The sequence below is a fragment of the Pyrus communis genome, chromosome 17 (genome assembly GCF_041283825.1).
Source record: "Pyrus communis isolate YQ-2024b chromosome 17, ASM4128382v1, whole genome shotgun sequence".
Taxonomy (NCBI): domain Eukaryota; kingdom Viridiplantae; phylum Streptophyta; class Magnoliopsida; order Rosales; family Rosaceae; genus Pyrus; species Pyrus communis.
In genome coordinates, this window is record NC_142581.1 from 6,003,797 (window position 1) to 6,060,680 (window position 56,884).

Here is a 56,884-nt window from a genome sequence, read left to right on the forward strand (position 1 = left end):
GTAGTGGACAACCATCCATCAATCAAGTCAAAAGTGCCCAAAATAGGTATTTATTCAAACCCTATTTAATCCATCCTCATCAAATATTCTCCACAGGTAATTCCCAAATCTTTCCTTTCAAATTATATTAATTAGCTTTAAATCATGAATCTCACCCAAAAAACCATCCAAGTTGCCGGTCCATCTCCTCCCAAATGGACTGGCCACACCGTTATATAAACTCCCTCATTTTCTCTAAAACCTAAGTTCTACACTCTTGCTAAATTCTCTAAATTCTCCATACACTTTTCCCTCAAAATTCTAACTTTGACATCGGAGGTTCTTCGGCCAAAGCCCCACCATTCATTGTGGGTGCGTGAGGTTCTTGGCCTTGACCTAAGGTGTTATTTGTTTTGTAGGTGCAATTTTGTCTAAGAAGAAGAAGACGGAAATTTGCTTCCACAAATTGATGCTTCATTGAGAGTTGAGTCACACACTCGTAGAAGACTCTCGCATTCAAGGTTTTCTTGTTCATTCGTAGATTTTTCGTACATTCTTATTCTTGGAATTTTTATTTCTCAAAATTCTTTGATAAAAACGTAAAAGAAAAGTACAATCGCAAGAGATTCAAAAACCTCGACGAACGAAAATTCCAACGTTTAAGAATTAGGATCGCGACAATCTACAAGGCTCAACGCAACGAAGAATGGAGCGGCACCACCCTCATGGTGCACCACCATAGCAACCACAACAATGGCCACCATAACAAGATCCATAGCACCATGACCACGGCCCGAGCCATGCCATCCAAGCCCACGAGGGCCTAAGCCCAAAGTGAGCCGGCCCGAGCCTTTCAAGCCCAATGCGAGCTCAACGCGTTGCCGAGCCAAGCCCTAGCCTCACACCCACATGCGCCACACGCCGAGCAGCCTACTCCCGTGGCCCAGCCTGTTCTCGTGGTCTTCCAAGCAACTCAAATCGGCCCAAGAATAGTTTAACCATCTTGACTTCAAATTTCTGGGCCTACGATTAAACCGAGGGTATTTTTACCACACTTCTCCACAAATTTGACATTCCGTAATTCAAATCTTACACCTGGAGTCTACCACACTTCCACTGCTCAAGAAGATGCATTTCTTCCAAGCTCTTTTAATCCGAATGGCGAATAACATTTGTCTCGACAAGTCATAGAGTTGATAAGCGCACTCGCACATCAAACGACCTTGGTGAATCAGCTCTTGCAGCGTATCGGGATGCAACATGCCCCAGACAAAGTGTTCCAAAATAGGATAAGGGCAGACAAAAAACCTTTCCAGCATCGTCCCAGCAAGCAGCCACTCGACCAGCCACGAACCGAGTGTTCTGGCGGGGTACACTCCCGATTGGCCCTTGAGATAACGTATACTTTCGTCTTAGCGCGCGGATGAGTATGCACTCTCGGTTAGGCCTATGGACAAGCATACACTCACGGTTAGGGTCACACTCCGATAATCAACATGAACAACCTTCCAAGCAAAGAGTTCATTCGCAGCAAAGCCCGCAATGAGCATCTTCTACATCACATCGGAGTAGGTAGCACGATGGATGGAGAGAAACAGTCACTCAATCCAGTTCAAGCTCAACTAGCAGCCTGCAAAGAATTCCCTCGCCTGCTAGGAACTAGCCATATGCACCGCAGCTGCGACATAGACAAGCCAAGCACATAGAAGATCAACCTAGACTAATAGGTCATGATCAAGAAGAATATTCATCAAAGAATATTCATCATATTGCTCGATCAAGAAGAAGTTCGACCACTTGTTCAACGTCAAGAAGAACCCAAAGAAGTCGCTTCGCAACTATATGAAGAGGTTCAAAACAGAGAAAGCAAAGATTGTCAGATGCAATGACTCGATAGTTAGAGCAGCCTTCCAAAAATGACTTCCAGCATACCACCCGCTATTCCAAAAATTGATCATGAAAGAAGATTTAACTCTGGTAGACTCTTTCGTTCTGACAGAGAAGCATGCACTTTAGGACGAGGCTCGCCGATCTAAATGGGAGAACTTGAAAATGAACTTGACATCACCTTCCTACTATCTAAACTAGAAGCAGCGGAAGACCTATTTGCATGTATGACGGTATCTGAAGTAGCAATAAGCTCTACCATCAAACGAGAAGAGCAAATGGCCCGACTACCTGTATTCCACAGTTCAAAAGCTCTTTTCGATGATGAAACCAGCTACCAGAAATTCAAAAGCTAACTCTGGCGATAATTGTTATAACTCGAAAGCTCAAGTTAGACTTTCAAACGCACGCAGTCATCCTCATGATGCATTATTCTGTCCAATCCAGACATGCAACGATAAAGGCGTAGACACTGACGGATGCAAAGTTTTCTGACGAATGCAATAACTCAGCCCAAAAGGCGCACCAAGGGCAAACGAACACTAGAATGACATACTCGGAAGCAAGTTTTGTCCTCGTCACCCCAAAAGATTCTACATAGAAGCAACATATACCGGCAGTTGAAAATCACCTCATGCTACTCATCACACGACCCCAGCCAACCCTTGCTCTATAATTCAACTCTAGAATAGCCCAATACTAACAGTTGAGCATCTTCTGTTGCATGTAACATGGCCCTAACTTCACGGCTTCAACTACAAAGGCTCAGAAGCAAGCATGGTCTTTGTCACCCCAGACGGTTCGATGCTCGAGCAGGTGATTACTCTAGGCTTCAAGGCTAATCACCAGCTAATCATTCTGATTCCTAGGTAATCACCAGCCAGACTAATAGAGAAAGTACGTAAGCAACTTGAGGCATTTCAGACTTACACCTTTATTCAAGTTTCGTGCGCAAGCAATGCCCATGCGGACGCAGAGCTGATAATCGAAATGTCATAGAAAGCTCCAAATAAAGGTAGCATGCTACTACATGTGGAACGACATTCTCGCCTGAAGATCTTACACTGGACCACATTTCTGCTGCCTAGCGTCTTCCGACGACTTAAATGTTCTAAGCTCAATCCATGAAGGCGTTTCTGGAAATCACTCCAAAGGTCGATCCTTAGCACAAAAGGCTCTTAACGCAAGTTACTACTGACCTACCATGCATTAAGACGCTAAGGAATTAGTGCAAAAGTGTGACCGCTACCAACGCTGCAAGCTGGTACCAGCATTGCCTGCCAACAAGCTACACCCACAGATGAGTCATTGGCCGTTCATGTAGTGGGCAATCGACTTGGTAGGGCCAATACCGCCCGCTACTGAGGGAAGAGGCACGATAATCGTGACAACTAATTACTTCACCAAATGAGTAGAAGTAAAGCCCGTGACAACCACGACTCAGGCGGACATAGAGCGCTTCATATAGAGGAACATTATTTATCGATTTGACATCTTGAATCCATCGTCACCGACAGCAGCCCGTAATTCGTGGGCAAAGATTTGACAAAGTTATTCGAAAAGTATGGCATCAAGCAGCACATGTCCACACCTAGATATCCTCAAGGCAATGGGCAGGCCAAATCATCCAACAAGACGATTCTCGACTGCCTCAAGAAATCCTTCTCCGACAAGAAGGGAAAGTGGCCATACGAACTCCCCGAATGTCTATAGGCATATCGCACGACCAAATGATGAGCCACCGATGAGACTCCTTTCTCTTTGGCATTTGGTTTAGAAGCAATCATTCATCCCAAATGTCATCGTGCCAAGTATCAGCACTCTACTACCAAGCATTGAGTAGAACAATAAGGAAATGGCCACAAGCTTAGATCTGGCAAAGGAGAAGCACGAGCAGACCATCATCAACATCACAGATACTAGCAGCAACTCTTCTCCAGCTACAACAAAAGGGCCAAGATCTAGTAGTTCCAACCCAGAGATCTAGTCCTAAGAAAAGCCTTCATCATTGCCCGCAGAGAATGCTCCAAAAAGATGGATCCCATCTGGGAAGGTTCGTACAAGATCAGCAAAGTAGGTAGTAAAGGTAGTTACACCCTCGCCACCATGAACGACAATGAGATCGAAAAGTAATGGAACGCCTACAAACTGAGGAAGTACCATATGTGACCTTCTGCCACATCAAAGCTCGAAGACTCAAGCAGCTTGATGAGCACTAGCTCGTAAGCTAAAGACTATCTAGTTGTTATGCAGTTTCTACCTTACAACTAAGTTCTCATTCATTTCACTCGTTTTTCAATGAGGAATTCAGAAGTAATTTACAACTTGCTTACAACAACTGATCACTCCTACACTTCAAAAGAAGATTGCGCCATTCTTAGGGACTTATCGCAAGAATTGCGCCCCAAGGGATCAACCATGCTCTCCAATGCGAGAGGGTAAACCAATTGCCTGACACCCATCTGGGTGTGCTCTCCAGTGCGAGAGGATAAACTAATTACTCTTTAATGCGAAAGGGTAAACCAATTCCCCGACACCTACATGGGTCTGCCCTCCAAGGCGGAAGAATAAACTTACACTCCGAATATTCAAATGTGGATGAGCCGGGCTGCCCTGGTATAACTAGGTGCACAATGGCTTGCGCTGGGATTCCTAGAAGTAGCCACAATGGTCTTTTTCAAAGCTTAGCTAATTGAAGGATTTTGGGTCACTTGGCCTAATCTGCGGGGAACCGGGCCCTAGAGACGGAGAGGGCACATTACGTAGTACGCCCTATAGACGACTACCCTGGAACCCTAAATCTGCTACCGAGTACACTAAGGTAGCCTACGGTTTCCAAAATACTGCTTACGGTTTGCCTTTCGTGCAGTAAGTCACATTAACCTTATACAACTGCACGTTTTTGTGAAAGGTTAAACAAGTTGGCGTGCATATATGAAGCTTCGTCCACCGCTGACATGCTACTCAGTTGATGGGCTTCATTTCTGCTAAAGCGCGGAACGACCTACACCAAGCCCTAAAGTGTCGTGATACTTGCTACATAACTTATGGAATTGGAGAAAGCCAAGGTTAACAGCCTAGTAGTCACGCAAATTTGTCTGTTTTTGTAAGTAAAGCGTCTGGCTGCCGACCCTATGGTTAACAACTTTGCAAAGTTCTACACCAACATTTACTATTGCATAGGCTATGCGGGCCTGTTTACTTATAGAAAAGCAGCACGTCTGCCACTGGTCTATAAAGTCTAAGGTTAAGGCATGAACTAAAGAAGTAAAGATGGAGAAAAACAAAGGAAGCAAGTTTATTAAATTTTCTAGCAAAATTGATAAACGACTAGCAAAGGCCGAAGGAGTTCAAGCAAAATAAGAGCAACAAAGAAAACAAAGGAAATCTTAAAGGTTACCTAAAAGACTATCCTTTAACAGCTTGGACATCCCACGACTACTCGGTCGCCATACCTTCAGCAACCACAACGCTCCCAGCAGTGGTATCATCCAACTCTTCACTTTTGGTTGCTCCAGCTTAGGCATTAACCTCTCCGACTACTTCAACAATGGAAGCTTCAAAAGTAAAGGCAAGTAAGCTTTCTGGAGAAATAGAGAAGGTTTCGAAGTCTTCCCAGCAAACTCGAAGTCAGACGGCCTACCAAAGAGATGATTTACATAACCCAGCTTGTAGAAATCGGCCTGACTTTGAACAAGTGAAGCCTCAAGCCCAGCCTTCTCATATTTTAGCTACTCGTTCTCCTCAAGTAGACCAACACGGATGTGCTGCAGCTTATCCACTTCTTTCGTCAAACTTTCGTTGATCTTTAGCGTACCTTGGAGTTCCAACACTTGGGGTTCAAGCCTATCAATGACCTTCTTGAAGTGGATCACTTGGCTATAAGCAGCAATCAACTCTTCATCCTTTGCATAAGCAGCGGAACGAAGCTCAGAAACAGCACGCTTAAGATCTTGAATCTAAGGTATGTGGCATCCAATCTCTTTCTTTGCACTTTCATACTTAACTTGGTTCCCGTCAAGCCTGGCCTTCAAGTCAACAATCTTTTGGCAAGTGGTCTCAAGCTACAGAAAAGTAGGGGCAGAGATATTATACTCCTTCAAAGTGATGAGCTAAGATTCCAACCTCTCGATCTTCTCGGTAGAAGAATAAGCTTAGGCTGCCACAACCTTTGCCACCTCTTTGGCAGCCTCAGTATCCTCTTAGTCAATGAGCATAGACTCGGTTGCTAGAATAGCCATCTTCTGCATCATTACAAGTAAAACAGTCTTCCTATACTCGGCCATATGCTTTGCAAAAGAACTTGGGCAAACAATCTTTCTAACGCCATCGATAAACTTGGCACAAACATTCATGTCTTCAAGCAGATTTGGTTTCAAAAGCACACAGATTTTAGCAGCCTTCCCAGAAACAAGCTTAATGGATTTCTCACAGCTGCCCACGCGAGCAGTCTTCTCTTTCCCAGTAGGCAAATTAATCTCAGCAGCATGAGGAGTAGGCCTTGGCGCCACTTTAGCAGCAAAGTCCACTTTTTCACTCTTCATAATAGCAAGCCTCTCCAAAGGTGAATCAGACTTATCTCCCAATGGTCATCTTGGTACAGACTTCGGCACTGAGCGCATGACAGGACTTCTACGTCGAGCAATCCTCTCAGCAATCGTACTAACCACTCTTAACTAGGGATGGCAATTCTAACCGTTAAACTCGATAACCGTGGATAACCGCCCAAATGGATTGGATTTGGGTATGGAAATTTGGGTATATTTTAGGTATGGGGAAAATCCGTGAATATTATTCGGTTATGGTTTTGGATATGGTTATTGGGGTCCTCAATCCATATCCGTACCCAAATCCGAACCAAAAATATATAATATAATTATATATAATATTAAAGTATTATATAATATATGTACGTGTGTGTGTGTGTATTCATTATTCACCGTATCCATTACCTTGAGAATACAAAAATTGTATTGTGTGAGTTGCATTTTATGGCAAAGTTAATAGTTTTGATATGAATCAAAATCTATGAGAATTTAATGGTATTTATGGGAGATATCAAAGATCAACCAACATTATCAATGTTTAGCTTTAATTTTCATGCTCCACAAGATCCATTAATTAAATCATTTTATACATCAAATATTTATTAACGAAATTAATGTTTACTAAATTATCATGCGTCAATTGGGCGAATATATTTTTTGTACTAACGAAGATGGATATAACCGTTAACCGATAGGTATGGTTATTGATAATACCCGATGGTTAATTTGCGGTTATTGATATGGTTAATTTTCGTGGTTATGGGGATGGATGTAGCATTTCCGTCCCCAAACCGATCCGTTACCATCCCTACTCTCAACATGGCAGGTGCCACATGCTCAGATATACTAGCCTCATTTTTCTTCCCATTGGAATAAGTCATGTCAATCACAGGTCTCTCGGCAACAAGCGGACCCTCACGAGCAGCAGAGGAAGTCTTCAGTTTTTTCTTAACCGGCATCTCTTCAACAGGTGGGGAAGATCTCTTATTTCCACCTTCATTTATAGTAAGCTTCACAACAACGATCAAACGAGCCACTACATCCACCTTGATCCTCTTTACCTCATCTCTTGGGAGCAGCCCACATTTCTCCCAACGAAGAAGACAAAGTAGCCAACGTCATTCATGATACTCAATAAGAGAGCTCAACCCATACTGGCTTTTCCCTCATTTTTTTCTCTCGGACCAGTAGGTAAGAAGCCTGCATGCCTAGCATTCTAGCAGCCCATGAGACCTGTGACCTCCTCATTTCTCTCAATCGCCGGCCTAGCCCGTGTCAGGTCCAAGAGCCCAAAGGACTTGAGCCATGCGGCTCGCCTAACACTGCGCCCCCAGAGCCTCAATCCGCACAAGTTGCCCTTGGCTCTAGCCAAGCCGAGCAGCCCAAGCAGTGGTCCCTGCCACAACACCTCCTCGGCCCATATCAAGCCGACTTCTGGGCCCTGCCAATTGACGTGCTGCACCACCCCAACGGCTGCCCCGTGACAGCACTATCCAAGAAGAGGACAAGGAAAATTAATTTTTTCTTACCTCGGTGCGGAGCGGAAAAGATGAAGAATGCAACGAAAGACGGTCCTTTGCACAAGCAAGTGTAGAAGATTACTAGGGGAAGGGGAACAAATATCCTCTAGCTTTCTCTCTCTTATAGGGTAGAATAAATTGCTCTCTAAAGTTGATTTAATCATCTACTTAAGGTAGACTTAAATAGACTTTAGAAGTGATTTATTTCCCTTTCCTAGAAGGATCTAATTTCCAATTAAAGAGGGAATCTACATCAAAATAAGAAACAATTTTATGTTTCCTAAAGCAAGAAGATCTTTACACCTACAGCCCTTTTCTGCAAGTAGCCTAACAGGTGTGGGGGCATTTGCATGTGAAGCCAAAAATAATCAAGAATATAGAGGTGACACATGGATTCTAGGGTGAAAAGGAAAAAATTACCCTCAAAGAACACCGGAACTCCTATGCGCGAGCAGTGGACAACCATCCCTCAATCAAGTCAGAAGTGCCCAAAATAGGTATTTATTCAAAACCTATTTCATCTATCCTCATCAAATATTCTCCATAAGGTAACCCCCGAATCTTTTCTTTCAAATTATATTAATTAGCTAATTAATTGATTTATTAGTCAATTAATTTATTAATTAGCTACAAATCATGAATCTCACCCAAAAAACCATCCAAGTGGCCAGTCCATCTCCTCCCAGATGGGCCGGCCACACCCCTATATAAACACCCTCATTTTCTCCAAAACCTAAGTTCTACACTCTTACTAAATTCTCTAAATTCTCCAAATACTTTTCACTCAAAATTCTAACTTTGGCATCGAAGGTTCTTCGGCCAAAGCACCCCCCCCCCAAAACCCACAAATTCATCATGGGCGCGTGAGGCTCTTGGCCTTGACCTAAGGTGTTATTTGTTTTATAGGTGCAATTTTGTCTAAGAAGAAGAAGACGGAAATTTAAATTCACAATAGCATTGTTGCAAAATGAACAATCTAAATAGCACTCTTCCTAAACTCTAATATGCACTAGTTCTCTTTTGAAGAAAATACTCATTAAAAAAAATTATGGCGTCCAATATGGCATTGTTATGGCCTCGATATTCAGTTAAAATGCTATAATCTGCTTATGGCAAAATACCAACAGCATATCAATGACATATGAACATCATATTGATGGCATATATATATGTACACCATATCGCATATTGAAATCAATATTGACATCTCCAAGCAACACAATATCTTGTATGAAAACTTGTTCATGTTCAATAAATTCCTGCCCAAAATTCAGAAGATAAGATTAAATCTATACAAGCATGAGGTGCAGCCACACGAAATCGATTTCTTTTCCAAATTTCCCCCAACACCTGTACTCTGCTTTTTATATGCTTCTATGACACCTCTAGGGCATACTAATAAAAATAAATAAATACACTTATAATAATTTGAGTACTACAATAATATATTACACAGTATTTTAAGTACATAAAAAAAATCTCTAGACGTGATTACTGATGAGTAGTAAGATCAAGAAACTTCCATATATGATTAAAAACATATTTTTTGTCAGCTGAACATCCGAAGGAATTATATATTGGCCAGCACTTGCATAATAAAATATAATTTAAAGTTTCATTCAGTGAATCCTATATATGTGAAGGCACTCCATCAAACTTAAACACTCTTTAGAGTGAATATTTTAGTTTTCTAAAGATATCTCACAACAGTTCTTTAAATTTATAGCCGTTGTCACATGCCAAATTGGATATATTGTCACATAACATGCACCAAGATCTAGAACTAATTGCTTAGAAAATTAGGAGGAACGTCGAACCTATCCACAACCAAACAACCCTCCATGTACTGAGTAAATTTTAAAACATTTCTTACTATTTCGAAGCCTCAATTCGAAAAATGTTAAAGTTCTGTCATAAATTAATTAGTAATATATATATAGTAGTCTAATTTATTTATAAATTTATATGAAGTTTTTTCTTTCATCAATGTGGGATTTATTTTCAACACGCCGCCTCACATGTGGCGAATTTTCAATTCAAGCACGTAAACAATACAAATGGGTGATGTGAAGCACGTGTGGCCGTTGGGCTTCACACATGACCCAACCTGTTCTGATACCATGAAGAAAGTTGAGGTTCCACCATAAAAACCAATTATCAATATGGGGAGTATTACAACCTACTTAGAAGTCCACACAAAGTCATTCTCCGATCAATATGAGATTCATTCTCAACATATCTAATGTATATTTCATTGTAGAAACTTATCAAATGGAGTTTTGTGTGCTCTTAAAAACATTTGTGATCACGTGGTATATATATGTTTTCTGTTCTTATAATATGAGCGGGTGATAAGATTGATATGTTCCACTTTATGCTATACTAATAAAAGGAAAACAAACTCATGTTGTAAATTTGAGTGAGATTATAATACTACGTGATGGTATTTCAAGTGCAGTTTACTACTCCCCAAAATGAAGCAAGAGAAAATGGTGAACGGTCCATCAACATTTATCCTAATAAAGTGAAAGAAAAAACGTTAGTAACAAGTGCATATGTATTCAGAAAAAGAGAACTGAAGAAGTAAAAGAAGGTAGTACAAATTTAAGTTCAGTGAAATGCAATTTTAGCATTAGAAGAAGCCCAAGAAAATCCCATCATCTGTGACCTAATCTTTTGTCGATGGAAAGAATATTTAGCTTTGCAGTGTCCAGTGCACAGAATCATTTCTTCCAAGGCCTTTCCATGCTTCAGCAAGAACTTTGTTAGACTAACTTCATTCTCGTACTCTAAAAACCCATGAATCTTTACCACCTTAAGGTTTTGTAGGAAGGGCTTCAAGGTCTGGGTTTGGGATTCCCAGTACTTTTCTTCCTCTGAGTTGGACATTTCCCACATATCCTTATTCCGTTGTTGGATATGCCCATAAATGAGAAATTATATTAAATTACTTAAGTACAAAATGAAATAAATAAACCAAATTATTCTTCTAATACTTACTCTCTTTACAATCTTGTAATCATTTATAATATTGAGAATCAGAGTGTGCAACATGGGAGAGCTCTTGAATATGCACGCCAATCCAGGTATATTATTCTTGTTGAAACACGTATGCAACTCCAAAGATTTGAGATTGTTAAATGGATTTAGATCAACTGCAAAATAATTACTGTCTGATAGAATCTGCAAAAAAGACTAACCATATAAGTCATGCCTCTCACTGAAAAAGCCACCTAGCTAGACTGATGATCGTATAAAGTTAACAATGTCACACATTTCCAAAGATAATGTTCTTTTGTCAAATTTTATGTTATCGAATTATTAAAACTACACATTCAGAGAAGAACTATAATATGATTTCATATTTAGAGTAGTCGTTCCACTATGTTTTTGGACTATCAATCTAGACTTCAAGTGTCAAAGTTAAGGGTCTTAGCAACCTAACTTCGACATATCTGGCCAAAAAACGTTAATTAAATTAAAGTACCTCAATGCACTGGCTTTCAAGTGTCAAGCAATGGACATGAGAGAGTCCCATAAAAGGATTGGACACACTCTGAAGCTTTGCCACACTAATATCTTCACGGACAAGAAAGAAACCAACGTAAGCGTCATGCAGAGAACTCAAATTCTCTAGAGAACAAATATCAGTAATAGCATTATGCTCCCAAAGAATAGTTCTAAGTCTCGGCGGGTTAAGCTTCACCCAACTCTTAACAACATAAACATCAAAACAGCTCCCAATTTTCTACCTCTCCAATTTCACACCAGAAACATCCAATCCTTGAAGCTGAAAACAGTTTCCAAGGTCAAATCCTGAAGCGCCCGGCACCCAAACAGAAGGTGTTTCAACCCAAAACAGGCATCCAGGCTCAGTTTCTTGAGCATAGGGAAAGAAGAGTTGGTGAACATATCCAAGAGAAGGTTGGTTGTATAAAATAATACGTGAAAGGGACAATGATTGAAGGCATTTAAATCCACTGGTCATCACAGATGAAGGGGGCAATCTAAAACCAGGGTCAAGCGATTTCAATTTGAAAACTCGTAAAGACTTACTGGCAATCTGTGGAAAATATGGAAGAGAATGCTTTTTCTCATTATGTTTCTCTACAAGGTTACAAGGATCTATATACATGACTTCAAGTAACAAGATCAAATCACCCTAAATTAAGGGATACAAGTGTGTAGGTAGGACGGCTTATACTTTGTAGGTAGGACGGCTTACAGGACGGCTTATACTTTGTAGGTAGGACGGCTTATAGGACGGCTTATACTTCCAATACTCCCCCTCAAGTTGGATCAAGGAGGTTAATTGATCCAAGCTTGGAGAGCAGACTTTGAAACTGAGAAGAAGCAAGAGACTTCGTGAAAATATCAGCAAGTTGATCTTGGCTTCGAGTGAATGTGGTTTGAATTACCTTGGACTGGACTTGTTCCCGAACGTAGTGACAGTCAACTTCAATGTGTTTGGTGCGTTCTTGGAACACCGGATTGGAGGCAATATGCATAGCTGCTTGATCGTCACAGAAAAGAGACATAGGTGTGTTGATTGAGAACCCCAAGTCCGAGAGAAGGCTCTTGAGCCAAATGAGTTCACATGCAGTGGAAGCCATGACTCTATACTCAGCTTCGGCACTTGAGCGAGCAAATACATTTTGTTTTTTGCTCTTCCATGTCACGAGGTTTCCTCCAACCAACGTGCAGTAGCCAGTAGTGGATTTTCTATCAATAGCATTCCCTGCCCAGTCAGCATCGGTGTAGGCAATGATTTGAGTATGACCATTGTTTTTCATGACGATTCCCCGACCAATGGAGCCTTTGAGGTATCTGAGAATTCTTTTAACAACATTTAAATGAGCTTCAGTGGGTGCATGCATGAATTGGCTTACAAGACTGACGGCGTAAGTTATATCCGGTCTGGTGATGGTGAGATATATAAGCTTACCCACCAATCGTTGGTAGTAACTGATATCACTGAGAGGTTCTCCTGTCAAGTCCAACTTCAATTTGCTATCAAGAGGAGTACGAGTTGGTTTGCATCCATCATCTTCACTTCTTGAAGTAAGTCAATCACATATTTCCTTTGACTAAAAAAAAGTCCCTTGGGGGAAGTGGCCAGTTCAATCCCAAGGAAGTATTTTAAAACTCCTAAGTCTTTAATGGCAAATTGTTGATGAAGAGAATGTTTAAGAGTGTGAATCTCATCAATGTTATCACCTGTGATGATGATATCATCAACATAGATTAGTACAACTAATTTGCCAACTGATCCTATTCGAACAAACAGGGAGGAATCAGCATGACTTCTCTTGAACCCAAAATTTTCAAGTACCGAGCTCAGTTTGGCATACCAGGCACGAGGAGATTGTTTCAAGCCATAGATTGACTTATGAAGCTTGCAAGCCATACCTGAATTCTGTGCTTGTGGATGACCCGGGGGTAGTTGTATGTAGACTTCTTCTTCGAGGTCTCCATGTAAAAAAGCATTTTTTACATCCATTTGGTACAATGGCCATTCATGGTTCACTGCAACAGATAACAAAACCCTTATTGTGCTCATCTTAGCCACGGGAGCAAATGTCTCCTTATAGTCCACTCCAAAAGTTTGAGTAAAACCGCGAGCCACCAATCTTGCCTTGTGTCGTTCAATTGAGCCATCAGAATTAAACTTGATTTTATAGACCCACCGACTGCCTACCACCTTCTTGCCTTTGGGAAGTTGAACTACACTCCAGGTTTTATTTTCATTCAAGGCTTTGAGTTATTCTTCCATGGCTAGCCTCCACACAACTTGACGATTAGCTTCTTGAAAGTTCCTTGGTTCACTTTCATAGGATAGTTTACTGAGGAAAGCTGCATGAGAGTGAGAGACTTTGGAGTAATTTACAAACTTGTGAATAGGGTACCTTGCATGGTAAGTTTCATAGTCTTGCAGCCTTGATGGTGGATGTCGATCTCGAGTCGGATTCCTGCGGGGTTGAGCTGGGATCACAATAGGTTCAGCTCCACTCTCTTGTATAGATGTTGTGGTATGGTCATGGGGAACTACTTGTGCTTCTGAGGCTTCAGTGTCGTCTCTAATAAGCAGGTTGTCATTAAGGGTTGCATGAGAGTCCCGGTTGTGAGGTAGTGAATGGACACAGTCACTTGGTTCGACTGGATTTGGCAATGGGAAGAGATCTAGGAAGTGCTCCCCCTGACGATTTTGATCTGATGATTTGTTGAAATATGGTTGTTTTTCATCAAACCGTACATCTCTTGAGACAAACATCTTCCTGGAGCACGGATTGTAGCATTTGTACCCTTTTTGGGTGGAAGAGTATCCCATGAAAACACACTTGACAGCTTTGGGATCAAGCTTGTCTCGGTGATGGGATTGAATATGAACATAACAGGTACATCCAAAGATTCTCAGATGGGAAAGATTAATTTTTTTGTTTTGCATAACCTCAGATGGTGATTTTGTATCCAGAACACGACTAGGCAGTCTGTTGATAAGGTAGGTGGCTGCAAGAACTCCTTGAGACCAAAACCTCTTAGGCACATTCATTTGCAACATTAGCGCCCTGGTTTTTTCAAGTAGGTCCCTATTCTTCCTTTCGGCAATTCCATTTTGCTGAGGAGTACCTACACAACTTGTTTGATGTATAATTCCATGGGTGCTCAAATAGTTAGTCATATTTTTGGATGTATATTCAGTGCCATTATCAGACCTTAGTATGTGGATTTGGGACGAAAAATGGTTCATGACAAGATTATGAAAGTCCTTGAAAGCATCCATAACTTCACTTTTGAATTTTAGGAGGTACAACAAAGTGGCTCTTGAGAAATCATCAACAAAGATAACGTAGTACCTATAACCATCAAAAGACTCTAGGGGTGCAGGTCCCCAAACATCGGAGTGCACCATCTCAAAAAACTTGCTAGTCCTAGACATGGAAGAATTGAATGGGAGTCTAGTAGATTTTGACAAATGACAAATTTAACATACAAGGGAGGATTTGCATAAACTAGGGAACAACGTAGACAACACAGATTCTGAGGGATGTGCTAGGCGTTGATGCCACAACCGATGTTCTAGGTTTGAGCTGACTTGGAACCCTTTTGGAACATTGAGGTCCTCTGAAAAATAGTACAGCCCATTTAGGTAGTGACCTTCACCAATCAGCTTCTTGGTGGCTAGATCCTGAAAAACAACATTGTGGGGGGGAAAAATTGCACGACAGTTTAGAGAATTTGTAATCCTTCCTACGGACAATAATTGAAAAGGAAAGGATGGAACATATAACGCTGTGGACTCAACAGTTTCTGAGATCAGTTTAACTTTCCCTCTACCTAGAACTGGCACACCTCTACCATTTGCTACAGAAACTAGTGATGGTTTAGTGTAGCTTTCAAAATCGTATAGCTTTGAATATTGATTTGTCATGTGATCTGTGGCACCTAAGTCTATAATCCAAAAATCATGAGAGTGACTAACATTTAGAGCAGTTGAAAGAGCACACATGATACCTGGAATGTCTCCTTGAGGTACATGACCAGATTCAGCTAAGAACCCTGCAAACTGTCCAAGAAGAGCAGTTTGACTTTCCCCAGTCGACGTTTCACCTGTGCTTCCTTTTCTGGTTTGAAGGTAGGTTGAGAATTCATTCAACAAGTCAGCCGGATTGGCTGTAAAGTTCATCATCCCACCGATGGATGTAGCAGCAGCAGCATGGTACTTGTTTGTATGTGGTCTAGCGTGTGAGCCCTTATGATCTCTTAAAGGCTTGTTCTCAAACCTTGGCTTCAACTCAGGGTGCAATATCCAGCATCGATCTATTAGATGTCCAACCTTATTACAATGTAGACACTTCAGATCTGCCCTTTTTTCCTTGTATACTTTATCTCCAAATGACTTGTGATTTGTCACAAAAGCTCTAGCCTCAGACACACTAGGTTTTACGTCAACATTCATGACCTTTCTGCTTACTTCTTCTCGCTGGATAGTAGTGCAAACACTTGCAAATGATGGAAGTTCGGGATTCATTATAATATGGCTTCTAAGATCTTCATATTCAGAACCTAAACTTGCAAGCAAATGAAAGATTTTGTCTTCCTCGGACCTTTTTAACAGTACGGTAGCATCGATAGTGTGTGGTCGATACATATCTAGTTCGTTCCACATGTTTTTCATGCAACCGAGATGATGAACAAAGGATTTATCACCTTGTTGAAGACTTGCGAGATTCCTCTTAAGCTGGAACACTCGAGCAGCATTGTTTTGATTTCCATACATGTCCTTGACTGCCTTCCAAAGAGCACTAGAGGATTCTGAAAAACTGAAAATTTCAGACAGCTTAGGATCCATGGAGTTGAGGAGCCACGACATGACCAGCTGGTCTTTGCACAGCCATGCTTCATACTCCGGTGATGCGACGTCAAGCGCTTCAATACTTCCATTGACGAATCCAAGTTTGGATCTTCCTCCAAGGGCAAGAGATATTGATCTGGACCATGGAAGATAGTTAAACTCATTTAACAACACAGAACACAAACGTTGATTTGGGTTGACTTCAGCTTCTGGAAAACTAGGGCGAGGAGCTGTGAAGCTTTCAGCTTCTGAGTCAAAAAGATTATCTTCTGCCATTATCGAAACGAATGTGCAGAAGAAGAGAAGGGACAACAATGGAGTCAGGCCGGTTAAGGTTCCGGCTCTGATACCATGTGGAAAATATGGAAGAGAATGTTTTTTCTCATTATGTTTCTCTACAAGGTTACAAGGATCTATATACATGACTTCAAGTAACAAGATCAAATCACCCTAAATTAAGGGATACAAGTGTGTAGGTAGGACGGCTTATACTTTGTAGGTAGGACGGCTTACATGACGGCTTATACTTTGTAGGTAGGACGGCTTATAAGACGGCTTATACTTCCAATACAATCACACATCTAGGGAAGTTGAAGTAATCCTTGGTGTCTACATCCACGTCCAGCTCCTGCACGTTGTGCCTGATCGCAAGGCGGATCAGGCCATTGAGGCGAGAGAAACTCAACCGGGAACGAAATCTGAGGAATCGAATACCGGATTGCTTGTCACAGAAAGTTAGGACTTCCCTTATGAAGTCGGCTTCTTTAGACTTTTGAGAGTTCGACTTTGATAATGAATGTGATTTTCCGGTGGTAGTGGACGAAATTTTTATATTTGGGCTTAAGGTGGTGAAGTCTAGGTCAGGGAATGAGGACAAGATATTACCCCACCGTTTTGATAATACGCTGGATTGGGCGACGATTTTGATGGGTAGGAGGAAGAGGATGTGGTGGAGTACAGCGTCTGGGAGGTCGCTGATTCGGTCAATGCTTCTGCTTCTGCTGCTCTTGTCATCGTCGATTTGGCCAATGCTTGTGCTTCTGCTATTATTGCCGTCATTTATTTGATCATTTTGGTTGTACAAGAGCAGAAGCTTTCTTTTCTTGTCAGTGGATCTTGTTTCCATTGTGATGATGAATTTTAGGGTTTGATCTGGTTTAACTGGTTTGTGTTGAGAGAATGAGTTACGTGCTTTAGGGTTTGAATGGTTCAAAGATTCAGTGAGGTGAGAACGGGAACAGCGTTTGAGTTTGTTTCAAACTATCCCTACTTACATTAAAATAAAGAAAATTATAAAATGAGGACAAAACAGTAACCATCTATTTTTTCTTTTACAAACTAAAACAATAAAATTTCCAAATTTAGATATTTTCGAAAATACTGAAATGAAAATTAGAAAGAAAAACTAATGAAAATGGTTTCAAAATTTTGAATTTTAACTAAAAATCATGTAATAATTTTAGTTAATGATAAGGACAAGAGAATAAATAAAAAAAATAAAAATGCAAAGCCTAGCACCTGCACACCTCCCCTCGTCCGAACTGTCCAAATGCTAAACTATGATCTCAAACGTATCTAAATTTAAACACGAGATTTTATCCACCAAATGGATCCTAGTGGAAAAACTAAATCTTGATAGCGGAGAATTAAGCACATAGCCATGGAAGCTATCTTGAAACCTCACCTCTCGAAGTCGAAGGTCTAAAGGTGATCCTCATGCATGAACCGTACGTCACTCTAATAATTCAAAGAGTAATGCTAGGTAGATCAAATTTTTTAAATCAAATTTGCAAACTAAATGATGTGATTGTAGATTATTGTATTATTAATTAAATGTCGATTAACATGCTTGTTTCTTATTAGTGATACATAATTTGATTTGCAATTTGATTTAAAAAATTAGTCCCCTAATATTACTCTAATTCAAATGGTCACTCAGAGGGTCCGCATGTAGTAAAAACTACTCACTGTTGGGACTTAATTTGTTTGCCTTTAAAAGTGAAGCTCTTGCAGATCCGCAGAAGAAAATGATCGACAGGTAAAACTTTCAGTCATCATTAATTCTTTTTGGGAGGTAAATAAATTAAATACACAGTAAAAATAAAATGCTCGGTTGGTTAGTATGTAGAGGCTGCTTTGATGGTGACTCATCAATGTTTTCATCCACTCAAGATTCGATCGCATACAGTATTTGAGTTTAGTTTAAAAAATAATATGGTATTCGTGTTTAATTTTAAAAATTGTATAATGTTCGTGTTCAATTTCAAAAATAGTATTCGTGTTCAATTTCAAAAATAGTGTAGTACTAGTGTTTAGTTTCAGAAATAATTAGTTTTCAGTTTTCCGAAATAGTGTTCAATTTCAGAAATAGTGTAGTACTGTTCAATTTTTTAAATATTATAATAATGTCCAACTTTTAAAATAGTGTAATACCGTTCAGTTTCAGAAATAGTACATGTGATGGACGCGCTCATCAACTTTTTATTACTTTTTTTTTCATTTTATTTCTTATTATGATAAACTTTTGTTTTCATTATAATTTAAGTCATTTTCATTATAGTTTAAATCATTTTTCATTAAATAAAGTTATAAGATGTTTTTTTGTTAAAATAAACTTAATTCAAACTCTTTTCATTAAAACTCCCAAAATAGAATGCATTTAGACATACCAAGAAATTTGAATTTTCAATTCAAATTTTTCTGAATTGTTTCGAACTTATTACAATAAAAAAGTATTTGGATTTTTTATTAACTAAAATGTATTTTGTAATCAATTTTTGTATTTTATTGTTAGTTCTGGATCTATCATACAATTGTAGCATACTCACAATTAATTGGATTATAAATAAGCATATACCAAATATTAAGAAAGACCAACAAATTGTATGCACGCAGAACTTTACAAAAATTAAAAAACAAAATGTCATTTATATAAATTTCTGAATTATATTCCAAAATTTTATAGATCACTTTATTATAAAAAAATTCTAAATCTAAAATGTAACAACTTGTCCCTAATTTTACGACTTTATTAATTTTAAATGAGTGAATTGACCAAAATGCCCTAGAGGTGAGATTGTTGACTTTCATTGACCATCATTTCGTGACCCGTATGAGCTATTATTTTACCGTATTCTCGAAATACTCGTCGATACGGACGTATGGATGCAAGCGGAATTGAACTTTAAGTTATAACAAAGATTCTACGAACCCTTGAATGTTGAGGGTATTTTGATAAATTGTGTTTGAACACATGTTGCATTTGGGGTGCCACGTGGGGCCCACCCCCACTTTTCTGGAATGCTCTCTTTTTCCTCTTCGTTTCTCTCATCTTTCTCTACAAACTCTCTTCCTTTCTCCTGTGAAAACACCACCACAACCAATCCGTTTTCAACGAATAATCACCATATTCTTGTTCATCTCATTCCCACAAACCTAGCCATGGGTTTTGTTTTATGAAAAGCTGAAGAAAAATCGAGAAATCACAAGCTTTAAACAGACCGCGAGTTTCTCGCTAATTCCGGCCAAGATAAGGTCTCTAACCACCATAATTAGATTCATCTCGTCGAGTAGATGAATTTTTATATTGGGAACATGTGATTTGGTTAAAAAAATGACAAAGATATCGCAATTCAAAGTTTTTTCAATTTTCAGGAGAACTTACCCAGTTTCCGACAGACTAATCTTGTTCTACACTTTCCTAGCTTCGCTTTGATATATTATGGGTCGATTTTGGTTTAGAAACAAGTGAGATATCACTATTTAAAGTTTACCCAAACATTTGGCCATTTTGCAGTTTCTGACTAGCGGTGATCAAAGAAAAAATAAAGCCCAAAGCCGGATCCGACCTAGTCCATTTCAATTTTTGGCCATTAACTTTTCAATTAACTTTAATAGAATATTCTATTTGAGGATAAAATATTTCATTAAAGTTAACTGTTGACCATTAGTTGACTTTTGTTGATTTTTTTGAAATCTTCTTAGAAACTCTTAGGCTAATTTCAACGCCCCAAGTTCATTTTTAGCATCCATATAGTGAAATTTCAAAGTTTTAACGTAGTTGACCGCCGGGGCCTCTCGTTTGACTTTTTGGGTTGACAGTTGACTTTTCGTTGACTTTTTATAAAATTTGCCCATAACCCTTCTTAGAGTATTTCGACGCGTTGATTTCGAATCCGCCGTCCATTTCTCCAAATTCAAACGTTTTAATTGAGTTTTACTAATGTGCCTCTATTATGCTTAGGTACGATTAGCATTGACAAACCATGTTTACTCGTCCGAACGGCTGCGACCTCGCAAGTACCTGTGAGTGGGTCTTTTGTTTTATAAAGTGTGTGTGTGTGTATATATATATATATATATATATATTATTTGAGTTTCCATACATATATTAATAATGTCTTTTCTACGTAATGGCATAATTAAATTGACGTTATAGGAATTGGCAAAATGATGAAAATTATGAAATTATTCTGAATTATGCGGGATGCACAGGTATGCGTACTAATATGAGATGCTTTAATTACACTGCCATGAATATTGTTATGGTTGACTAGAATTATCGATTTACCATTATATGATCATAATTATATTATCTACTCATCATGTGCTACACTGGTGTTTGTACTCGCCCGGCTAGGGCCAGGCTTCATGTGTATATTCACATCGCACTGCACGCTCACTTTGGATCAATTGTAGGTGCCAGTCTTGTCCTAGATTGCTTTAGCAAAAATGTGAATGAGTTTCCAAATTGTGAATGATGGGGTTGAGAAAAAGCTGCAGTAAACGATAGAGCAGAAAATCAAAGGGAATATCTCAAAGAACAATGAAGAATTAAGAGAGATGAAGAACTAGAGGGAAACTTTAGAGAGAAATGAGGCTTTTGTATTTCTGAGAAAATTACTATCTAATTACATTTGTGAGTTGCACTATCACTTAACAACCTAACAAAGATTCTAACAATTTTGATTGCCGTGGCAATGATGATATAGCAACCTATAATCAACAGACATCTCTCGTCACCATTATCCTGATTTTATATATCCTTCCACAGTGGTTTAATCAGCTTGGATGAATGGAGGAAACCTAACACGGGCGCTGATAAGTGTAAGAAAATATAAAGTTTTTCAATCTAACTCCAGTGTTTTTGTTTTTCGCATCCTAAGCTGTTCTACTAAAACCTCTACAGCTATAGTAGGTCGAACTTCAATGCCAATATACATGTAGTCACCCTTATTTTCAGGTGCACATACCGCTGCCGTATACTCACCCTATTACGAAATAGATAAATAAAAAATTGGTATGAATGTAAAAACTTGCTACTGTGGCAACCAGATTGGCCAAGAAACTTATCTTCCATTCACAATGCATGCAGTTGAAATGAGAAAGTCAACAGTTACCACCATCATGTCCAAGAAAGTTACTCCGGTAAAGTTGGTACGTATAGCTACTAGGCGCATTATTACATGAGTACATCTTATAAGTCGCATGCATAGCACAAAATAAAAAAACCCAATACATTCAGTCTTCAACATGGAACATTAAAAGAACCTGCAGCACTTAAAATAAACAGGAGGAATGGAGGAAATCTACAACAAAAACGATTGGACTTAAGTTCTGTTAGCCATTGTGTACTTGGAAGGAGCTGGAAATAGTGATATGTTGACATGAGGAGATGCTGGGACAGATCCCTCCCAATAGACCAATATTATAGTACTCCCAATAAGCTAGTTTATTGGCTTTAGATTGCGGCAAATGAAGAACTACTTCTTGCGAGCCTGTACCTTGTTCAAGCGAAAAGCTTGTCATCTTAACTGCACTCTCAAGTTCTTCTATATCGGCCTCAACAAGAATCTTCACCACATTTAGGTGACACGGGAAAGAATTCAAAGTTTGGGCTTCAGTTTTCCTAGCATTGCTCTTCAGCCAGCATTGTCCAACAAATTTTATTCCATTTCGAACTCTAGTTTTAGAATAGATAAATGAATCAATCAGTTAGGTGAACTGAAAAGCACATATCGTAGGGATTTGGCAGTGGTATTTTAAAATATAAAAGCATGTTGAACTATGACAGACCGGCCTTAACCCATTTGTTCTATTGGGGGATATTAGAACTTGGATAGTGTAAACATTAGGAGAGCTCCTGAGGATGCATGCTAAACCAGGGATATCATACTTTCTTAAACCATAAGAATAAATATACAATCCCCTAAGATTCATAAATGAAAAAGGTAGGCCGCCTTCAAAATATATTCTCGATAAAACCTGCATAGATAAATATGCCGCATCAATTGGTCGACAAAACATATTTAATAACAAGTCTTTATCCCGATCTATGAAGTTACAACTCTCGGGACTAGCGTCTATGGCAGTCAATTTTTCTGAAATTTAAAGTTTCGGGTGTTGTGCTAATTTACCTTACACACGAAGATACATGTTGAACGTAAGAACTTTTAATTTTATTTTGTGCACCCTTACCTTTAATGGAAACTTCTATTTCACTGTTTTATATATTTTGTTTCTTCCCCAAATTGATGAAAAGAAAGAAAAATATCATTAGGAGAAATTAAACACTTGTGTTAGATATCAAATCATGTGGTTCTTCTACCATCAGTACAATCATTACAATTTGGAAACATATTCCGGCCAAGTTCCGATGATGGAAAAACTGTTCCATCAAAACTTTCGGTGACCTTTTCCGGCGATGGGTCGGGTAGGCTTGGGTCTTGTGCAATAAGGGCAAATATGTAGGTAAACTAAATATACAATCCTTACACTTGTCTTGACACACAAAGTAAGCTTGGTACCTACTGGATATTTAATTCTAAACTAGGAAAGTGTTACTACCTCTTTTTACCTCATGCACACTATTGTTAATTTATGTTATTGATCTTCTTTTGTTCATTTGATTAGACGGCCTAAAATTAAGAGGGATATGTGAGAAGTAAAAATAAGTGTGTGGATAGCACTACCCCTAATTTATATTTATCTCGTTGAGTGCTGAACAAGTAATATTTGAAATGACAAGCAACTGGTGGCAAATTGCTCTAATAGATAAGACCTCCATCTTTAACTCGCTGTGTTCGGAGTCCAAAACCTTCCTTGTCCATGTTTTTTTTTTTTTTTTTTTTTTTTTTTTTTTTTTTTAAATTTTGAAAGATTAGATGAATTAGTGTAGATTATCCAATTGTTTGTATAAAAGGGACGATGTAAACAAGACCAATTATTGTGGAATCAAAAGATGAAAGAGGGAACATGATGGAAACACGATTGGCAACCCTAGCAACTATCTCCAACAGAAACATGCCATTTCTACGAAGAAATGAGACGGAAAATAATCATAAGCAAAACTCAGAAAATATTTGATCCATCCAATTATCATCTAACCTAAGAAATAAGACGGAATTTGGCTAAGGCGAAGGATTCCCAATTTAAATCTCAGAGTCATCTGGCGTCGCGGAGGAGAGAGTACTTCCAAGTTTGTGAATCCGTTTTATACAGAACGATTGGGGGAACCGGCTTCAGAACTATTCCGTACTCTCCAACTTCGCCAGGAACAAGTACAATCTTTTCTAGGACAACTCCTTGCTCAGTCAAGATTTTCACAAAATTACCTTCATCTTCTGTTCCTATATACGGTTTGATGGTAACTTGCTTGAGACTTGGGATGCTGAACTCAACTGGTTTATTTAACAACTCTTCTGGTAAACTCTCCTGGGAATTGGAAGATCAAGTTTTAGATATGCAGCACGGAACGTAAAATAGAAGGATAAACAGTAGCAACAACGAAACATCAAGCATTGCTATAATTATATTTGTAAAAATACTCACATCTTCCCCGAACTTGAAAGGGTATTCTAGAATCATTGTCTCGAGATTGGGACAACGTTTAAGCAGCGCAGCCATGCCAATGAGATCATGCTTGGTAAACCCTGTTTGTAGCTCTAAGAGCTTCAGGTTGTAGAGCATAAAACTTTCGGGGAAGGAGTTCGTTGATGTCAGAAACTGAGGGCATATGAAAAGAAAACAATTAGGAATACATGAAGGTGTTCAACAACGTAATCCCATTAAAAACCAGTGGTTATCATATGTAGGGGAAAAAAATCCAAAGAGGCTAAGCAGCAAAAAGTGAAACTTGAAAAATCCCCCTGCTAACGGAGGTGAAAGCAAAGAGATTGACCATCTGAAAATCATCAAAGAATTTAATGTTGCACATACGTGAGGTGAACAAAGAATTTAATCTCACTCACACCGTTCTTAATGAGTGCTCCGTACCTGTTATGAGAGTTTAAAAACAAATTGCACTGCAGGCAATGAGGAACAATAAGCCGAGTGAAGTTTTACGTTTCTTGAAGACTCACCAAGGTGCAACAATGCCAGCAGCAGAAACATAAGCGCAGGATATCTTGTCTGAATAAACTTATATATTGAAACCTAATGACCAATTGCTATCCAATTCCCTCGGTCTAGACCAAATGTTTGCAACAATGAGCAGAGTTTCAACAAGTACTTACCTTTTCCATCTTTCAGTCGACTCCAAGATTCGGTGACAAGCTAAAGCCTCACTGATCATTATCAATCAACGTTGTCTCTATCAATCTCATTCGAAAAAACACAGCTATACCACCAGATCCGAAAACACAAGAATTTAACCTATCTATGACTATCAGAAGCTTTCTACATGATCAGAGTACCAACCACATTGCTACATATTACTCAAATCTCTGACATAATTATAACAAACAAAAAAAATAAATAAATAAATAAAAAATAAAAAACACACAATTAACCAACCTAAAACCACGATCGAGCTCGAAAAGCTATAATTGATCAGAACAGAGATGATAAATAAATAAAAATTACCTTAAACCACCAGTTTAGTGTATCGAGATGCTTTAGATTAGGCGCTTGTTCAATTAGCTTAAGTGCCTTACTCCACGAGTCATAGTACTGTTCCATTATGTTCACAATCTGGACACGAAAATCAACGAGAGACGCAGCACTCTTGAGGACAACCTTGTAAAAGCTACAGCAATCGAAGCTAATCGAACAAAGATTTGGGCAATCAATCGAAAGAGTCTCTCTGATTTCGGAATCATAGAAGAACCCAAATGCCAGCATCTTGAGCCTTTTGCTACATATCTTCAAACGACGATGGCCCCAACAGTTTTGAAGCTCCAAATCCTCCAAATTGGGGCAACCCAATATCAAATCACTCATCATCTGGTCATGCAAACTAACCTCATCGAGAAGCAAGGACCGAATCGTCCAGAATCGCATGGTGGACAATTTCGCCGGCAAAGTAAGATAACACCGCGTGAGGCTCAATTTCTCAACACACCCATTTCTCAGAACAGAGAATGGGAAATCGTATCGGTGATCACGGGTTTCGTCGTTGTGAAAGTCTCTGTGGATGAAGAAGTCGAGGTGGAGCTCCCGGGCGCGGAGGTGGGTGACGGCGGATCGCACCCAGGAGTCGACGTGGGAGTGGTAGTGACCGTGGAAGATGAAGGAGAGGCGGAAAGTGTGGACGGGAGAATTGGAGCGGTAAATCAGAACGCGATCGACGAACTCGGCGTAGAACTGGCGGGTGTCCAACGGCAGCTCGCGCGTCGGGAAGAGTTCGAAGTTGAAATCGAGGGAGGGGATGCGGGACCAAAGAGGGCGCCATTTTTGGGAGATGAGGGAGGTTTGGACGGAGTCTAATGTGGGGAGGAAGGTGAGGATGTGGAGGAGGAGGTCCTCCGGCAGATCGTTTAGGCTTCGGTTTTGATCGCTTGCCTCCTCTTCTTCCATCTCCTCTCTCGTGTAAAATGCTCCTGCAATCGGGGAAGCATTTTTAATTGGTAATTTGCATTTTTCTACTTCCAATTTTCAGCTTTTCCTACTTCTACTCAGAATCTGTTTTGCGAGTGTTTTCGAGTATTTATCAAATATAATCAAATATTAGTTTCTAATTTTAAAAAGGTTAATTTTTATTTAAATATCATGTTTTTAAGATAAGTACGATATCTATTGAATAGAGAAATACGTACATAATTAAGGATAGGGCGCTAACAATGAATCTCAATAAAAACCTTGAAGGGCTTTCAACTCGATCAAAGGAAAAAAGAGTGTCCCACACCAATTAATTATTAAGACTATCCTCTAATAATAAATCATTAATAACATCAGGAGGTTCTTCGAACCAAGAAAGTGGATGATCAAGCTTAAGACTCAACCGTGTAAGTCGATGTGCCACTTTATTCGTCTCTCTAGGTCCGAAAGAAATCTTCCATTGCTAAAAAGCCCTGAAGGATCTGCCGTGTATCCGCAAAGAGATGACCAATATAACCATGCAATGTTGATCCGGCATAGCAGCTACCACCAATAGAGCATCACCTTCCATCTGTACCTGTTCCTCACTCCATCGTTGCGCAAACACAGCTGCTGCCCGTGTAGCTGCAGCTTTTGCATGCTTGTCGAACCGATCTCACACTCCCGACTCACCATTGCAGCCATGAAACCTCCTGTGGCATTTCAAACTATAACCTTAATACCCCCATATGAACCATTCTCCTCCCAAGCAGCATCTTAAATAAACAAAAATACTCTTAAGCTTTAAACTTAATAAATTAAAAAAAAAAAAAAATCTTATTAGATGAAGAGTTCTCACGGCTAAATCTAAATAATGGTGGAGATTTAGTGAAGGCATCGACTGTTGGTGGAGACTTGTGCACCCCTAAATGAAGGTGCGCATAGATGGTTAATTTCTTGTATTTTTTTCTCATCTACTTTTTCTCTTTGCTTTTGTAGTTTCTCCCTTCGATTGAATATTTATCGAAGAATGAACTGTTAATCTTTGTAACGTTATTGATCTCAATTTTCCTTTAGATTATATGTGCTTCGTATTTAATTTTCCACACCTTTGCATTATTAAGGGTGTTGTCCGTGTCCAAATTCTATTTTGAAGGTTATCATTGACTGGTAGTGAATCGAGAGACTGTTGTATTCTTAGAAAGTGTAAAAAGCATATTAGAAAGGGAAGTGTTATTGGCATTCCAAAAATCTCATTCTACACTCCTCATAAGTGTATTTTTCTTTCATAATATAAAAAGTTTGGAATGTAGAATCAGATTTTTGGAGTGCTAATAACAATTCCTATTAGAAAAATTAGATTTATTTTGTCAATGAAAGGTTATCATTCGCTTGCTGCTATATGAAAATAGTATATTGCCCTTCTTCATCAACTTCTTCATCTATTCCTGATTATCTTGACCATTGCTTGATGTATTGTACCATCTTCCTCTGCTTTTTCCCTCATCTCAGCAAACCCCTCTCCTGAGTCTTTTCTCACACGTCACTCTCTCTCTCTTTCCACTCACTTGCTCTCATCTCTCAACTCTCATCATCTGTACTGCTGCAATTACTTTTCCCCATAAAAATAAGGGTAAAGTACAAAAAACTACCTCAACTGTTGGTGTCACGACACTTTCATACCTCATCTTTTAAAATTGACAATGTCATACCTTATCTTTAGAATTTGGTCCAATATTATACCTCCGTTACTTAGCCGTTTACTTTTCAGTTAAATGCTGACGTGGCTTGATTTGGGGTCCACTTTCTATTAAAAAATCATTAAAAAATTATTAAAAACTAAAAAAAAAATTATTTAATATTATTTAAATATTAAAATAATAATAAAAAGTAAAAAAAAAAAAAACCCCACCATCAGTTCGTCCCTCCCCCCTTCTCTCTCTTCTCCCCATCTTCATTTTCTTCCCCCCACCTCCAAACCTTAAAAAAAAAAAAAAAAAAAAAAAAAAAAAAAAAAAAAAAATTGAAAACCCAACAACCCCCCCCCTGCGGAAGAACAAGAAGGAGAAGGAGAAGGAGGAGGAGGATGAGGAGGAGGAAGAAGAAGAAGAAGAGGAAAAAAAGGAGGAAGGGAAAAAAAAAATTCCCCCCTCCCCCCGCCCCGGTCGACGCAGAAGAAGAAGAAGAGAGAAAGAGAAGGAGGAGGAAGAAGAAGAGGAAGGAAAAAAAAATTTGAAAACCCATCAACACCTCCCCCTGCGGAAGAAGAAGAAAGAGAAGGAGAAAGAGAAGGAGGAAGAAGAAGAAGAAGAAGAAGAAATTTTTTTTTTTTTTTTTTTTATTTTAAAAACCATCAACTCCCCTGCGAAAAAAGAAGAAGAAGGAGGAAGAAGTTCGTTGCCATATTGGCTGATCTTGAAATCCAAGACCAGCGACAGTCTTGGAAGGAATCCCCTAAGCGCTTAACCTTCACCAAAGTAGGGTAAGCCTCCCAGCTGCCAATCTCCAATGAATCTCTTAAGCACGAGATAGATTCGAGAGAGTTGGATTCCACAATAACCAACCTGTCACCCAAATAGATGCCCATTTGACATCCGTGAAGAAGTGCCAAGGCTTCGGCCTGAGCAGCACTCTGTGCCGTAATTGCATACCTTGATGCTGCCAAAAACTTACCCTTAGCGTCTCCCACCACCAACCCCACATAGACCGATCCATTGGATGCATTCCAGCTTACATCAACATTGATTTTGATGAATGAAAAAATTGGAAGGGACCATCGAACCACTTGAACACAACCACATGAGTTTAGGGTTTGAGGATCCATAGGTGTGCGAGCCGCCACAAAAAATGCACTAGTCGCATTCGAAATGGCAAGCAGGACTTGTGAAGGATTAATTTTGATTTGGTTAAAAAAGGAAGTTGCATCTTGCCTTCCAACATGAGAAAGCAATCAAGCTCTATCCTGATTAGCCCTGAAATTGGATTTGATAAGGGAGTGAAGCCATTGCGCCCATGTCGAGATGCCATCCTTATCAACTCTATAGCACCTCACCAAACCAGATTGTTTCCACCCACAGACACTGAAGGAAAAGATGTTCCACAGTTTCATCACTAATTTGGCAAATTGGGCAGATCGGGGAATGAAAGGATTTCCTCTTGAAAAGATGCTCCACATGGCTTCTACTATTTATTTGTTTCTCTTGGGAATTGAGGATATAATCAAATAGTGAAACAGTAGTTTTTGTTTTCATAGAAATTAACTCAAGTCCAAAGTATGAAGGGGTTCAGGTGATGATTGATGGATCCAAAGCTTTCTCTCTCTCTCTCTCTCTCTCTCTCTCTCTCCCCCCCCCCCTCACATCCCTCTCCCTCATTTTCCCTCTATTTCCACTCATTTTCCTCACATCTCTACTCTCTGCGTCCAGTAACTCTGTCTCTTTGCATTCCTCATTTCTCTCGCCCAAGTAAAGAAGAAAAAAAACCATCACCACCACTTCCTGAAACCCTTCGTACACACACTGATAGGCGCCAACACCCTCATGCAATCTACTAAGGACACCAAACCAAACCTAGTTCTGCATAATGGGTTCCACTATTGTTCATCGCATACCCCAACGAGTTCTCGAGCTCTAAACTTGGTAAGCCTCCATACTACTCCCTCTCATTTTAGTTTCCGTTTTCTAGCTTGGTTTCGAACTTGCATGTAAACTTAGAACCCACACCGTGAGCTTAAAACCAAAGGCTTGATATGTCTTTTCTTCTCTTATTCTTGCAGAGAACTTTGGCAAAGATTCTAGCCAAATCTTGCCGTTTTAACAAGGCCATGCCCATTTTGTCCCATCTTCAAGTTATCTAGACCTAGTTTGAGCCTTGCATGCTCGATTGCATGACTACTACTATGAAACTTGACGAAAACCCTTTATTGGCCTGTGAGATTTCGGCCAATTCGATTTTGCAAGCCACCTTAAGACCCTCTGGTATACTTATGTTTCTCTTGTCCCAAGTTCTAATTCATATAGTATATGCTGGTTTAGTGGGAAATTTTAGAAAAGAATGATGTTGCCGTATTGTTTTTACAACGAGGACCAAATTGTACAAATTGTTAAAACTTTAGGGCTGTTTGGTAACTCTAAGAAGTTGGGGGCATTTTTGCAATTGCCTCTAATTTGAGGGGTAATTTTGTAAAATGCGAAATTTGGACATATTATAGTTAATCTGTCCATTTTTGGTATGATTTATGTTTAAGTACTTTGCTAAAGTCAATGTGACTTGGTATAGGTACACGTTTATTTGGATCAACAAACGACAAAGCTCACTAAGGGCGAGCACGCTTTGGTTACGTGAGTGGGACTTTTGTTTTTATGTATATATATATATATATATATGTATATGTGATTTTCCCAACAAATGCTTTTATATATTATGATGTGACATGTCATGTTTAGCTTTATAAATAGACTTTTTGTACACTTTATGTTTTTAATATTATTTGTGAGCACAAACTTGTAACATGACATCTTTGCGTTTTATCTGCTCATTACTACATGTTTGTACGGTGTCTCTTAGTTATTTGTATTGTCCTAGGCCAAGGACTAGCTTCACATGTAGTTCACATGCATCGTTTCCATTCGATTTGGATCCAGAGTTAGGTGCTAGCCTGTCATTTTGTGTGATGTGTTGGACTTGTATGTGATGCGACTAGCGCAACTCACATGATGTAGTACTAGAATGTAAAACCTACACCCAGCCTATTCCATTGTTTGAATATCTCTACAGTGGACTTGTGTGCCTACATAAATTAATGAGCATTGATTTCTTGTAATAACGTTTTGTGATTTAATGTTGAGATACCTTGTTGGTGTACCTTACACTTTTCACTCACTTTTGCTGCAGGGTACCATATTTTTGGAAAATCATATACTTGTTTTATAGTGATGAGTTACATTTTTTGAAAAGGTTTTACAAAACTTTATTTTCAGGCCCACTTACCCTTGTTTTCACCCCTCCAGGATTTTAGTGGCAGAGGTTTCGTGATGACGAGGATTGTTGGTAAAAGCTGTCATGTAGACTTCTCCTTTTGATATAAATGTCTGTACTCTTCTTTTACTGTAATTTATCTATGCTCTGACATCACTTGTGTGATATGGATTCAATCTCACTCACATGCGCACTCTAAATTAGCCACTTTAGGTTTTAATTTATTCACTTTTGTCACATCATTACACTTTATGGCTTTGTCACCTTTTAAGTGTCGGTAATCACATTGCGATTCGGATGTCCAGGTGGACATTCTGGGTTGGGGTGTGTCAACTGGTATAAGAGAAAGTGTCATTTTTAGGTTTAGCCATGATAACTCTTCATCTAATAGGGTTTGGGTTTTTAGTTTATTAGGCTTAAAGCTTAAGGGTATTTGTGTCTATTTAAGTGATATTTTGGATATATTTGAAAGTTTTTATAAAACTTGACATTTTTAAAATTAGGGGCTAATATTTGGCTATATTCAATAAATACTCTGTTTTTCTATTGTGCGCCGGAAACACGTCTAGTACAATAATAATACAATTAGCTAAAAAATTCTAAATTTTCAACCTATTGTATTATTAGACTTGATTTATCAAGCCGTGCTGAGAGCACACAATAAAATTTCTTCTGTTTGATCTACCCAAACATATTTTTATACTTTTTGTTAGTCCAAAGCAACGCCATGCCATTAGTTACCTAAGCATTTGACGTAAAAAATTAACATAAATTAAAAAAGTGAAAAAAAAAATACTTTATATATAACATAACAGTGAGACGAACAAATTATGAGTAGTAAACTCAAAATTTTGAGAAACTTAATTTAGGGCTAACTCAACTCACCCTCTCAGGTTGATTTTTAAAATGAGTCATGATGTTTTCATTTTCTCACATTTAAGGTTTTCAAATTGTATCAATTTACACTTTTTGTCTAATGAAGTATTTGAATATTCTTTAAATTCATGACATGGTGAGCACAAAACCTGTAATTTCGATAAGATGTATACTACATTTATACCACATTGACTAAAAAAACTCCTCAACTTAATGGATATATGCAGACATTGTGGTCTAATATCCTAATGAATATGATGTTAGGTTTCCACCCACTTGTCATGGGTTCGAAACTCCACCCTCCCCAAAATTAATTCAATAGTTTCAACTTTCCTCCCTTCCTTGCCACTCAGTATTACGGTCTGGTGGTATTCCTCTTCTCTTAGAAGTGAGAGGTCTTAGGTTTGAATCTCGTGGATGACGAATTCGATACCAAATTAGGCTGCCCATTATGTAGCTTAGCCGAATTCTCTTTTTCTTAGTGTAAAAATGTCGATATACTAAAATAAATAAATAAACTCCCCCCCCCCTCCCTCCCTTAATAATAGTAAATTTAAAAAATGGATATTTAGACGATCGTGGATGCAATGCGAGAAATACCTCAAGACCATTTTAAAAATCACCTCAAACCTTGAGGGTGTAAAATGTAGTTAGCTTCTTAATTTATTAAGCATTTTGAGGGTTTTTTTTTTAATTTAGAAAATTTGTTAAATGATCCTAATTTCTTTTTATTGTTAAATAATGTAATCAAATCTCAAGTGGTGGATTATCTTAATTGTGGGGGCTTTTCTTTTTAACCTATTACGTCCCAAGTTCAAACTTTTCCCTTCATTTTAGTATAATTCAGTGTAAGAGTATATCTTCTATTAAAAAAAAAAGGAATTGTTATTGGCACTTCAAAATTCTCATTTTACATTCCAAATGTTCTATATTTGGAAAGAAAAATACACTTGTGAGGATTGTAAAATTAGATTTTTAGAGTGCCCATAACACTTCTCTAAAAAAAAGTTATCACACATTTGATAGTTGAAATATAAATAGATAAGCATTGTGAGAGATTGTTGAGATTCTAAGAATATAGTCCATGATCTCATAAATGTTACTTCTATAAAGATTTCGCGAAATGTCCAAAACCATATTCTCAAGAGACAACTGCGAAAAGTTTGTAGTTGAGGTCCACACGTTGTATACAATTGACTAGTCATGACCATCTAGATGTTCAAGGCCAGCACAAATAAGAGTCAATTATTGAGAGTAAGATATTAAAATGTCGGAATAACAATTGATTACAAATGCATACAACGTCCCTCTCACAATAACTTGTCAATTATCCACAGGTGGTGTTGCAGAGGAGAGAGTACATTTCCAACTTTGGAAATCCTTCCTTTGTAGAACAACCGGAGGAAGCGGCTTCAGAACAACTCTTCGGTTCTCTTCAACCTGGCCAGGAACGAGTACAATCTTTTCCAGAACAACTCCCTGCCTGATTAAGATGTTCACAAAATTAGCTTCATCTTCGGTTCCGGTATACGGTTTGATAGTAACTTGCTTGAGACTCGGGATGCTTAAGTCAACTGGAGTATCTAACAACTCTACTGATAAAATCTCCTGGAAATTACATGATCGAATTTCAGATGTGCAGCACGGAACCTAAAAAAGAACGATAAGCATAACGAACGCAGAAACATGAAGAATGAAGTGTGTCGAAGTACTCACATTATCTGCTTCAATCTTGTGTTGGTGTTCCAGAATCATTGTCTCGAGATTGGGTGAAAGTTCAATCAGTACAAGCATGCCAATGAGATCATACTGCGTGAACCCTGTTTGTAGCTCTAAGAGCTTCAGATTGTGGAGTCTAAAGCTTTCAGGCAAGAAATCTGATGTCATAAACTGAGAACATATGCAAAGAAAACAACTTCAACAATACAATCCCTTTACGAACGGAAGAAGAATGAAACTGCAAAAAGTTAACCGTAATCAAAACAGTAAAAACGATAACTGATGAGAACAGACGTTAGAAAGATTACCTTAAACCACCAGTTTTGCACATAAAGATGCTTCAGATTAGGCACTTGTTCGAGTAGCCTAACAACCCTACTCCAATAACAATCAGATAGATCGATCAGGTGCACAATAACACGAAACTCAACCAGAAATGACGCATTCTTCAGCTCAAACATATAAAAGCTGCAGCAATCAAAACTAATCGAACAAAGGTTTGGGCAATCGACCAAAATCCTCGCTCGGATATAAGAATCATCATAAAAATGCCCAAGTACAAGCTTCTTGAGCCTTTTGCTACATATCTTCAAATGACGATGCCCCCAACAGTTTTGAAGCTCCAAATCCTCCAAACTGGGGCACCCCAGTATCAAATCCCCCACCATCTTGTCCGACAAGTAAACCTGATCGAGAAATAATGACCTAATTGACCGAAACCGCATGGTGGACAGTTCAGGGGGCAATATAACATCACATCGCGTAAGTCGTAATTTCTCAACACACCCATCTCTCAGAACAGAGAAAGGGAAAGCGTACCAGTTAGTTCGGGTACCTTCGTTGTGAAACTTTTTGTGGATGAAGAAGTCGAGATAGAGCTCGCGGGTGCGGAGGCAGGTCACAGCGGATCGCACCCAAGAGTCGACATGGGAGCTGTAGTGATTGTGGTGGATGAAAGAGAGGCGGAAAGTGGAGACCCGGGAATCAGTGCGGGAAACCAGAACACGGTCAACGAACTCGACGTAGAACTGGCGGGTATCCAATGGCGGCTCGCGCAGCGGGAAGAGTTTGTAGTTGAAGTTGAGGGCGGGAACGTGAGACCAGAGGGGGTGCCATTTGTGAGAGATGAGGGAGGCCTGGACGGCGTCGAGTGTGGGGAGGAAGGTGAGGATGTGGAGGAGGATATCATCAGGGAGATCGTTCAAGTTTCGGTTCGTAACTTCATTGCTTACATCTTCCATGCTTTCTCTGGATTGTTGACCAAACGAAATGTGGTTTCTTGATGTGGGAGGAGAGGTTTGGGCGGAGTCTAATCCTCATTAAATATTAAAGTCAATTAACTATTTAATCAGGATATAATAAAGAGAGAATAAACAGTCTGTGTAATCGATTTAATTTCTTTTTCCTTTTTCATAAGAAATAATTTAAGAGCATAGACAAACCATCGTTAACGCTACACCCAAACTTCGAGAGAGAGCAAAAAGAGACTCATTCATCTAGGAGGCGCAGTGTAGTAACCCGTCTCGAAATTTACTGTACGAAGGAGTATCTTTGTAATTTCATTAAGTTTGGGATTTTTTAAAAAATTGTTTTTTGGTCTTAATGTGTGGGCACGTTGGGCCCATTTGTTTTGGTTTTGTTCTCCGGGGTCCAAGTCTCTCTTTCTCTCTTTCCCACTTTGTTCCATTTCTGTCTCTCCCTCATCTTCGCTCTTCTCTCCTCCACATGAGCAAGGGTGGAGCCAGGATTTTTTTTCTTGGATGGGCTAGCTGAAAACAATACCATAAAATTATATGTTTATTTTTTTTTTGCTTATATAAAATTGTATAATAATCAATATAAAAGAACAACAATATATTATATACTATTCTCAAAATCATAATCCTAACCGATAAATTCAAGGACCATATAAATAATTAACCTACTAATTAAATCAAGAATAAGTAAATAAAGGGGGGACTAGAGATAGAACTAATTTATAATTTTTAGCGTAAAACGTATTATTCACTACCTCTCATCTACTAAATATACGTCAAAATAATAATTTGTATTGAAATTGAGTAGGCTATAAGCATGAGTTTACAAAAGAATAGATCTATTCACAAACCCATTTTACTTCCAACACAGCCTAATTAATATTTTGTTAGTGATCATCTTCAATATATTCGATCCGAACAACCGACAATTAAAAGAGGTGTGTAAAAAGTAAAAATGAGTGCATGGATAGCACTACCCTTACAGAAAACCTCCCTGGGCTACAGCCCACCTTAGCCTTGTGGGTGGCTACGCCATTGCACATGAGCAATCATCGAGACCACCATCATTATACCCACTCCAACGACCACCACCCACACCATCATTCTTCTCTCCTTGTGAGTTCCACGAAATCTGGAGAAAAGGAGAAGCACACAAGCTCTCCACGTCTCATGGCACCGTGGGTGGTCACTGTACACCGCCTCCCCAGTCTCGACCATGGTAAGCTTTTGGAACTCCCTTGATCTTGTTTAGGAGTGTTTTTGAGACGTTTCTAATTAGTTTTTTGTGGTTTTTTGATGAAGAACACCTTGGGAAGACCTTTCCCAGTTTCCAGCAAACGCCAGTGGCTTCTAGGCCTTTTTCCGGCCGACTCTAGCCACAACTGAGGAAACTAATGGTTTAGATCTCTTCATTTTCCCTCAAAGCTCGGGAATTTCCAAGCCGAAAACTGGCCTTCTCTCTCTTTGATTCCGGCGACCCACCTAACAAACATGCCAAAAGCCGACCCAAGTAACCTAGCCCATTTGGGCAGCCCAAGCCCCAATACAAACCCTTAAGGCCCCAAGCCTTTGGGCTTTACTAACATGGGCCTTCAGCCCAACCCATCAACCCCAAAACCCACTAAACCCAACCCCAGCCCGTTAAACCCAGCCCTCAAACCTTGGGCCAGGCAACCAAACCCAGCCCAGTTTGCCAAGCCCAACCTAGCTGTTAACCCAAGCCAAACTTGATGGAATATTCCAGTGTTGGCTTTTTGTTGACTTTTTTGAAATTTACCAGGGACCCTTCTTAGGGTAATTCGACGTCCTGAATTCGTTTTTGACCTCCGTTTTTCTCAAATTCAATCATTATAGTATAGTTTTATTAATTGGACCATTTATGTGCTTAGGTGCATTTATTGTGGCATTTTCGTCTTCGCTAGTTTGCGTGGCTCTTAGCGACGAAGTATCTTTGAGTGGACCCCTTCTAAAATGCATGTTTTAATACTAGAAATGCATACATGAAAAGCATGATTTAATGGTTACGTTTTATGAGTAAATTAGATTTACACTTATATTATATCATGCTTTACTGCGAATATTTTGGAATACCATATTTTTCCGAACTTATGTTCATTGTAGTATAAATGATGGATGATTATATACTATTTATGAACATGTTTTTACACACTTCTTTATAGTATATATGATGGATGACTATATGCTATAAAGATGTTTTTGAGATATATGTACCTATGTTTGGAAAGAGTATATTCAATGTTTTGTGCTCATCTAGTGGTCACTGTTCTACCTACGGGTGAGAGACATAGTTGTTGGCTTCGGGTTGGGAGAAATAATCTCTGGTTTTGGGCCGAGAGACATAGTTGTTGGCTGTGGGCCGAGAGATATAATTATTGAACACCACGGGTGAATGGGATAACACTAGTTAGCACACTATATACGAGATATGTTTTATGAAGGTTTTATGGCACACCACGGGTGAATGGGATACCACTAGTTACCACACTATATACAAGATATGTTTTATGAAGGTTTTATGGCATGCTAGGGTTTTCGAAAACATATTACATATTATCTTATGAGTTTTCTTTAAACTCTGGGCGTTAGTATATTGATGACTGTTTCAATAATATATATATATATATATATATATATATATATATATATATATATATATATCAACTTGGTCCACTCATGTTTGTTTGGCGCCCCCTTAGGATTTAGATTCAAGGCGTACAATTCGACGTCAAGACACTTCCGCATCGGCATCTTCAAGTCCTCTCAATGTATGACCTATTCCTTTGTTCATTCAATTTTATATTATTTCCTTTTAGTGTTCTCAATTAGTTGTTTGCTCTGGACACATTCCTCATTTGCATATTAATTACATTTAAATTTATAAGTCTTATTTATTTTTTGTTCTCATGCATTCTAATATGGCTTCATCACCTTCGAATGTCGGCTAACACGTGCCTACCCTGGTGTTTGGGGAATATCAAGGTCGGGCATGTCACGCAGAACCTAGCGCAATGACGTTCTATGATTAATGCAGTCGATCCCATTTAGTCAAATAAGACATTGTATTATCTTATCATGTTGATTGTTGAACAAGTAAGATTTGGTATGACATTGTAAACAAGACCAATTCTAATGGAATCAAAGCATGATAAAGGGAATAATATGGACACGATCAACCTTACAACTATGTCTAATAAAAACACGTCATTTTGACAAAGAAATAAGACGGAAGATATTCGCAAACAAACTCGAAATAAGATTTTGATATCTGTAATAACCATGTAATCTAAGATTCATAATCCAAGTTCAAACAACAGTAAACCTTGGAACGAGACAGAGCCGATGGATTCCCGTTTTAAGCTCAAAGTCCATTTTCTAATTGGAGTTGCGGAGGAGAGAGTAGTTCCAAGTTTGTGAACCCTTTTTATACATAACAACCGGGGGAACCGACTTCAGAACGACTACTCTGTTCTCAACTTGGCCATGAACAAGTACAACTACTCTGTTCTCAACTTGGCCATGAACAAGTACAATCTTCTCTAGGACAACTCCTTGCTCAGTCAAGATTTTCACGAACTTACCTTCATCTTCTGTTCCTGTATACGGTTTGATCATAACTTGCTTGAGACTTGGGATGCTGAACTCAACTGGTTTATCCAACAACTCTTCTGGTAAACTCTCCTGGGAATTACAAGATCAAGTTTTAATGTGCAGCAAGGAACATAAAAGAGAACGATAAGCAATAGTAACACTGAAACACTAAGCATTGCTATAATTATATGTTTGTAAAAATACTCACATCCGGGTCACACTTGCAAGGGTATACTAGAATCATTGTCTCGAGATTCGGACAAAGTTTAAGCAGTGCAGCTATGCCAACAAGATCATACTGGGTAAACCCAGTTCGTAGCTCTAAGATCTTCAGATTGTAGAGCATAAAACTTTCCGGGAAGGAATCCTTTGATGTCAGAAACTGAAGGCATATGCAAAGAAAACAAATAGGAATATAAGAAAATGCTCAACAACATAATCCCTTCGCATACCAGTGGTCACACATAGGCGGAAAAAGCCAGTAAAACGTGATATTTGAAAAATCCCAATTTCATGAAGTTTAAGGCAAAGAGGTTGGCTCTATCATCTAAGAATGTAATGTTGCACAGAAATGAGGAGTTAGAAAGCGACCAAAAAATGTCAAGCACAGAACCACATGGCTGGTCAGTAGTCACTGAGACAGGCAACCAGATTTCATTTCTGGTGAGACTGATTCTCATATGAAAATATCTCCCAGGATCGGTTAATCATCATTTAATCCTGCTTCTTAGAACTAGTGACAATCAAACTAATAGACAAGACCTTTTCTTGGTAGTTCATATTTCAAAACAGTTCTGTACAATGCCATTATGTTCAAATATCTCATCGATGCACTCTGAGTGAGAATTCCATAGGTTAGATTCTACAAGATCAAACCTATGGGATAAGGAATGATGGAAGGGAATAAATACCCGACCTCAAAGTAAAATAACTTAGTGAACCACAATCAAGTTGGTGCAAAAACCAGCTGAGGAATTTTTTTTCCGTTTCACGACAAATATGTAATCCATACTGAACAAAAATCTACTTTCTGTTCTATCAATAACCAAAAATGCTGGCACGGAAAATGTAGGCTATATTATTCAACATCAAAAGGTTTATTGCAGAAACTTATCTCCCAATGTGATTAATGATAGGACACATAAGATAACAGTCCACAAAGAGCATTATTACGTTTCTTAATTTCCTGTGCAGTTCACCCACCACTTCTTACTTTCCTGGGAGAACAATCTATGACCAACTTGTAAAAGTCAGGAACTAATCATTTCCTCTATCTAGACACGACCGAATTCCTGTAATGATGCTCAGACCTGAAAAACTAATTACCCTTTTCCTCTTCCTTTTAACTCCAAGATTCAGTGACAAGCTAACTAAGGCCTTACTTTCTTATCTCTTTCAATTCCTAAGAGTCTCAATCAAAAATACATGAATATACCACCATGTCCGAAAAACATCCCAATTTCGCCAATCTACGAAAAGCCTTCCGGCAATCACAATACCAACCACATTGCTATATATACCTCACATTTTTGGCATAGTATGCACACACAACAGAAGAAGAATAAAACTACATAAAGTTAAGCACAATCGAAACAATATGAACAACAATTGATCATAACAGAGATAAAAAAAGATTACCATAAACAACCAATTTTGCACATGAAGGTGCTTAAGATTAGGCACTTGTTCGAGTAGCCCAACAACCTTAATCCAATAAGAATAGGATAGGTGGATCATATGCACAAAATCAACCCGGAACTCAACCAGGGACGAAGCATTCTTAAGCTCCAACCTGAAAAAGCTACAGCGATTAAAACTGATCGAACGAAGGTTCGGGCAATCCACCAAAAGCGTCTCTCTTTGTTTAGAAGATTCAAAGAACATCCCAAGCGTTAGCCTCTTAAGCCTTTTGCTACATATCTTCAGACGACGATGGCCCGAACACTTTTGGAGCTCCAATTCCTCCAAATTGGGGCAACCCAATATCAAATCTTTCACCATCTGATCCGCCAAGTAAACCTGATCGAGAAACAAGGACCGAATCGACCAAACACGCCGAGTGGACAGCTTAGCCGGCAGCGTAAGATAGCAGCGCGTGAGGCCTAATTTCTCAACACACCCATTTCTCAGAACCGAGAAAGGGAAATCGTACCAGTGATTTACAGTTTCCACATCGTGAAAATCGTCGTGGACGAACAAGTCGAGGTAGAGCTCCCGGGTGCGGAGGCGGGTGACGGCGGATCGGACCCATGATTCGACGTGGGAGCCGTAGTGAGAGTGGTAGATGAAGGAGAGGCGGAAAGTGTGGACGGGAGAATTGGCGCGAAAAATGAGAACGCGGTCGACGAACTCGGCGTAGAACTGGGAGGTGTATTCGAGCGGCTCGCGCGGCGGGAAGAGTTGGTAGTCGAAGTTGAGGGAGGGGACGCGGGACCAGAGGGGCCGCCATTTGTGGGAGATGAGGGAGGTCTGGACGGCGTCGAGTGTGGGGAGGAGGGAGAGGATGTGGAGGAGGATCTCGTCGGGGAGATCGTTTAGGGTTCGATTTGGGATTTCATTGATTCCCAATTCTTCCATGGTTGGTTTGGATTCCTGTTTCTTCAACCGGCAAAAGATTTTATAAACTCTGTTCGAGGAGCTGACTGACGCAGATTTTTCAAACTTTACCATTTTTTATAAATTATAGAATAATTAATTCATACTAAATTGTAAATTCATCTAATTACAATAGAAAATGATTCAAATTTGAATATAGAGAGAAAGACGAATATTATCAACTTCGCACATGCTGGTGTTTGAAAACGCGTATTAGAATTATTTGAGTTTATGAGGGATTGGGAAGATTAAAATCGAGTTTCAAGAACATAACTAAAAATAAACCTTCTATTACTTATGATATATTATATTTTTAAGGCTCGTTTGAAAGTATTTTTAAAATAACCGAAAATCATAAATTCTTAAAGCACTTAACACATTTCAAAGTGTTTTTTTAAGATTCACATGCATTTTCATTAAATATTGGTTCCAAAAATATTTTCTTATAAAAAATGCTTTTAATCACCTTTAAAGCAAATCCCAAACCAGCATATTAACTTGCTCAAGAAAAAAAAAAAAAAAATATGCCGCAAAATCATTCAAAAATTCTCTTTTTCAACTGGAAAATCTGCTTAGAACTCGATCAAAAAGTCTTGTTTCAGAATTCTGGATTCGCCATTTAAAGCTCGGAGTCTATATACCATTTGGTGCTGCGGAGGAGGCCGTACTTCCAACTTGCGAGACCCTTCTTCTATATACCACCGGAGGAAGCGACTTCTTGTCGCCATTCTCAAAACCTTGGAAGGGAACAACTACAATCTTTTCTAGGGCGCCTTCGTGCCTCATCAGGATTTTCATAAACTTATCATCGTCTTCGCTCCCAGTATACGCTTCCATTGCAACTTGCTTGAGACATGGCATGTTGAACTCGACCGGTTTATCTAACAACTCTCCTGGGAATTAGAAGATCATGTTTTAGATAGGAAGCACGGAACTAAGTAAAATGATAAGCAATAGCAACATGGAAACATCAAGCATTGCTATAAATATGTGTGTAAAAGTACTCACATCTTTCTCCACCTTGAAAAGGAATTCGAGAACCAGTGTCTCGAGATTGGGACAAAGTTTAAGCAGTGCAGCCATGCCAACGAGATCATATTGGGTAAACCCCGTTCGCAGCACTAACCACATTTCTAACATATTTGGGCATAATTACCACAATGAAGTAAAACAGTAAGGAACTGCTTAAAGTTAACGAAAATCGAAACAACAAAAACAACAATTGATCAAAACAGAGGTACAAGAATTTACCTTAAACCACCAATTTTGCACATTGAGAATCTTAAGATTAGGCGCTTGTTCTACAACCCTAACAACCTTACTCCACTGATGATAAGACTGATGGATTCGGTGCACGAAATCGGCACGAAACTCAACCAGGTAAGAAACATAGATCCAAATTGATCGAACAAATGTTGGGGCAATCAACCAACAATGTCTGTCTCTTTTCAGGATCATCGGGAAAATAATACCCCAATACAATTCGCAGCCTTTTGAGCCTTTTGCTGCGTATCTTCAAATGAATTGGCCCGCGACACCCAAGAATCTCGAAAACCTCGAAATTGGGGCAACCGAGAATCAAATCCTCCACCATCTGGTCCGTCAAATAAACGTCGTCGAGAACCATTGACCCAATCGACCCGAACCGCATGGTGGGCAAATTCGCCGGCAGATTGAGATAACACCGCGCGAGGCTCATTTTCTCAACACACCCATTTCTCAGAACAGAGAATGGGAAATCGTACATGTGGTGATCCTCGGTTTCGGCTTCTTCGGCGTTGTGAAAATTTTGGTTGATGAAGAAGTCGAAGTAGAGCTCCCGGGCGCGGAAGTGAGTGACGGCGGATCGAACCCAGGAGTCGACATGGTAGCGGTAATGATTGTGGTAAATGAGAGAGAGGCGAAACGTGTGGATCGGGGAATCGGAGCGGGAAATGAGAACGCGGTTGACGAAATCGGCGTACAATTGGCGGGTGTCCAACGGTGGCTCGTAGGGCGGGAAGAGTTGGAAGTTGAAGTTGAGGGAGGGGACGCGGGACCAGAGGGGCAGCCATTTGGAGGAGATGAGGGAGGTTTGAACGGAGTTCAATGTGGGGAGGAAGGTGAGGATGTGGAGGAGGAGGTCCTCCGGCAGATCGTTCAGGTTTCGAGTGTTTGTGATTTCATTGCTTCCCTCCATCTACATGTCGATCATGGAGGTCTCGACTTTCGTCGGATTTTGGTTAATAAAAGCTCTGGGGGGTAAGGATGTAATTTCCCCTCGGGTCTAAGTCTCCTTCGTACTTGGATTCTTCAAGTTACTAACCAACTTTCCTATAAAATATTACGTTATGTACCAAATGAACAGAACATCTTGAATGTACATTATATAATGTACAAAGGTATTAGTATGCTTCATACGTCTATTACATAATGTACTTATATAAAGCGACAAACCAAATTTGACCATACATAACGTATCAGCTTCTAGTATATTTGAAGAAGTGTTGTTGTACGAACCAATAACTAGTATGTGTCAAATAAATATTAGTGTTCGTACTAAAGAATCAGTACATGCCAAATCAACGTTACAAAACATACCTTAACATCAGTATGTATCAAACTAACAATACATAAGATACCAATACGAATGGTTGAATTTGGGATAGGATAGGCTAGGCTTTGATTCAAACTTCTTAAAACTTTTTTTAATAGGATAGGCCTTGATCCTTCCCTCTTACCCCGGTAAACATGTAATTTATATGAAGAAATAAGATGGAGAAGGATCCAAGAAAGAAAACCCAAACAAGATTTTGATATAATCATCTCATCTAAGATTCAAAATCCAAGTTGAGAAAACAAGAAACCTTTGAATGAGGCGGAGCCAATGGATTCTAAAGCTTGGAGTCTGAACACTCTTCGGCGAAGGAGAGAACGTGCTTCCAATTCTGTATATCCTTTCTATTGAAAACCATTGGAGGATACGACTTCTTCTCACCAAATTTGCAGGGAACAAGTACCAGCTTTTCAAGGACAACTTCTTGCCTAATCAACATCTCGATAAAATCAACTTGAGCGTTATATACTTTCAATGTAACTTGCTTGAGACGTGGCATGCTGAACTCAACTGGTTTATCTAGCAACTCTCCTGGTAGACTCTCCTGGAAATCGGAAGATCAAATTTTAGATATGGAGCACAGAACATGGCAAAAAATGATAAGCATAAGTTATACAGAAACATCAATTCTGTATGTAAAAGTACTTACATCTTCGCTAAACTTGCAAAGGTAATCCAGAACCATTGTCTCGAGATTGGGAGAGATTTTAAGCGGTGCAGCCATGCCAACGAGATCATATTGGGTAAACCCTGTTTGTAGCTCTAAGTGGTTCAGATTGTACAGCATAAAACTTTTGGGGAAAGTATGCTTTGATGTCAGAAACTGAGGGCATATGCACAGAAAGCAACTATGAATGTTAGAAGATGTTCCATAACATAACACCTTTAGAGACCAGTGGTTGTACGTGGGGACAAAAAAAAACCATAGAGGCTAAGCAGTAATGAGGTGGAGGTGGACAGAGTTCGAAACAGACCAAAACACGTATAGCACAGAAGCACATGGCTGCTCCCAGAAACTCTTCAAGGGCGGAACTAACAACAGGCGGCAAAGCCGGCCATAGAATATAAAGTGCGGAAGTAAAACATAAAATAGCAGCAGGCAGCATAGCCGTCCATAGAATTTAAAGTGCGGAAATAAAACATATAAAAACAGAGTAGCATATCAATATATTGAATTAAACGTAATGATGCAAATATATTTCGAAAATAAATTTTATTGAAAACTTACTGCAATGCAGATTACAAACAGGTATTGCCTAATGGCAGATGAAACGAGTAAACAAAGTGGAGCTCGTAGGCATCCTGAATAATATATGTATTACAAGTGTTTGGAATATAATCTCAGAGATGTGTATTCTTGAATTGTAAAGCTTGAGTTAAAAACCCGTGTCCTTCTTCTGAAGATGAGTTCCTCTTTTATAGAGGGAGGAGAATGATAGAAGAATGCCATTTTGATCCGGGAATCCCGCTGGCATGAGAAGAAAGCTGGCAAAGCTGGCTGACTGATGATCCTCTACTGTGGAGTCACATTGTTACTTTTACAAAAGCTGAATGAATAGTGAAGATGCTTTGATTCTTTTACAAAAGTTAAATGAATAGTGAGCTTTTTGTTTTTCACTATTGTGAATAGTGACCTTTTTGTTTTTCACTATTGAAGAATAATGCCTTGTCTTTTGCGGAAGAGATGATAGCAGCTACTGCTGATGATGTTGCTGGGCTGACACAATCACATGGGCAAATATTGTGTCTCAGATATCAAATGGGTCCTGGGCATCTTGAAAATCTACTTGATCAGCCCATTTGGCGGGAAGCTGAGACGAGGCAACAAAATTATCTGAATCTGAGTCAGAACCTTTTTTCTTTTGCAGCAATGCTGCTTCCGCCATTAGTAGCTGAGCCATATCCAGCAGTTGGGTAGTTTTTTCTTTCTTTGAGCTGGAGGACTTGGCTGACTTGGAAATTCCTTTGAGAGAGGAAGATGGATTAATGTCTGATAAGGACTGAACTGGTTCCTGAGCTTTTGGTAATTCAGGAAATTGCTGATTTTCTGGCAAAGCCTGTGATGAAGAAGCTGAAATCTTGATTGGCTGTGCCTGAGGAGAAACTTGAGGAAATTCCATTTTTACAAAATCAATAATTTTTTGGTGGTTGAATTTGTCCCACCATTTTACCCATCGGGTTCTGTAAATTCCACCAGTATCAACTTCAAAGTTCCATTTGAGAATCCAAGGGATTTTGTACTTGGCCATGAGAAGTGAGAAAATAGTAACTCTGTTGTCGAATCAACTTCTATCAAATCTGGGCTGGAAATTGTTGATGAGAACATGACGGAGGTCTTCTGGAATGATGGAAGAACTTGGGTCATGAGAAGCCCACCAATCTGGAAACCAGGCGGGAAACCGAAGTTTGAAATTCTTATCAAAAGTTATGAACCATGAATAGTTGAAATCTTCTGTCTGATGAAGAAAAATGTTGGTCCATGCTTGGATGTAATCATAATAATTGTAGTGGTTATTCGGGATGAGAACATGCTGAGTATGGAGGGGTTTTGTGTGATAAAGGGGAATTCCCCATTCGAGTTCAGAAAGGAATTTTCCAATATGGAGAGAATGGTACAATATTTTGTTTTGATGAGTGGTACTGTAAATTGGCTTAATAGCAATGCTTTCTGTTTCTGAAAGGATAGCCTGGTAATATTTTAGGCTTTTATAGGATTCAGTTGGTAAGAAATGAAAATTTGGTGGAAGGAGTAATTTGGCAATGCGCTCTGGGGGTTGGTTTTTGTCAATATGAAGAGGAATGCTAAAAAGCTTTTCAGAATGAGGGTTCTGGATATATGGTGATGTTTTAGCATAGCTAGGTGTTTTTGGTTGTGAGGGAGCTGGAGAACGGACTGATGAGTAAGGATCATAAGGGGTGGCTAAGGCCGTTTGGTAATTTGGTCGGATATTTCCTACTGTTGATCCTAAGGGAGTAAATCTGTTTGTAATGGCGAGGGCCGATGAAGAGTCGAGAATAGACTCTTGTTTTACTGGTGCTGGGGTTTGGGTAAGGGTGGCTGGGAGCCTTCGTTGCTGAGTAGGATTAGTACCCATTCTTCCCCTGCAAAAATTCTCTGGTCAGAAAATCTGGTATGCAATTCTGTCTGCCTTTAATGTATTCAATTTCAAAATCAAAAATACTTAATATGGCTTGCCAGCGTGCAAAAATCTGTTTTGATGCAATATTTTGAACATCTTTTTGTAAAACATGTTTGGCAGATTTGCAATCAACACGTACTAAAAATTTTTGATTTAATAAATCATCTTGGAATTTGCTAATGCATAATACAATTGATAAAATCTCTTTTTTAATAGTACTATAGTTACTTTGAGCCGGATTCCAAATTCCTGAATGGAAACGAACAATTTGATCAGGAGATTCGGAAGAAGTTTTCTGTTTGAGGATACCTCCATAACCGATATCGGATGCGTCGGTTTCGACTATTTTGAGAGAGTCGGGAGTTGGAATGCCAAGGCAAGGCAAAGTCTTGACATGATTTTTTATCTGTTTAACAATGGAAGTATGGTTTTGTGACTATGATGGAGGATTCTCCTTGAGACGATCAAACAAAGGTTTACATTGTTGACGAAGATGAGGATAAAATTCTGAAACATAATTGAGAGATCCAAGGAATCTTTGAAGCTGGGTTTTATCAATAATTTGATCTGGAAATTTATCAACAAACTGGATGACTCGATCAATTGGTTGGATGGTAGACCTGTAAATATGGTAACCTAAAAATCTAACTTTGGTTTGAAATAACTTAATCTTAGATGCCGAGACGACTAACCCATTAAACCTAATGATCTTAACAAATGCATGCAAATGCTTCCAATGCTCATCTATTGATTTTGAGAAAATTAATACATCATCAATATAAACAATCGAAAAATGGCTGTATTGATTAAAAATCTCATTCATGATATTTTGAAATTCACTTGGTGCGTTTTTCAAGCCGAAGGGCATTACATTCCACTCATAGTGTCCGAAAGGAGTTACAAAAGCAATTTTATACTTATCAGATTCATGAATTTGGATTTGCCAAAAGCCTGATTTCATATCAAATTTGGAAAAAACAGTTGCTTGAGAAAGTCTTTTTATCAAATCTCTTTTGTTAAGAATTGGATATCGGATCCATTCTAAAACATCATTCAAGGGTTTGTAGTTAATAACTAATCGTGGAACGCCGCGTTCTAATTCTGCATTTTTCTGGACATAAAAAGCAGGGCAAGACCATAGAGACTTGCTTTTACGGATAATTCCTTTTTCCAAAAGTTGATTAATTTCTGTTTTACAAAACTCTAAAACTTCTTGGTTCATTTGAATCGGTCGTGCTTTCGTGGGGATTTTTGATTCAATAAAATCTTTAATATAAGGTAGTTTAACAATATGCTGTTTTCTGTGCCAAAAAGCATTTGGAAGATCGGAACAAATTTCTTTAGTAAGCTTATCGGAAAACTGACGAATAGCATTTAACAAAGATTTGTTCGTCAACTGTTCTTCAATTCTTTTGTGAATAATTTCTTCTTGTAGAAATGCAATTTGTTGGGATTTTGCAGTAATCTGGTTGAGGGTTTTTGAAACATTATCTTTTTGAAGTTGTTTTAACTTTTTAAGATCTATTTCCATGCAAAATTCAAAAGTAATTTTTTGGCCAAAAACCTTGGTAGAAATGCAGTTATGATGAACTTTGAAAGGATAAATTAATGCAATGAAAGGAAGTCCCAAAATAACTGGATCAGAAATATTTTTGATTAAAACAAATGGAGTTTTAAAACAAATATTTTGTTGACAAACATGGGCTTTGAGAATTTCATATTTTAATTTCATCGGGGATTGATTTGTAGCGCTAAGTGTTTCCGTAGACTTGTGAAAATATTTAGTAGGTATTAATCCTTCTTGAATGCAATTTAAATCTGCACCTGAATCAATTAAAGCGATGGTTTCTAAATGAAAATCTTCGATTACTATCGTAACTTTAGAATACCATTTTCGAATTCTTATTTTATCTAAAAGACTTAAAACAAGTTCTTTTGAAGAAGAAGATTTAGCTGAGTGAGCGTCGGAATCGGAATTTGAGGAAGAACCATTTTGTTCTTGGACGAGCTCTTGCGTACATACTCTACTGAGTTGTGAACGAATTTCGGTATTTTCGGATTTTAAAAACTTAATTTCTGATTTGATTTGATTAACTTCTTTTTGTAGATCTTTGAGGGTGATCTCCTTTTTGGGTTTATTAAAACGTTTCAAAGTGGTACTGAGAGAAATCTTTTGAGAAGAAGTTTGACTAGTGCCAGGTTCATGAGAAGAAATCAAATTTTTGAGTTTTTTCAAATAAAAAGATTTTAAATCAGGGTCATCGACTTTACTAATTAATTCCATTCAAAACTCTTCTTGTTCTTCTTGCTTGTTAAGTACTGAAATTTTATTACAACAAGTGTCCGTGCACCCAAACTTAATGTTTGGCGAGGAGACGTCACTAGAACTGCTAGAGTCGGAGACGGAAAAATCGGGATTTTTATCAGATTGACTAGAGTCGGTATTTCTAATTTCTAAAGCCTGGATAAGTTGAACTTTCTCTTCTTCAGAGATTTTTAGTTGGTTAATAACCTTTTTAACCTTGCATTCATTTGCATAATGACCAAATTTACCACACTTGTAACACTTTCCCTTTTTATTTTGAAAACCCTTTTTAGAATTTCGAAAAGGTTTTTTGTTTGAAGATGGTTTTTCATAAAATTTATTTGTTTGAAAAGGTTTGTTGGAAGATATTTTGTTTTTATAAAATCTGGATTGATATTTAGAAAACTTGCTGGTTTGTTGGGCTTTTTTCTTTTTACTCGAAGGAGCGATTGGAGGTAAACCATATTGTTCACAAAATGTTCCAAGTTCGTATTTAGCAATGGTTTTGTCTTTATGAACTTGTTTTGAAATCTTCATGTCGATACACATTTTCAATCATTCCTTTTGAATAACATTAACTATGTTACCATAAGTAAGGGTATGAAAAGGTATGACACCTTCTTCATTTACTAAAACATTTCGAATTTTGTGAGCAAAAAGATTTGGTAAACCATTGATAAATTTTTCTTTCCAAAAAGGTTGATTACTATCTTCTCGAAGCATAACTCTGGATATGAAAACATCTTTATACCATCTGAAATCACTTAAGGTTGGACACCTTAAATTACTCAGTTGGTCGTGAATACGCGTAGTAACGTTGCTGGGTGTTCCTATAAAGTGTTCTATAATCGTATAAAGTAAAGTATTTACTCCGTCGGGTATTCCCTGTCCTATCGTTTCGTCAAAAATGGGAAATCCTTCCTCATCTTTTTTGACCGCAAAGCGTATTTCATCTCTGGACTGAGAAGTTAAGTGCTTCTCCCACCAAGAATGAAGCATTCCAGTGAAACCAGTGACGAGAAGATCAACGATTTGTGTTTGTGTAAAATTGTGATTTGAAATGTAGCTATTAGCAACCATGGATATGTGTTGAAGTTTGTTCAAAAGTTCTTGTTCGGATAAGCCATCTATGTTCCACTCATAAAGTTTGTCGGCTAAAACTGAAAATTGATTTTGAATATTTTGTTCTTCAAATTGAAGGTCAGGAGGAGTTGGCCTGGAATACCAGTTTTTTGTGAGAGAAGTAGGGTTGACTGGATGAGTACGAATACGTTTTAAATCAAGAGTTGGTTGAAGATCAATGTTGTGAAAAGCATTTTCAATATTTTGAATAGCAGAACTAGTTTCCGTGTCCTGAGAAGAATCTGGATCATATGTGTTTTCTTCTTCGACAGAAACATCATTGTTTTGCAAAACACTAACAACTTTCTCTTTTTTGAGCTCAGTGAGCATATGATCAATTTTTTGTAAAGTAGTCATAGATTTTAAAGCAGTGGAACTTGAAGCAGTATCAGTAAAATTTACTAAAGGTTTTTCTTTTTGAGAAGATTTTGGTTGAGACAATTTGTCGATTTTGGTTTCAATTTTGTCTAACTGTTTTCCAATAGTGTGAAGACTTTGGTTTGTAAAATTATTCTGTTCAATGACAGGTTTAAAACCAGAATCTTCTTTTGGAATTTTGAAAGGAGTTGCGGGAATGTTGGTATTACCGGTGGAAATCAAAATAGTTTCTTTGGGAGGATGACTAGAAGAAATCAAAGTTTTGTCTTCCTTAACCCAATTTTCTTTGGTAACAACCGTAACTTTATTTTTTGTTTCAAAATTTTTTTCAATAAAATCAAAGAAAGATATTTTAAATTGGTATTGTTCTACAAAAGCTTTCCATTTAGCATAAATGGCTAGCTTTTCTTCATCACAATACTTTTTTCGAAAAATATTTCTTCTGGGGATGTTTTCCTCAGAAGCGATGTCAGCTTTAATCTTCCTCCATCGGATTTTATGTGGTTTATTTAAAACAAGTAATTGGTGATTCACCGATGTTGTTTCAAAATCAGAAGGAGTTGGAGAAGTGGGTTCTTCTTGGTTTGGAGGATGATAAACAGGATGTGCAACTTGTGAAGAAGTGTCGACAGACTTTAATTTGAGTAAATCATTGACTAGATCTTGTTGTGCAGCTTCCTGCTCTTTTAACTTTTTATTTACTAAAGATTTGATCAAATCTTGATCTCGACCCAGTCTATCGGTTGACGTGGATCCAGAAAAAGACTGTCTGCTAGGAGTAAAAGATTTGTGTGACAAAACTGATTCACAAGATTTTCTTGCTGGACGATCAAAATTGATTTTAACTGTGCCGTCAAAATATTGTTCAATGTTGTCAAGATTAACGAGACTGTTTTGAACAGAAACCGGCTTACTTTCATCAATTGAACACCAATCTGAGGGGAGACTGATGTCTGATCACCTAATGGTTCTTGGTACTCTTATGTTTGCGCTTTCTTGGGTTGTTTGGATTAAAAGAGTGTGGTCGCGAGGACTTTTGTTCAAAGCTTGAAAATTCATGTTTGTGCCAGTGACTTTGTAATAAATTCTAAAAATAAGTGCCAAAGGTTGTGTTCCTTCCAGGACTTGGTACCCAGAGGTTTTGATATTAAGAGTAAGAGCTTTTAAAACATGTGGGTCTGAAAGACTTATTGTGAGATCTGGAAAACAATCAAAATGGATAGGTCCGTTATAAAGACTTGATTCAATCATTCCAAGAATACTATCGTTAAAATCAGTAAATCGGGCGTCACGAAGACATAAAAGAATAGACGTATTAAGACCTTTTCGTGTTAAAGGTTTAACAACGATTTGAACTAAACCAATGTGAAGATAGTTATAACCGTTTTTACGATGCGCTTTGATTTGTTCTGGAGAAAATAATTGACAAGTCTCATGTTCTTTGCTAAGAGCATAAGCCTTCTCAACTGTTTTGACGTGATGTTCGGATTTAAAAGAGGTCAAAGACCATTTTTTCTTGTAAATATTTTGGGTTGAAACTTTTGGAATGTTCCAGTCGGAAAAATCAATACTTTCGTCTGTTTGAAAATCCAGTTTTTGTTCTTCATTGACATTGTCAGGTATAGTTCCTAAGTTGGATCTAGAGCTAGTGCTGGCCATTGAACTAGATCTAAATAATCTACTCAGGAAATGCACAAAACAAGTATACTATATGCAAGACTTAAAAGATTCACTTTCCTTGTATGTCTAGACTCTTCCCCCGCTCATGCGCTCCGCTTATGCCTCTCCTGGGACTTATTGTTTGGACCACGTCTTACTGTTTGGCTGGAAGAAAGAAGAATTGAGGACCGACGATTAAGAAATGCAGATAAGATACAAGTATGTGAATAACAATGAAGAGATTAGATAGATGCTAATGCAATTACCAACCACTTGGCTCTGATACCAAATGGGGCGGAACTAACAACAGACAGGACCTTTTCTTGGTAGTTCAATTTTTTACAACAATTCCGTGCAATGAGAACTCCATGCCCAAGTGAAAGTTTAATAACTTATTGTACCACAAGCAATTAGGTTCAAAACCAGAGTAATGAGAAAGTTTATTATTAATCACCGCGTCCGAAAAACACCAAATTAAACCTATGTTTGAGGAGTCTTCCACATAATCAGAATTCAGTATGGCAACCACGTAGCACGAAATTTTGGCATAACTTCCACATAAAAATGGGTAAACTGCCTAAACTTAACCTAATTTGAAACAATGAGAACAAATTGATCAGAACATAAACAACAATAGAAATACCCTACCTACTATGAAACTCACAACTAACTGCACTATAGGCAACGAAGAACGATAATCAGAGTGAATAGAAGTTTTACTTTCCTGACAAACTCACCTCTGATATCACTATGCCAGAAGTAGAATCCTAATGCACGATATCTAGTCTTAATTCACCTATTTAATGACCAATTTGTACAAATTAAGCACTGATTATTCCCTCTGTCACTTCAAGATTTAAGGACAAGCTAAAAATCCTCTCTCATGTTATTATATTAAGACACAAACTCATTCAAAAACACACGGCTATATCTCAAAGTCCGAAAAACATTAAAATGTAGCCTATCAATGTCATCAGAATACCAAAATTTAGCTTAAAGTTGGTGAAAATTGAAATACAAAAACAATAATTGATCAAGGCCAAAGTTTTGGGGAATTACCTTAAAACCACCAATTTTGCACACTAAAATGCTTAAGATGAGGCACTTGTTCGAGTAGCCTAACGGCCTTGCTCCAATAATTATAGCCTTCCATTAGGAGCATAACATCAACCCGAAACTCAACGAGGAACGAAGCATTCTCAAGCACCAACTGCTTAAACCAGCAGCCATTGAAATCGATCAAATAAAGGTTCGGGCAATCGACCAAAACCGTCTCATTGACTCCACTACCAGTATCATTAAAATCCCCAACCTCAAGTACTAGCCTTTTGATGAAACTGTCTCATTGACTCCACTATCAGTATCATAAAAATCGACCAAAACCGTCACAACCGTTGGATGAAACCAACTTCTACACAGATAAGACAAAAGACCACAAGGGTGGGAATTAACAGCTGTCTAATATTTGTGAGGTCCTAACAATCATGTCCCATAAGAATGAGCTTATCCTCAAGCGTTGAAATCTGGGAAACGGTCGAGAATAGAGTCAACATCCTCCCAGGTAGCATCATGGTTGAGAAGGCCCATCCATTTGATAAGCCAACGTGTGACAGCCGAGTTTCCTCTCTTGAACATGCCACGCTACAGAACCTTCTCCAATGTCCAGGTCACTAGCCCCGCATCTGACAGAGGTGGAAGCACGGTAGACACAGCCACGTTGGAGGCGAGTTTTGGCTTGAGAAGCGAGACATGAAACGTGGGGTGGATACAGGAACCAGGAGGCAGGTCCAAGGTGTATGCAACCTTCCCTACGCGAGCGAGGACCTTGAAAGGCCCGTAGAATCGGGGTGCCAGTTTGGGACAATTTGTGTGATGGACAGAGGATTGGCGGTAGGGTTGTAAGCGAAGAAAAACCCAATCTCCCACTTTGAACTCGTGCTCTGAGCGCTATTTGTTTGCATAATGGCACATGCAATCTTGAGCTTGGTAGATTAGCACAAAGGAGGCGGAGCAAAGCATCTCGGTCCCGAAGGGTCGTGTCCACAAGGTTGACTGAGGAAGAGCCCGGGAGATATGATGAGACGCCAGGGGGAAGGTAGTCGTACACAGCCTCAAATGGAGTCATCTTGGTGGCTGAGTGAAAAGTGGTATTGTACCACCACTCCGCACATGGCAGCCAATCAACCCAAGAGGTGGCCTTGTCGCCAATGAAGCTACGCAAGTAGTGTTCCAAGGTGCAATTCAGGACCTCTATTTGACCATTAGATTAGGGGTGATAGGCCGAGCTGCGGCAAAGCTGCGTTCCGTGGAGCTTAAAGGACTCCCAGAAGGTGTTGATGAAAACAGGATCCTGGTCGATGACGATGGTTGTAGGCATGCCATGGAGGCAGAAAACCTCACAGAGAAATATGTATGCCACCTTGGCTGCTGAATATGGATGTTTGATGGCAATGAAGTGGGCATACTTGGAGAGTCGGTTGACTACTACTAAAATTGCATTGCATCCGTGGGTGTGGGGAAAACCTTCAATAAAGTCCATGGCAATATCTGTCCAAATCTGATAAGGGATGGGAAGTGGTTGAAGCAACCTTGGTGGTTTAATGGCCTAGTAGTTGTTTCGCTGGCAAATATCGCAGCTGGCAACAAAGGATTTGACGGCTATCTTTAACCCCGGCCAGTTGAAGTTTTGACGAACTCGTTTATAGTTTGAAGAAATCCCGAGTGGCATGCTACGGGGGAACAGTGAAATTCTTGAAGAATGCGATGTCACCACGGTGAGGAAGGCACAACGAAGATGTCACCTCTGTAATACAGAAGGTTTCCACGAAGAAAGAAATGGGCGCGTGGCTGCTGGCTGTTGTTGAAAGTATGGAGAAGAGTCGAGGCCTCTGAATCCTGATTATACTCTGCTTGTATTTCCGAAATGTAATCAAAGATAGGTTGGGAGAGACCCATAAGCATGAGACACTCATGTTGCTGGGACAATGCATCAGCGGTGATGTTCGAGGAACCCGGACTAAATTCCAGGTGTAATTGTAACCTAAGAGCTTGAAGAGCCATTTCTGCTATGTTGGTGTGGTGATTCTCTGGTTCATAAAGTATTTCAGTGTTTAGTGGTCTATTAGGATGGTGAAAAGATGCCCAAGCAGATAAGGGCACCATTTTTTAACTGCGAACACAATTGCCATCATCTTCTTATCATAAACTGATAAGGCCTTATGCTTGTCTGCCAAGGATTTACTCAGGAAGGTAATTGGGTGGTGGTTTTGGGATAAGACGGCCCTGATGCCGGTAACAGGGGCATCTTAGTCGATGGTAAAGTGCTTGGTGAAATCCGAAAGGGCCAATACAGGAGTGGAGGCAAGGGCCTGTTTGAGGGCTGAAAAAATGGTGTCAGCAGTGGGTGACCTTTTGAAATTGTCTTTTTTCAAGAGCTTTGTCAATGGACGAGCCAAAATCCCAAAATGTCGTACAAATTTGCGGTAGTACCCTGCCAATCCCAAAAATCCTATTAAGCCCTTGAGTGTGTGAGGCGGAGGCCAATCCATAATGCATTGCACTTTTGAGAGTCAACAGCCACACCGGCAGCCGAGATAATATGCCCAAGATAAGCCATTATGGTTTGGCGAAATGAGCACTTAGAGGCCTTAACCTTCAAGTCATGAGCACGGAGGACTTCAAATATAGAAACCAAGTGTGTGAGGTGGGTCTGCAAGGTGGGGCTAAAGACGAGAATATCGTTGAAAAAGACCAACACAAACTTGCATAGAAAAGGCTTGAAGATAGAATTCATTAAGGCCTGCAAGGAGGTTGGAGCATTGCATAGGCCAAAAGGCATCAGCAGAAACTCGAAGTAGCCATCGTGTGTGCGGAACACAGTTTTGGGAATGTCGGGCTTATGCATGCGGATTTGGTGGAAACCCAAACGAAGGTTCAATTTGGAGAAGATGGTCGCATCACGGAGTTCATCCAGTAGCTTGTCAATGATCGGTACTAGGAAAGGAAATTTAATAGCGACCTGATTAAGAGCACAGTAGTCAACACAAAATCTCCAAGGACTATCAGCTTTGTGGACCAAGAGAACGGGCAAGAAGAAGGGACTCGAGCTGAGGCAAGGAGAAGGGACTCGAGCTGGACCAAGAGACCTAGCGTTTAAGCTCTGCCTTCTGGACATGGGCATACCGATACGGGCGGACATTCACCAGTTGTATGTTAGGCAACAATGTGATCTGATAGTCAATGTCCCACAGAGGAGGGAGACCCGTGTGAGCAGTAAAAAGGTCCAAATATGTGTCCAAGAGTGGGACAATAGGTTACGGGGTGGGAGAAAGTGTTGCCAGAGGCGAATGATCTTGTAGGAGGGAAATTACCAGGGAACCTAAGTTCATCCGAGAAAAAGTAGAGGATGGTGATGGGTTGGGGGCACAGAGACCCACCAAACGATAGTTACACGCATTCAGTTGAAACTCTATGATTTTTTCCTTCAAATGCCATCCAATATAGCCTGAAGATTCCAGCCATTCAACCCCAAGTACCAGGTCACATCCAATTACTGACAAAATTCTGATATC

General features: G+C 39.0%; 4 protein-coding genes and 1 pseudogene across 5 annotated transcripts; all 5 read right to left on the bottom strand.

The window, feature by feature from the left end:
- Positions 1 to 10,472: 10,472 nt before the first annotated feature.
- LOC137709189 (putative F-box/FBD/LRR-repeat protein At4g03220) lies at positions 10,473 to 17,412 on the bottom strand (annotated as a pseudogene).
- A 6,083-nt stretch (positions 17,413 to 23,495) lies between these two features.
- On the bottom strand, positions 23,496 to 26,240 carry LOC137708715 (F-box/LRR-repeat protein At4g14103-like). The gene is made up of 3 exons (XM_068447849.2): positions 25,149 to 26,240; positions 24,117 to 24,290; positions 23,496 to 23,999 (listed from the first exon to the last, which is right to left on the bottom strand). Exons 1-3 carry the CDS (start codon positions 26,079 to 26,081, stop codon positions 23,730 to 23,732), a joined length of 1,377 nt encoding a protein of 458 aa, XP_068303950.2. The 5' UTR covers positions 26,082 to 26,240; the 3' UTR covers positions 23,496 to 23,729.
- Positions 26,241 to 33,004: 6,764 nt separating this feature from the next.
- Positions 33,005 to 35,122, bottom strand: LOC137709475 (F-box/LRR-repeat protein At3g26922). Of its 2 annotated transcripts, none has more exons than XM_088688780.1 (3): positions 33,962 to 35,122; positions 33,651 to 33,824; positions 33,005 to 33,584 (listed from the first exon to the last, which is right to left on the bottom strand). In XM_088688780.1, exons 1-3 carry the CDS (start codon positions 34,892 to 34,894, stop codon positions 33,258 to 33,260), a joined length of 1,434 nt encoding a protein of 477 aa, XP_088544906.1. In that variant the 5' UTR covers positions 34,895 to 35,122; the 3' UTR covers positions 33,005 to 33,257. The 2 variants fall into 2 exon arrangements, with proteins under 2 accessions (XP_088544906.1, XP_068304672.2); XM_068448571.2 differs by having other exon boundaries at positions 33,005 to 33,542; positions 33,962 to 35,112.
- A 2,935-nt stretch (positions 35,123 to 38,057) lies between these two features.
- Positions 38,058 to 41,755, bottom strand: LOC137708513 (putative F-box/FBD/LRR-repeat protein At5g44950). Its single transcript, XM_068447608.2, has 3 exons — positions 40,157 to 41,755; positions 38,727 to 38,900; positions 38,058 to 38,608 (listed from the first exon to the last, which is right to left on the bottom strand). The coding sequence occupies exons 1-3, from the start codon at positions 41,186 to 41,188 to the stop codon at positions 38,303 to 38,305; spliced, it is 1,512 nt and encodes a 503-aa protein (XP_068303709.2). The 5' UTR covers positions 41,189 to 41,755; the 3' UTR covers positions 38,058 to 38,302.
- Positions 41,756 to 42,125: 370 nt separating this feature from the next.
- Positions 42,126 to 43,347, bottom strand: LOC137709188 (F-box/LRR-repeat protein 25). Its single transcript, XM_088689845.1, is given in 3 exon segments — positions 42,126 to 42,246; positions 42,365 to 42,500; positions 42,502 to 43,347. Coding segments are annotated over 3 exon segments (939 nt in total). The 5' UTR covers positions 43,293 to 43,347; the 3' UTR covers positions 42,126 to 42,234.
- Positions 43,348 to 56,884: the final 13,537 nt, after the last annotated feature.

Excerpts from the sequence above, each read along its gene's own strand:
- LOC137708513 (XM_068447608.2), bottom strand. The coding sequence starts at position 41,188 with ATGGTAAAGTTTGAAAAATCTGCGTCAGTCAGCTCCTCGAACAGAGTT. Across the intron at positions 38,901-40,156 it reads TGCAAAATTGGTTGTTTATG|TTTCTGACATCAAAGGATTC; the intron begins GTAATCTTTTTT and ends ATATGCCTTCAG. Across the intron at positions 38,609-38,726 it reads CTTGCAAGTGTGACCCGGAT|GAGAGTTTACCAGAAGAGTT; the intron begins GTGAGTATTTTT and ends TGTAATTCCCAG.
- LOC137709475 (XM_088688780.1), bottom strand. The coding sequence starts at position 34,894 with ATGGAAGATGTAAGCAATGAAGTTACGAACCGAAACTTGAACGATCTC. Across the intron at positions 33,825-33,961 it reads TGCAAAACTGGTGGTTTAAG|TTTATGACATCAGATTTCTT; the intron begins GTAATCTTTCTA and ends ATATGTTCTCAG. Across the intron at positions 33,585-33,650 it reads ACAAGATTGAAGCAGATAAT|GTTCCGTGCTGCACATCTGA; the intron begins GTGAGTACTTCG and ends GTTCTTTTTTAG.
- LOC137708715 (XM_068447849.2), bottom strand. The coding sequence starts at position 26,081 with ATGGAAGAAGAGGAGGCAAGCGATCAAAACCGAAGCCTAAACGATCTG. Across the intron at positions 24,291-25,148 it reads CACTAAACTGGTGGTTTAAG|TTTCTGACATCAACGAACTC; the intron begins GTAATTTTTATT and ends ATATGCCCTCAG. Across the intron at positions 24,000-24,116 it reads CTTTCAAGTTCGGGGAAGAT|GAGAGTTTACCAGAAGAGTT; the intron begins GTGAGTATTTTT and ends TCCAATTCCCAG.